General features: G+C 42.5%; 1 protein-coding gene and 1 long non-coding RNA gene across 2 annotated transcripts; both read left to right on the top strand.

Moving 5' to 3' along the window:
- Nucleotides 1-17,891: 17,891 nt before the first annotated feature.
- Nucleotides 17,892-28,161, top strand: LOC143990304 (uncharacterized). Its single transcript, XR_013277265.1, has 6 exons — nucleotides 17,892-17,928; nucleotides 18,689-18,721; nucleotides 22,753-22,788; nucleotides 24,583-24,615; nucleotides 24,955-24,990; nucleotides 28,128-28,161. It is a non-coding gene; the product is annotated as an uncharacterized LOC143990304 (long non-coding RNA).
- Nucleotides 28,162-38,482: 10,321 nt separating this feature from the next.
- Nucleotides 38,483-57,131, top strand: LOC143989121 (adhesion G-protein coupled receptor F3-like). Its single transcript, XM_077489146.1, has 5 exons — nucleotides 38,483-39,836; nucleotides 42,902-42,943; nucleotides 47,324-47,377; nucleotides 53,999-54,037; nucleotides 55,362-57,131. The coding sequence occupies exons 1-4, from the start codon at nucleotides 38,595-38,597 to the stop codon at nucleotides 54,020-54,022; spliced, it is 1,362 nt and encodes a 453-aa protein (XP_077345272.1). The 5' UTR covers nucleotides 38,483-38,594; the 3' UTR covers nucleotides 54,023-54,037; nucleotides 55,362-57,131.
- Nucleotides 57,132-72,089: the final 14,958 nt, after the last annotated feature.

The following is a 72,089-nucleotide window of genomic DNA, read 5'->3' as shown; positions in this document are numbered from 1 at the left end:
GCTGGGCCAGGAAAACTGAAAATTGTTATTAAATACTTATGCCGCGTACACACGATCGAATTGTCCGGCGGACTTAGTCCGCCGGACAATTCAATCGTGTGTGGGCTCCAGTGGACTTTTTCATCGTAAAGTCCGGCGGACTGAGAAAGTAGTTTTGACTCAAAATTTGTCCGCTGGACTTGGCTTTCAGCGGACAATCCGTTTGTCAGTGTGCTAGTCCGGAGGACTAAGAAGTATGAGAAGGAAGCTATTGGCTACTGGCTATTGAACATCCTTTTTCAAGTCCCGTCTTACGTGCTGTACGTCATCGCGTTAGAAATTGCTGGACTTTCGGAGTGTCCGTGTGTGGCCAAGTCTGTTCGTTAGAAAGTCTGGCGGATTGTTTGCCGGATTGTTTGCCGGACTAAGTCTGCCGGACAATTTGATCGTGTGTACGCAGCATTACTGTAATTTTCCTTTCCTGGCCCATCTTCACCTCAGCACAGGACTCCCTCCCTATTGGCCTGTCGCAGGCTAAGTTATCGAACATATTAGTTGGGGGAGGAGCTATCGTTTATTCAGTTAGGTATAGGTCGTCATGTGGGGTTCTAGAGGAGGGGTTAACCAGTTCTGTGCTTACGTGAGGATGGGCCAGGAAAGGAAAATTACAGTAAGTGTTTGATAACAATTTTCCATTTTCTAGCATTCTCTTGTACAGACTCTGCTCTTTGTTTCTGCATCCCTAATACAATTTAGTGTGTTTGATGCTAGTCTGTCTAGTTAACATATGGTGGCAACTGTGCTTTCACCCTTGTTGGTCCTCCGGTCGCCAAGATGGTGGGGGTCACACTTCTGCTCTTTGCGAGGGGCTTCAGTCATATAGGAGAGACAGCATTTTCCTTTGAGAGACAGGGGTGAACCTTGAGAGGTGGGCAACAAGCATAACAAGGTGTGAGGGCATGTGGAATGGTGTTGCCAGGTGCTGTTTTCCACTTCACAGGTAAGGGGAGGAGCCTTCGCGCTCACTAGTGGGCCATTGCTACAGAAGTGATGGCACACGCGGGGGATATGTAAGGAATATATTGGTACCCCCATGGGGTTCCCATAGAAAGCCTGCTTTGCTGACTTTATGTATCTTGGGCCCAAGAAGGTGCTAGTTTGCCATATTACATAAGGTTGGTTCCTTACATGTATTGTATTTGTTTTATAAAGTAATAATTAAAACATAGAACTTATAATTAAAATTGAGCAGAATCAAGTTCAGCCTATTGGTTTTACCCTCCACAACAGTCCCAGTTTCTCTTGTGTCCCCTTGGGAAAATGAATTGCCCACCCTTGGCATAGAGTTATCTTTCTACTTGGACATGACCTCAGCCCGGGTCATGTAATGGAGGATCAAGATGTTATCTGCCCTGCTGGAATGTACATCCAGAAGGAGCTGAACTGAAGCATGGTTGCCTGGATAGAGTATCTGTTCAGCATCTTGCTACAGAGTGTTGCACAGAAGCTGGGTATAAGCCCTGGCTGAACACTGTAAGAATGACTAATTGCCCAACAATCAAGGTATCTTTGACTGCTATCAGAGGGTCAAGAGCTATATTATTAGAAAGAGCTCCATTGCAATTTAAACATAACACTGTGACAGCTCTAACAGGGTCCTAGATCTGCCTGGTTTGTCTCACAGGGCCAGAAGCTACCCAGAGACCGTTCATAAAAAGGGCCTACTACTACTTCAAAATACCGGCCCTAATATTATGCAGGTTGTGAGTATTCTGCACACCTAAACCCTATCTCCTTGAATTGTGTTCAGCAATGAAAGGTGAAAAGACTAAAGTGACTGGTGCTCAACTTATCCCCCCCTTCCCACACCAAAAAACAGACTCAGAGATGAAAATGGTATCCTGACACATTTAAAATAGCCATTCTTAATCAAGGTTTTTGTGGAACCCCCAGGTTCCTTAAGACGTTGTTCCTTGAGTTGTGGCTGATTGACCTCCCATCCAGGACCAACACCACTTGGCAAAACCAATAGCATGAGACCAATGATTTTATCACTGTTATGCCGCATACACACAGTCGGATTTTCCCACAACAAATGTTCAGAGATTTTTGTCGGAAATTCCGACCATGTGTAGACTCTATCTTACATTTTCCGTCTGAATTTCCGACAAACAAAATTTGAGATCTGGATCTCAAATTTTCCGACAACAAAATCCGTTCTCGTAAATTCCGATCGTGTGTACACAATTCCGACGCACAAAGTTCCACACATGCTCGGAATCAAGCAGAAGAGCCGCACTGACTATTGAACTTAATTTTTCTTGGCTCGTGGTACGTGTTGTATGTCACCACATTCTTGGCGATCGGAATTTCCGACAAGATTTGTGTGACCGTGTGTATGCAAGACAAGTTTGAGCCAACATCCGTCGGGAAAAAAAAAAAGGATTTTGTTGTCGGAATGTCTGATCGTGTGTACGCGTTGCATTCTTTTATTGCCCACCAACATAAGATGCGTTTTTTGCCGTTGACTCCAATTGAATCAGTTTTAGTAAGGGTTCCCTGAGATCTGATTATTTTAGGGGTTCCTTTGGGTAAAACGGTTGAGAAAGAGCTAGTTCACCTTTAAAAAAAAAATGTTTATGCAGGTAAGAGTGTGTCTGTAGATAAAAGCAAACTGTGCAACTTTGACTAAGAAGTTGGATAAAGCCAATGCTAAAGGTGTAGGCCACTTACATAATCCTTAATCACTTGCTATCCTTTCATGATAAAGGGTCACACTTCAGGCTCCCCTATTTCAAGATGTATGGACACCGCTGTATAATAATAATATAATAATCCATTACTGTAAAAATTGCGTGAGTGACTTTGGATGCAGTGAATACTCAGGAAAAGTATTTTTCAGGCATAAGGACAAGCATCAATTTAATAATGACTGTAGCTTTTGTTGTCTTCACCATTTTAATATTGGCAGTGATGCAAGATTACATTTGGTAGGTTGCCTGGACTTCTACTCTGAAGAAATAGTAATAGAAGTTTTGTGTGTATTTGTAGATTTGAAAGCCAATACCATCAGTAGTAGCATTTTACAGTCTGAAGCTACTGGAGGAGGTCAACTGGACACAACAACCCTCACTACTGACACAGCCACAATGGCTGCATCACCTTCTGCTGAGTCCTCATTGCCTGTTGTCACTACAGCCAAGGATCTTCCCCAAAATGCTTCAGTAAACACAGGAATATTGGGTAGCACCATTGCTCTGACCTCCGTTCCTAATACTAATGTGCCAATAGCATCATCTGTCCTTCAGAACACGAGCACCACAGTTCCTGTGGGTGGAGTGACCACATCCATCCCAAGTAAGTGACGCATAGAATCAATGATCATGTAATCTCCATAGGCTAATTTGAAGTGTATCTAAACACCAAATTGTAATACGTTACCAGTCTTTAAAGACAAATACTGTAATTACTGACTTTTGAAAATCAGGTACTTACCAGTGTCTGGGCTCCAGTGCTGTCTTCTCGCAGGTGGTTCTTTTTACAGCTGAGCGTCCCCATATTGGCTTCCTGAGGAAACACATCCGCCAACTCACTGCGCATGCAAGCTCTGGTACTGCAGGAGGGGAGGGGTTGGGGCAAGGGACACCATCCTTGCCTAAGCAAGTGTTGAGGAAGTGGGAGTGGATACTGATAAGAATCGATACTCGCTTTCCCATTTCCCCCCACCCATAAAAATCTGTTATGCCTTGTACATACGGTCGGACATTCCGACAACAAAATCCATCAGATTTTTTATATATATATATATATATGTATGTATATAATATCTCTCTCTCTCTCTCTCTCTCTCTCTATATATATATATATATATATATATATATATATATATATATATATATATATACTGTATCTTTCGTGTCATTCCCAACTCCAATATGTACCAGTGATACAGCTGCTTCTAAAAATGTCAACTTCCTTTGAGTGTGTTGTATGCCCACTGGGCACAAAGTCTCCCTTTGTGCCCAGTGGTTTGACCTGCCAGTCTCTACATCAATACTCGTCCTCTGAAGAAGGGGCAGGAAGTCAGAACTACAGAGTGAAGAATTGTGCCAGATGCTGAAGATTCTGCAGACAGGGGCATCTCTGCCATACAGCAAAGGTGGTCAGTGCAGGCAGTGGGAAAGTATGGTCTCTGTACTTCACTGTGGGTAATTTATTTTTCATTTATATCCTAGCAATTGAGTCACTTTATACCACACACTGTTTGTCAAACACAAGGTCCATGGGCCGAATTCAACCCTCCAGTCTTTGTCATGTGGCCCTCGCACCCAGTTTTGCAACCAAAACATGGTGTAACTCTATTCCGCCACCTTCTGCTCCCACTCCAGCAGTGTTTACAAGTGACAGCTTTGCTCCCAGCGGCTCTGAGACCTAACAGAATAGACTCTTGCACACACTCGCGACAGGGCACAGTGGGGACAGATCTCCAGAGCCAGGCCAGGTATCAAATAGAGATGCAAGGAAGCTTGGGGAAGGGGGGTTAGGGTTGCACACTGTGCCTAGTGCACCCCTAAACCCTGCACTCTGTATACAGCACACCCCTGAACTTTGTACTCTGTGCGTAACGCAGCCCTAAACCCTTCACTCTATACATAGTATACTCCTGAACTCTGCACTCTGTGCGTAACACACCCCTAAACCCTGCACTCTATACGTAACACACTTTTGAACCCTTCACTCTTTATGTAGTACACTTCTAAACCCTGCACTCTGTACAAAGTGCACCCCTGAACCCTGCACATAACACTCCTGAACACTGCACTCTGTACGTAGCGTAATCTTGAACTTTGCTCTTTGCATGTTACATAGTTACATAGTTATTCAGGTTGAAAAAAGACACAAGTCCATCTAGTTCAACCATAAAAATAAATAAAAAATAATATCATACAATCCCATACACCCAATCCTATACCCACAGTTGACCCAGAGTAAGGCGAAAAACCCCAGCAAAGCATAGCATACTCCTGAACTCTGCACTCTGTGCGTAACACACCCCTAAACCCTTCACTCTTTATGTAGTACACTCCTAAACCCTGAACTCTGTACAAAGTGCACCCCTGAACCCTGCACATAACACTCCTGAATGCTGCACTTTGTACATAGTGTAATCTTGAACTTTGCATGTTACATAGTTAATCAGGTTAAAAAAAGACACAAGTCCATCTAGTTCAACCATAAAAATAAATAAATAAATAAAAAATAATATCATAGAATCCTATACCCAATCCTATACCCACAGTTGATCCAGAGTAAGGCAAAAAACCCCAGCAAAGCATGATCCAATTTCCTATAGCAGGGGAAAAAATCCTTCCTGAGGCAATCAGATTTTCCCTGGATAAGCTTTACCTATAAATCTTAGTACCCAGTTATATTATGTACATAGGGATGAGCCGAACACCCCCCGGTTCGGTTCGCACCAGAACTTTCGAACGGACCCCAAATTCGAACGAACTTTAGAACCCCATTGAAGTCTATGGGACTCGAACGTTCGAAATTAAAAGTGCTAATTTTAACGGCTAATATGCAAGATACTGTCCTAAAAAGGGTTTGGGGACCTGGCTCCTGCCCCAGGGGACATGGGTCAATGCCTAAAATGTTTTTAAAAATGGCCGTTTTGGCGGAAGCACTGATTTTAATGACGATTAAAGTGAAAAAAAAAAGTGAAATATTCCTTTAAATATGGTGCCTGGGGGGTGTCTGTAGTATGCCTGTGAAGTACCACGTGTTTCCCGTGTTTAGAACAGTCCCTGCACAAAATGACATTAAACGGAAATAACATAATTTAAAACTGCTTGCGGTTTTAATGTTATATCTGGTTCCTGCAATATGGTTGAAAATCATTGAGAAAAATGGCATGGGTAGCTCTCCCTGCCCATTACCAGCCTATTTGGGTCTTGTACGCATATTAAGGGGAACCCTGTACCCATATTAAAAAAAGGAAATGCGTGTGGCCCCCAGGCTCTATATACTCAGAACAACAGTATACAGGCGGTGCAAACAAGACAGGGACTGTGTAGGTTTGTTGTGTTAAGTTGAATCTGTTTGTAATTTTCAACTGGTACATTTTTAAAGTGTAGCTCCAGTCAAAAAAACTATTTTTAAGCTTTTTGGAAAACATAGGGAAGGGTTATCACCCCTGTATAATTTGTTTTGTCGTCCATCTTTTTTCATCTCACTTGCTGTTGTCTCCTTCCATTTGCAAGTAGGAGATGTTTGTAAATTGGATGTTTGAAAGTAGGGGCCTGCCCTATATGCTCTGCAGAAATGGTGGAACAAGGTGTTGGTTTTGCCACAACATTGTAAGCCCTCAAAGTGGCTCTTGGTGGGCGCTGGAGCGCCCTGCTGTGAACGATTACATCAAGAATTGTAATTACATGCCATTGTTGAACAGTGGTAGAAAAATTGACCTTTGGTGGTTGTGGTGCTGGTGCCACAACACTATAAGTCCTCACCGTTACTCTGGGTGGGCACAGGAAGGGGCCCTCCTGTGAAATATTATATTAAGAATTGTAATTACATGTCCCTGTTAAACAGGGGCAGAAAAATTTGGCCTTAGGCACTGCTGCTGGTGCCACCACACTGCAACCTCTCCCATATACTCTAGTTTTATTGCAGGAATTAGCCCTGCTGCAAAGCATTGCATCAAAAATTGTACTTAAACGCCCCTGTTAAACAGGGGCAGAAAAATTGGGCCTTAGGCACTGGTGCTGGTGCCACCACACTGCAACCTCTGCCATATACTCTAGTTTTATTGCAGGAATTAGCCCTGCTGCAAAGCATTGCATCAAAAATTGTAATTAAACGCCCCTGTTAAACAGGGGCAGAAAAATTGGGCCTTAGGCACTGGTGCTGGTGCCACCACACTGCAACCTCTCCCATATACTCTAGTTTTATTGCAGGAATTAGCCCTGCTGCAAAGCATTGCATCAAAAATTGTTCTTAAACGCCCCTGTTGAACAGGGGCAGAAAAAGTGGGCCTTAGGCACTGGTGCTGGTGCCACCACACTGCAACCTCTTCCATATACTCTAGTTTTATTGCAGGAATTAGCCCTGCTGCAAAGCATTGCATCAAGTTTGTAATTTAACGCCCCTGTTAAACAGGGGCAGAAAAATTGGGCTGATGGCATCACCCAGAACCAGAAATGTTCTTCCAACATATCAGCGGAGGAGGAAGAGGATAGACAATCAACATAACAAGACAGTCACTCAGCATCAGCATAGGCAGTCTTGAAGGGATGTGATATTTCAAAAAAAATTATTCTGTTACATCAGCTTCAGGTGCTTGGTAGCTGTAGGTGATCCAAGACTGATTCATCTTGATGAAGGTCAGTCGATCAACTGATTCGGTGGACAGGTGCACCCTGTGATCGGTAACAAAGCCACCAGCCGCACTGAAGGTGCGTTCCGAAAGAACGCTGGATGCAGGACAGGCCAGTAGCTCAATTGCATACTGTGCAAGCTCTGGCCAGTGATCCATCCTCAAGACCCAGTAAGCCAGAGGATTTTCGGTGGGAAAGGTGTACAAGTCTGACCTTGCCCCTAGGTATTCCTGCACCATGTAAATCAGACGCTGGCGATGGGTGCTGGAACCGATCATACCTTGGGGCTGCGGACTAAAAAATTGTCTGAAAGCATCAGTCAGATGGCCACCTTCTCCACCGCTCCTTCTGACCGATGCCTCAGCAACACGTTGTCCAGGACCAGGAGTTTGTAACCTCCCAGTGTCTGGGAACGCGTTGCACAGACCTTTCTGCAAGGCCTCCCGGAGATGTCTCATCCTCTGCTCCCTCTGCGATGGCAAGATAAGGTCGGCAACCTTACCCTTGTACCGTGGATCAAGGAGAGTGGCCAGCCAGTAATGGTCCCTCTCCTTGATCCGAAGAATACGAGGATCCTTCCGCAGGCTTTGCAGGATCAGGGAGGTCATGCAGCGTAGGTTAGCTGAGGCATTCGGTCCGGAGTCCTCTGGGTCACTAAGGGCAACATGATCCGCAGATACCTCCTCCCAGCCACGTACAAGTCCACGTGTTTCTTGGGACTGTAAATCATCCCTACAAGACTGCTGCTGCTGCTGATGCTGAGTGCCAGCCTCCACCTCCATGCTGACACAATCATCCTCCTCCTCTTCCTCCTTCTCATCCTCTTCCTGTGTGATGGGTGGCACAGCAGGAACACAGTCTGGATAAAGGGGGCCTTGAGAGGCAAGGAAGTCCTCCTCTTCCTGCCTCTGTTCTGCCTCAAGTGCCCTGTCCATTATTCCATGCAGCGTATGCTCCAAGAGGTGGACAAGAGGTACAGTGTTACTGATGCATGCACTGTCACTGCTCACCATCCTTGTGGCCTCCTCAAACGGTGACAGGACAGTGCATGCATCCCTGATCATGCCCCACTGGCGTGCTGAGAAAAAACCGAGCTCCCCTGACCCTGTCCTGGTGCCGTAGTCGCACAGGTACTCATTGATGGCCCTCTGCTGCGTGTGCAGCCGCTGCAGCATGGCCAACATTGAGTTCCATCTGGTGGGTATGTCACATATAAGGCGGTTCTTGGGCAGGTTCAACTCCTTTTGGAGCTCAGCCAGCCGAGCACAGGCATTAAATGATCGGCGGAAATGCACACAGACTTTCCTGGCCTGCTTCAGGACATCCTGTAAGCCGGGGTACCTGCCCAAGAACCGCTGCACCACCAGGTTAAGGACGTGAGCTACACAGGGCACATGGGTCAGTTGTCCCTGTCGGAGGGCGGAGAGGAGGTTGGTGCCATTGTCACAAACCACCATTCCTGGCTTAAGCTGGCGTGGCGTCAACCACCTCTCGGCCTGCCCCTGCAGAGCTGACAAAACATCCGCCCCAGTGTGGCTCCTGTCCCCCAAACAAACCAGCGCAAGCATGGCATGGCATTGTTTTGCCTGCGTACTTGCGTAGCCCCTGGAACGCCTACGAAGCACCGCTGGTTCTGAGGACAGAGCACTGGAAGAGGCCATGGAGGAAGAAGAAGAGGAGGGGGTGGAGGAGAGAGGTGTGTCACAACCAATAGTAGCATTTTGGAGGCGTGGTGGCGGAACAACCTCAAACACTACTGCACCTTGTCCTGCATCCTTCCCAGCTGCCAGAAGAGTGACCCAATGGGCCGTGAAAGACAGGTAACGTCCCTGTCCATGCCTGCTGGACCATGAGTCAGCGGTAATATGCACCTTAGCGCTGACCGCCCTGTCCAGCGAGGCAAGGACATTGCCTTCCACATGCCGGTAGAGAGCCGGAATCGCCTTCCATGAGAAAAAGTGGCGTTTGGGGACCTGCCACTGAGGAACCGCACATTGTACAAACTCACGGAAGGGGGCCGAGTCTACCAACTGAAAAGGCAGCAGTTGAAGTGCTAGCAATTTAGCCAAGCTAGCATTCAACCGCTGGGCATGTGGATGGCTGGGAGTGAACTTCTTTCGCCGGTCCAGCAGCTGGGGCAGGGACATTTACCTGCTATAATCGGACGTGGGTGTACCGCTAGCAGAGTTCCCGGAAGCACTTGGCTGTGACACACCTAATTCTACACCTTCATTCCTCTCAGAGCAGGTTTCAGAGAGGACTGAAGGTCTAGTGGGGTTGGAGATGCCAGCTGATGAGGAGCAAGGAGAGGTCCGCTTTGTTCTTTGGTGTGGGTCTTTGAGGTACGCTTGCCAACGAGCTGCATGGCAGGTCAACATATGTCTGGTCAAGCATGTGGTGCCCAAGCGGCTGATGTTTTGGCCACGTGAGATACGCTTGAGACATATGTTGCAAATAGCAGCGGTGCGATCTGATGCACTCGTCTCAAAAAAGGCCCACACCAAAGAACTTTTAGAATAACGCGCAGAGGCAGCGCCCTGCACAGGCGGAGCTCTGCGGTGTGATTCAGTCGGTGTGCTGCCCCTAAGAGGGCATCCTGCCTCGTTGGACATGTGCCTCCTCCTCCTCCTCCTCCTCCTCTCTCCTTCCAGGCACCCACGTGGAATCAGTGCCCTCATAATCCCCTCCCTCTTCATCGCTGTAGCAAACCTGGCAGTATGCTGCAGCTTGTGGAACATGACTGCCAGATTGCTGTCCTTCTTGAGCATCCCCTCTCTCTGCGCTCACGCTACTGCCTTCCTCTAGCTGAGTGTCATCATCAGAGCCCACAAAACACTGGGCATCCTCCTGGAGCATGTACCCAACACTGTGCTCAAAGAGTTCAGGAGACTCCTCAGGAGGACGTGGTGGGTCTAGGGAAGGAGTCACTGATGATGACATTGAGAGGAGGGAAGACGATGCGTTGGCAGCTGCTTCGCTAGTACCCTGAGACTGGGTGAGAGAGGATGAGGAGGATGAAGAGGGCTTGGTCATCCACTCTACCAAGTCGTTGGCATGTTGCAGCTCAACATGTCCAGCTGCCGAAAAGAAGGACAAGCGTGTCCCATGGCCACGTGCTGATGACAATGCACCGCGTCCACGACCAGCACTGTTGTCTCTAGACACAGAGCCTGCTTGCCCTCTTTTATCGGCTCGCGCTTGTCTGCCTCTCCTTGCTGGCCTTCCAGACATGGTAATGGCCTGAAGGGAGTTGGGTAAAAAAGCAGTTGGGTAGTGTATATTGTGCTAGAGGCACACAACACCCACTAACTCCTGCAGATGCCTTTATTATAGAACACCAGAGATAAAGGGGTATATACAGATGTGTACTGTGCTGTGCTGGAGGCACACACAACTTCCAATAACTCCTGCAGATGGCAAGTGGTCTCAAATAGAGAAGAGCTATGTAGGTGGATATAGCGGTATGTACTGGGTACAGAGCACGCAGACAGCACGCACAAGCTCCTAACACTACTGACTGCAAGCTCTATTATAAAAGATAGATCACTAGCTATATAGGTGAGGTGAATATAGCGGTGTATACTGCGGTCAGGGCACGCAGACAACAACCACTACACAACAGCAAGATCGAAAATCGTCTGAAAATGATCGGTGTGTACTGTGTTGAAGGTACACAGAACACCCACTAACTCCTGCAGATGCCTTTATTATAGAACACCAGAGATAAAGGGGTATATACAGATGTATACTGTGCTGTGCTGGAGGCACACACAACTTCCAATAACTCCTGCAGATGGCAAGTGGGCTCAAATAGAGAACAGCTATGTAGGTGGATATAGCGGTATGTACTGGGTACAGAGCACGCAGACAGCACGCACAAGCTCCTAACACTACTGACTGCAAGCTCTATTATAAAAGATAGATCACTAGCTATATAGGTGAGGTGAATATAGCGGTGTATACTGCGGTCAGGGCACGCAGACAACAACCACTACACAACAGAAAGATCGAAAATCGTCCGAAAACGATCGGTGTGTACTGTGTTGAAGGTACACAGAACACCCACTGCTTCAGACGCCAACACACTACACAAGGCCGCCGCGCTGGCGGCCTTATATAGTGTGGGGCGTGCACTACACAGCCTGAGCTATGATTGGCCACAGGCATCCTGCCTGTGGCCAATCATGGCTCTCCTCGCTGCTGGCGCTGCGATTGGCCAAGCATGCGGAGTCACAGTGCATGCTTGGCCAATCATGAGCCAGCAATGCACTGCGCCATCGCAGTGCATTGTGGGCCGTGAGCGCCACACGAATTTGGCACGAACGGACCAAAATGTTCGGACTTCGCCGAACGGACGAACAACCGATGTTCGAGTCGAACGTATGTTCGACTCAAACACGAAGCTCATCCCTATATGTACATTTAGGAAAGAATCCAGACCTTTCTTAAAGCAATCTACTGAGCTGGCCAGAACTACCTCTGGAGGGAGTCTATTCCACATTTTCACAACTGTTACTGTGAAGAAACCTTTCCATATTTCGAGATGAAATCTATTTTCCTTTAGGCGTAAAGAGTGCCCTCTTGTCCTCTGTGTTGACCGTAAAGTGAATAACCCAACACCAAGTTCACTGTATGGACCCCTTATATATTTGTACATGTTGATCATATCCCCTCTTAATCCCCTATTCTCAAGAGAGAATAAATTCAGTTCCTTTAATCTTTCCTCATAGCTGAGCTCCTCCATGCCTCTTATCAGTTTGGTTTCCCTTCTCTGCACTTTCTCCAGTTCCCCGATATCCTTTTTGAGAACTGGTGCCTAAAACTGAACTGCATATTCCAGGTGAGGTCTTGCTAATGATTTGTACAGGGGCAAAACTATATCTCTCTCTGGAGTCCATACCTCTCTTAATACAAGAAAGGACTTTGCTTTGGAAACTGCTAACACGTTCCTGAGCTTTGTACGTAGCATAATCCTGAACTCTGCAGTCTGTATGTAGCGTACTCCTGAACTCTGCAGTCTGTATGTAGCGTACTCCTGAACTCTGCAGTCTGTATGTAGCATACTCCTGAACTCTGCAATCTGTATGTAGCGTACTCCTGAATGCTGCAGTCTGTATGTAGCGTACTCCTGAACTCTGCAGTCTGTCTGTAGCGTACTCCTGAACTCTGCAGTCTGTATGTAGCGTACTCCTGAACTCTGCAGTTTGTATGTAGCGTACTCCTGAACTCTGCAGTCTGTATGTAGCATAATCCTGAACTCTGCAGTATTTATGTAGCGTACTCCTGAACTCTGCAGTCTGTATGTAGCGTACTCCTGAACTCTGCAGTCTGTATGTAGCGTACTCCTGATCTCTGCAGTCTGTACGTAGCGTAATCCTGGACTCTGCACTGTTGGTTGTAGGTTTGAAGCACTCAATTTCCTAAAATTAGTATGCTTCACTAAAAATGCCTGAATTACATAATTTGGAGGGTGTGCCTAAATAACTTTGGTAATACAGTGATAGGTGACATGGTCACCTATTGGATAAAAGTTTGAGTGATGTTTCATAGATAACACCATAGAAATAGTATTTGTCATTTTATTGTGCAGGTACAGCACCAGTCATGAATATGTCACAATCACCAAGTAAGTTATACAACTTCTGTTGATGGATCTCTGGTGTCACTAAAGATTGTACTTAGCTAGGAGCATTGGGGTGCATAACCTTTTGGAGTGTTAGCAGCATCAGCACCAGCGTTATCTGGAACCAAGCAAGAAGACAGAAGAAAACATTTTTTTTCTCTTTAAATTATGCTACAATAGATCATAAATAAGGGCTGTTAGAATAACCAAATATGAAAATAAAGATTCTTTTTAGATTTAAAATGACAGTTTATGATTATTTGTTTTTCGATATTTCAGTTAATAGCCTATCAATGATTTTTAGCCATATAAAAAAAACTTTTAGGAAAAGAATACCACCCCCAAAACAAATATTTACCTTTTTTGCCCTATCTTGGGCCTATGCTATGTATCAGGTTGAGCAACCTCTACACTCACAAATACCTCACTGTAACACAAAAAGACTAAGGCCTCATTCCTGTGGCCAATTAGCATATAAGCACTTAGTTTAATCATTCTTAAAATGATGCTGATAATTAATTTTCTTTAGCAGAGTGAAGGCGATATGTGTATATTTCAACTTAAGCTATTGAGCTCTATAAACATCAGGATTTTGTGTTTTTTTTATAGCAAACAGTTAAGACCTGGTAAACATTTGAAAACGTGGCTAATTGAAAGATATGTTGAATGTTTATTTTTAGTCCCCAACATAATAAGTAACAAAAATTAAGTAATATTTTATTTATAAAACAGACTTGAATTATTTTTATTTTTTTCCATTGAGCAGATACACCAATGACAAAGACTTCACAGACTCTGGGTAAGTAATATTTTACTATAGAGAACTGTAGAGGCTATTCCTATCTGATAAATAGACACTCATAAGACATTTAATGGAGAGTGCATTTAATAAACTGTGCCATCAATTTTAGGCTAGAGGTATCCATGTGAAAAAAGAACATTGCTTCTCCCTATATGCTAAGCTAAATGGGCATACACTTTGCTAAGTGAATATCTGTACTTGTTAAAAAAATGAGTGTTGGTCAGACTCCTAACAAACACCCATCCACATTTAGCACCACATCCCAATATATAGCAGTGCGATGTATAGAAAGAAAGAATAGGAATTTTTACGGTGCTTGGAATACGGTTACAGAAGAAAAAATATAACAGCTTAAAAATATATTATTTATTGAAGTCAAGATTAAAATCGATTCAAAAATAAAAAATGCAGATGTTTTACAAGAAAAGTGGCATTGGAAAAATATTAATATTCTAAAAAAATGCATCACCCTCTTTCCTGCTAGTTTTATTTCTAGCATAATCTGATTTTATAGCGTACTCTATAGAATATTAATATTTTTATAGAATATATTTATACTACCCTTTATTTCCCCTCTGTTCTAGCTTGGCTTTTTCTGCCCTCTATGACTGTTTGGGCGCACGAGTTCCGAGGTTTTGTTTGGCAGGTGTATTCCATCAGGCAGAGGTTCTTATTAGTTGGTATTTGTTCGGGGGTAAGCATCGCCGTTGTTGATGCTGGTTATTTGATGTGCTCTCATATTTATTAATAATTTATTAATTCATTTTGTACTTTATATATTTGTTTGTTTATTTCTTTATAGTGTCTCTCATGATAGCTTGCACATCCCCTGAGGAAGCGCATCAGCGAAACATGTCGGGATAATGTGCAATGAATTTTCCTGTTATATCCATTTCTGACCTCCAATGCCACTTTTCTTATAAAACCTTTGCATTTTTTATGTTTGAATCGATTTTAATCTTGACTTCAATAAATAATATATTTTTAAGCTGTTATATTTTTTCTTCTGTAACCGTATTCCAAGCACTGTGAAAATCCCTATTCTTTCTTTCTATACATCCCATCTGTACTTGTTAGTAAATCATCCTCCAAAAAAAATAAAGGGGTTCTTAATGATACACGTGACAAATTCTTACAGGTTTGGCAACCCTGGCCTCACATCTTTCCTCCATCTCAAATGACCTCCCTCTACCTAGAACTATAGTTATTCTTTAATGGGCAGATAGGAGTCCCTGGGGTATTCTATCCCCTCTACCCAACCCTTTTTTTCCCTCTCCCCCCTTTTTTAATTTTTTTTCTCCTTTCTTCTCTTTTTAGCCCTTGTACACACGGTCGGACATTCCGACAACAAAATCCGTCGGATTTTGTTCGACGGATTTTGTCCGAAACTGGTGTTGCATACACAAGGTCGGACAAAGTTGTCGGAAAATCCGATCGTTCAGAACGTTATGACGTTATTTTGTTAGGACGGGACTACGTTCAGGCTAGTAGCCAATAGCTTTGGTCTAGGAATTTGATCTGAGCATGCGTGGCACTTTGTCCGATCGGTATTCTCTACAAATGATCGGACAAAGTCCGATCGGATCATGTTGTCGGAAAAGTTTATAGCCCAGCTCTATAGCCCACACACGGTTGGATTATGCGACAACACGGTCTGATCGGACATTTTCCGTCGGAATGTCCGACCATGTGTACAAGGGCTTAGACTTTCTCCTCTTATTTTCTCTTGCTTCCACTTTGATTCTGGGTTCTTGAAGCTCTAGATGAGCCCTCCTCCCTAACTCAGACCATGGCCACTCACTGCCCTCACTCCCACCCCCCTCACTCCTTTTTTTTATTTTTATCTTTCGCTAGCCCCCCTTTGAATGGGCTTTCTTAAGCTTCATTGCTGTTAGTATGGATGTGGAATATACTGTTTGTCAAACACAAGGTCCATGGGCCGAATTCAGCCCTCCAGTCTTTGTCATGTGGCCCTCGTACCCAGTTTTGCAACCAAAACATGGTTTAACTCCATTCTGCCACCTTCTGCTCCCACTCCAGCTGTGTTTACAAGTGACAGCTTTGCTCCCAGCGGCTCTGAGACCTAACAGAACAGACCCTTGAACATACTCGCGACAGGGCACAGTGGGGACAGATCTCCAGAGCCAGGCCAGGTATCAAAAGGAGATGCAAGGAAGCTTGGGGAGGGGGGGTTAGGGTTGCACACTGTGCATACTGCACCCCTAAACCCTGCACTCTGTATACAACACACCCCTGAACTTTGCACCCTGTGCGTAACACAGCCCTAAACCCTTCACTCTATACATAGCATACTCCTGAACTCTGCTCTCTGTTCGTAACACACCCCTAAACCCTACACTTTTGAACCCTTCACTCTTTATGTAGTTATACTCCTAAACCCTGCACTCTGTACAAAGTGCCCCCCTAACCCTGTACATAACACTCCTGAACGCTGCACTCTGTCCGTAGCGTAATCTTGAACTTTGCTCTTTGCATGTTACATAGTTAATCAGGTTGAAAAAAGACACAAGTCCATCTAGTTCAACCATAAAAATAAATAAATAAAAAATAATATCATACAATCCCATATACCCAATCCTATACCCACAGTTGACCCAGAGTAAGGCAAAAAACCCCAGCAAAGCATGATCCAATTTCTTACAGCAGGGGAAAAAATCCTTCCTGAGGCAATCAGATTTTCTCTGGATCAGCTTTACCTATAAATGTTAGTACCCAGTTATATTATGTACATTTAGGAAGAATCCAGGCCTTTCTTAAAGCAATCTACTGAGCTGGCCAGAACTGCCTTTGGCGGGAGTCTATTCTAAATTTTCACAGCTGTTACTGCGAAGAAACCTTTCTGTATTTGGAGATGAAATCTCTTCTCCTTTAGGCGTAAAGCATGCCCCCTTGTCCTCTGTGTTGACCGTAAAGTGAATAACTCAACACCAAGTTCACTATATGGACCCCTTATATATTTGTACATGTTGATAATATCCCCCCTTAATCCCCTATTCTCAAGAGAGAATAAATTCAGTTCCTCTAAACTCTCCTCATAGCTGAGCTCCTCCATGCCTCTTATCAGTTTGGTTTCCCTTCTCTGCACTTTCTCCAGTTCCCCAATATCCTTTTTGAGAACTGGTGCCCAAAACTGAACTGCATATTCCAGGTAAGGTCTTACTAATGATTTGTACAGGGGCAAAATTATATCTCTCTCTGGAGTCCATACCTCTCTTAATACAAGAAAGGACTTTGCTCGCTTTGGAAACTGCCAACGCGTTCCTGAGCTTTGTACGTAGCATAATCCTGAACTCTGCTGTCTGTATGTAGCATACTCCTGAACTCTGCAGTCTGTATGTAGCGTAATCCTGAACTCTGCAGTCTGTACGTAGCCTAATACTGAACTCTGCACTCTGTATGTAGCGTAATCCTGAACTCTGCACTCTGTATGTAGCGTAATCCTGAACTCTGCACTCTGTATGTAGCGTAATCCTGAAATCTGCAGTCTGTATGTAGCGTAATCCTGAAGTCTGCAGTCTGTATGTAGCGTACTCCTGAACTCTGCAGTCTGTATGTAGCGTAATCCTGAAGTCTGCAGTCTGTATGTAGCGTACTCCTGAACTCTGCAGTCTGTATGTAGCGTAATCCTGAACTCTGCAGTCTGTATGTAGCGTACTCCTGAACTCTGCAGTCTGTATGTAGCGTAATCCTGAACTCTGCACTCTGTATGTAGCGTAATCCTGAAATCTGCAGTCTGTATGTAGCGTAATCCTGAACTCAGCAGTCTGTATGTAGCGTAATCCTGAACTCTGCACTCTGTATGTAGCGTACTCCTGAACTCTGCAGTCTGTATGTAGCGTACTCCTGAACTTTGCAGTCTGTACGTAGCATAATCCTGAACACTGCACTGTTGGTTGTAGGTTTGAAGCACTCAATTGCCTAAAAACAGTATCCTTCACTAAAAACACCAGAATTACATAATTTGGAGGGTGTGCCTAAATAACTTTGGTAATACAGTGATAGGCGACATGGTCACCTATTGGATAAAAGTTTGAGTGATGTTTCATAGATAACACCATAGAAATAATATTTGTCATTTTATTATGCAGGTACAGCACCAGTCATGAATATGTCACAATCACCAAGTAAGTTATACAACTTCTGTTGCTGGATCTCTGGTGTCACTAAAGATTGTACTTAGCTAGGAGCATTGCGTGCATAACTTTTTGGAGTGTTAGAAGCATCAGTACCAGCATTATCTGGAACCAAGCAAGAAGACAGAAGAAAACATTTTTTTCTTTTAAATTATGCTACAATGGATCATAAATAAGGGCTGTTAGAATAACCAGATATGAAAATAAAGACTCTTTTTAGATTTAAAATGAAAGTTTATGATTATTTGTTTCTTGATATTTCAGTTAATAGCCTATCAATGATTTTTAGCCATATAAAAAAAACTTTTATGAAAAGGATACCACCCCCAAAACAAATATTTACCTTTTTTGCCCTATCTTGGGCCTATGCTATGTATCACGTTGAGCAACCTCTACACTCACAAATACCTCACTGTAACACAAAAAGACTAAGGCCTCATTCCTGTGGCCAATTAGCATATAAGCACTTAGTTTAATCATTCTTAAAATGATGTTGATAATTAATTTTCTTTAGCAGAGTGAAGGCGATATGTGTATATTTCAACTTAAGCTATTGAGCTCTATAAACATCAGGATTTTGTGTTTTTTTTATAGAAAACAGTTAAGACCTGGTAAACATTTGAAAACATGGCTAATTGAAAAATATGTTAAATGTTTATTTTTAGTCCCCAACATAATAAGTAACAAAAATTAAGTAATATTTTATTTATAAAACAGACTTGAATTATTTTAATTTTTTTCCATTGAGCAGATACACCAATGACAAAGACTTCACAGACTCTGGGTAAGTAATATTTTACTATAGAGAACTGTAGAGGCTATTCCTATCTGATAAATAGACACTCATAAGACATTTAATGGAGAGTGCATTTAATAAATTGTGCCATCAATTTTAGGCTAGAGGTATCCATGTGAAAAAAGAACATTGCTTCTCCCTATATGCTAAGCTAAATGGGCATACACTTTGCTAAGTGAATATCTGTACTTGTTAAAAAAATGAGCGTTGGTCAGACTCCTAACAAACACCCATCCACATTTAGCACCACATCCCAATATATAGCAGTGCGATGTATAGAAAGAAAGAATAGGAATTTTCACGGTGCTTGGAATATGGTTACAGAAGAAAAAATATAACAGCTTAAAAATATATTATTTATTGAAGTCAAGATTAAAATCGATTCAAACATAAAAAATGCAGATACAAAAGTAATTGCAAGAACAATTTACAAATACAGCAATTTTTCAAACACTACAGAGAAAACCCCTGCTACCCGATGCATTTCGACCTTCAGGGTCTTCTTCAGGGGGAGCCAAAGAGGGGTGATTTAATTATGTATTCTGCAAAAAATTAAAGGAAAAAAAAGGGAATTTCAAAAACATTTTTTTATATCAAAAAATGAATTGGTTATCATAACTTGTCTTAGTATTCGCAGTAATATTTACCCATTCCACTGAATTATTACTGTTCAACCAGAGACTTTCATTAAGATCTGTAAAAAAGTTTGTGTCTTCTCTCAAAGGATCATCCTGGGTCTGCTGCCCTGCTGTTTTAACCCACTCCACCCACCCACCAGAATTGGGGGGGGGGGGAAGAAGTGGAAGGCCTCACGGGGGCACCAGTCACTGACTTACATATTTATATACGGGTGTGTATGTGCTGGTATGTTGTGTGCAAGAAAAAAAATAAAAAATAAAAACTCCAATAAATGATGCCGAAATAACAAAGGAAAATAAATGCTGAATGATGCTGATGGCAAATGTTACACTAAGTGTACTCGTTGAATGTGATGGTGTTATAATGTGAAATGCAGTGAAAACCTAAACCAGGAAGATTTAGTGACATTAAGTAATTAATATTGTATTACCTGTGTACTCTATCTGCTGAACTTGCTACATAGCTTGCAAGTCTGTACATTAGCCCCTTACAGCGGGTAAAATCAAAGCCCGCGGTAACAAAAAAGTCCTGCAAATAGAATGTGAAATAATATAGTTACAAAGCTCACTTGTATCAACAGAGAAGGAAAAGGGAAATGTCTATTTTCAAAATCCTTCATACCTGTTTCAATAGTCTGTGTTGTATGGTGCTCCAGGAGTCAACTAAAGGAGTCCTGACAAATGCACCCTATTTGTATCACTTACTTGATTAATTGATTGGGTATAGGTGTGGTTTTCCTCCTCGCTATGGATGTACCTGTTCTCCGCCCCCATGTTGTTCCCCTCAGATCGCAGAGCCATTATAATGGCTCCTGTCAGTTCCTCGGCCTTCCGGAAGGCACTCAATCCCCCTGACCCGCCGTCATCTCCAACGCAAATAGCGCGGCGTCGCGATGACGCGCACGTGCAATGCAGTCCTTCCCGTTGAAACACGGGGACTGCTCGCGAACGCGCACCGCGCCACCCCCGACGCCTGGCAGGTGATCACGGAATGCCGCCGGCACGGGAATAACCTCCCCCAGCCAAAGCAACATGGGCGAGGGATTTAGGGGACGGGAAGCAACAAATGAAGTGCTCCCTCCTCGTGCCGGGAAGTCAGCGATACCCCCAATGGAGCCTGACCCTAGTAATTTCAGCGGACCCATAATACCTAGGAGGAATCACATAAAGTGGCAATGCACTATTTAATTAAATTGTTACATGTATTGATGGTAATACATAATATTGTCATAGTAATTAATACCGCTACTGTTGTTACACTGCTTCTTCCATGGTATTTTCATAATAACAATTCACATATGGTCCCGGGGAAAGAAAGCAGAGAGGAAAAGGAAAACAGGGAAGGGAAAAAGGGGAAACAGAAGGAAGAGAGGAAGATGAAAACTGAGCCCACGCAGTGGCTCCATGCTGTAATTCAACCAAAAAATATGTTTTTTAAATTCACTAATATTATTTTATTTCTCTTTATGCTAACATTTAGTAGACTTTACCATAAATATTGAATGTATTGAAATCAACTCTAAATGAAATTAACCCTCGAGTACACCTCAAATCCGAAAAAATATAGTGGTACTTTGAGCAACCGTAGGGGCCCATCACCCTCCTCTCTATTCCCTCATCTTATTACCTTAGCTGGTTTTACCTAAGGTATATCCTTTTAGGAAAGGTGCAAAAGATTGCTTCATTTAGGCCAGGATATTGTGTGGCCTGAAGTGAATATATCCACTTTTGTTCGGTTTGTAACAATGTCTTGTTCCAATCACCGCCTCGTTTGGGAATATGTACCCTATCGAGGGGGGTGAAAAGAATTTTTGGCATAATGTAATCATGGTTTGTGACCATATGTCTACCAAGAGGGAGGTAGATATTTCCAATTTGCATACTATATGCGTGTTTGGAAATTCTGCTCCAAAATTTTTGTTTGGTCTTACCTACGTAGTAGGCCCCACATTCACAAGTCATTAAGTATATGACCCCACAGGTCTGACAATTTACAAAATGTTTAGGTCGGTGAACCTGACCATTGGGTAACGTAAATATCATTTCGTATTAGTGGACAATGTGCACAGCTGCCACATGGGAACGTGCCCAAAATTGTACAGTGTTTTTTATTTGGTTCCATAAACTCACTCCTTATTAACCTGTCCCTTAAGGATGTGGCTCGCTTATATGTAATTGAGGGAAGTGGAGACATGAAGTGCCTCACTATCTCGTCATCTCTTAGAATTGGCCAATGTCTTTTAATAATTGTATTAATCTCTTTATGCTGTACGGAAAAGCGCATTGTAATGCGAGTTTTCCCATCTTTTTGATTTTTGCCACTGTTGGTCTTCGATAGTAAGGAATCTCTGGTTTGCCTGATAGTTAAGTTTTACGCCCGACGTAAGCAGCTACAGCTGTTGCCGCGATCAAGTAAACGACTTTGAAGATTGCCTGCTTCAACTTTGAACGATATCTCACTGGAACAATTTCTCCTCAAGCGGAGGTATTGTCCATAAGGTATAGAGTTTTTTAAGGGAAGCGGATGGAAACTATCTGCATGCAGTACCGTATTGCCAGCAGAGCTTTTTTCTATATAAGGTAGTTGAAAGATTACCTGATGAGTCCAATTCTACTTTGACATCCAAGAATGTCACCAATTTGACATCATAGTTTAAAGTGAATTTTAAATTAAACTTGTTAATGTTGAGTAGATCAAAAAACTCAATAAGAGTCTCTTTCAATCCTCCCCAGACGATGAAGACGTCATCGATGTACCTGAGCCAGATAATCACCTGGCCCAGGTACCCAACGAGGTCTCCATCGTCAGGGAGAGATCTTTCCTACTCCCCCAGGTACAGATTGGCGTAGGATGGGGCACAACAAGGTCACCAAGACCCTTGTGGACCTTTGGAATACTGTAAAAGGTTGGCATTTTTGGATGTCGTGTTCTAATGTATTCATACAATTGTTTATCAATAGTTGCCTCTTTATAGGCTGTATCTATTAAATCATAGTGCATTCCATCAGGCAGAGGTTCTTATTAGTTGGCATTTGTTCGGGGGTAAGCATCGCTGTTGTTGATGCTGGTTATTTGATGTGCTCTCATATTTATTAATAATTTATTAATTCATTTTGTACTTATATATTTGTTTTATTTCTTTATAGTGTCTGTATGTAGCGTAATCCTGAACTCTGCACTGTTGGTTGTAGGTTTGAGGCACTCAATTGCCTAAAAACAGTATCCTTAACTAAAAACACCTGAATTCCATAATTTGGAGGGTGTGCCTAAATAACTTTGGTAATACAGTGATAGGTGACATGGTCACCTATTGGATACAAGTTTGTGTGATGTTTCATAGATAACACCATAGAAATAGTATTTGTCATTTTATTGTGCAGGTACAGCACCAGTCATGAATACGTCACAATCACCAAGTAAGTTATACAACTTCTGTTGATGGATCTCTGGTGTCACTAAAGATTGTACTTAGCTAGGAGCATTGGGGTGCATAACTTTTGGGAGTGTTAACAGCATCAGCACCAGCATTATCTGGAACCAAGCAAGAAGATAGAAGAAAACATTTTTTTTTCTTGAAATTATGCTACAATGGATCATAAATAAGGGCTGTTAGAATAACCAAATATGAAAATAAAGACTCTTTTTAGATTTAAAATGAAAGTTTATGATTGTTTGTTTTTCAATATTTCCGTTAATAGCCTATCAATGATTTTTAGCCATATAAAAAAACTTGAACTATGAAAAGAATACCACCCCCAAAACAAATATTTACCTTTTTGCCCTATCTTGGTCCTATGCTATGTATCAGGTTGAGCAACCTCTACACTCACAAATACCTCACTGTAACACAAAAAGACTAAGGCCTCATTCCTGTGGCCGATTAGCATATAAGCACTTAGTTTAACCACTTGCTTACTGGGCACTTAAACCCCCCTCCTGCCCAGACCAATTTTCAGCTTTCAGCGCTGATGCACTTTGAATGACGCGGTCATACAACACTGTACCCAAATGAAATTTTTATAATTTTTTTCCCACAAATAGAGCTTTCTTTTGGTGGTATTTAATTACAGCTGGGAGTTTTATTTTTTGCTAAACAAACAAAAAAAGATGCAAAAAATAAATAAAAATCATGTTTAATAGTTTGTTATAAAATTTTGCAAACAGGTCATTTTTCTCCTTCATTGAAGTGCGCTGATGAAGCGCACTGATAGGCTGCACTGGTGGGCACTGATAGGCTGCACTGGTGGGCACTGATAGGCTGCACTGGTGGGCACTGATAGGCATAGTTAAGGCGGCACTAATAGGCACAGATAAGGTGGTACAGATAGGCACAGATAAGGCGGCACTGATGGGCAAAGATGGGCACAGATAAAATGGCACGGATGGATGGCACTGATGGGCGGCACTGATGGGCGGCACTGATGGGCACTGATGGGCACTGGTAGATGACACTGATGGGCACGGATATGTGGCACAGGGGTGCAGCACCGTTGTTGAGGCAGATTGTGGGTGGCACTGTGGGCACTGATGGGTGACACTGTGGGCACTGATGGGTGGCACTGTGGGCACTGTTGGGTGGCACTGTGGGCACTGCTGGGTGGCACTATGGGCACTGCTGGGTGGCACTTACGGGGGCACTTATTTATTCCTGAGGGGGGCAGGTGGGCACTGGTAAGCTGGCCGTGATCGGGACTGATGTCCCGATCACGGCCGCCGGTGATCGGCGCGAGGAGGAATAATAGCCGATTACCGGCTCCGTTGTATCACATGATCAGCTGTCATTGGCTGACAGCTGATCACGTGGTAAGGGGTCGGGACCGACCCCTTGCTCGGATCCGTGATCAGGCGAGTCTCACAGACTCTCACGCCGGTCCCAGCAAAGGAGGTCCGCGCTGTAGCCGTCATTTGGCTATAGCGCGGATCTCTAGTGGTTAATCATTCTTAAAATGATGCTGATAATTAATTTTCTTTAGCAGAGTGAAGGCGATATGTGTATATTTCAACTTAAGCTATTGAGCTCTATAAACATCAGGATTTTGTGTTTTTTTTATAGAAAACAGTTAAGACCTGGTAAACATTTGAAAACATGGCTAATTGAAAAATATGTTAAATGTTTATTTTTAGTCCCCAACATAATAAGTAACAAAAATTAAGTAATATTTTATTTATAAAACAGACTTGAATTATTTTTATTTTTTTCCATTGAGCAGATACACCAATGACAAACACTTCACAGACTCTGGGTAAGTAATATTTTACTATAGAGAACTGTAGAGGCTATTCCTATCTGATAAATAGACACTCATAAGACATTTAATGGAGAGTGCATTTAATAAACTGTGCCATCAATTTTAGGTTAGAGGTATTCGTGTGAAAATAGAACATTGCTTCTCCCTATATGCTAAGCTAAATGGACATACACTTTGCTAAGTGAATATCTGTACGTGTTAGTAAATTGAGTGTTGGTCAGACTCCTAATAAACACCCATCCACATTTAGCACCACATCTCAATATATAAAAAGTTTGAGTGATGTTTCATAGATAACACCATAGAAATAGTATTTGTCATTTTATTGTGCAGGTACAGCACCAGTCATGAATATGTCACAATCACCAAGTAAGTTACCGTATACAACTTCTGTTGATGGATCTCTGGTGTCACAATTTTTTTTTCCATAGAGCAGATACACCAATGATAAACACTTTACAGACTCTGGGTAAGTAATATTTTACTATAGAGAACTGTAGAGGCTATTCCTATTTGATGAATAGACACTTATAAGACATTTAATGGAGAGTGCATTTAATAAACTGTGCCATAAATTTTTGGTTAGAGGTATCCATGTGAAAATAGAACATTTGAACATACAATGGGCATACACTTTGCTAAGTGAATATCTGTACTTGTTAGTAAATCCTACTCCAGAAAGGGGTTCTAAATGATACACGTGACAAATTCTTACAGGTTTGGCAACCCTGGCCTCACATCTTTCCTCCATCTCAAATGACCTCCCTCTTCCTAGAACTATAGTTATTCTTTAATGGGCAGATAGGAGTCCCTAGGGTATGCTATCCCCTCTACCCAACCCTTTTCTCCCCTCTCCCCCCTTTTTTAAAAATTTTTCTCCTTTCTTCTCTTCTTAGCCCTTGTACACATGGTCGGACATTCCGACGGAAAATGTCCGATCGGACTATGTTGTCGGATAATCCGACTGTGTGTGGACTCCATCTGACTGTTTCCGTCGGAATATCCGACCGACAAAGTTTTAGAGCTGGGCTATAAAACTTTCCGACAACATGATCCGATCGGACTTTGTCCGATTGTGTGTAGAGAATTCCGATCGGATAAAGTGCCACGCATGCTCAGATCAAATTCCTAGACCAAAGCTATTGACTACTAGCCTGATCGTAGTCCCATCGTAATGAAATAACGTCATCACGTTACGTACAATCGAGGATTTTCCGACAACTTTGTCCGACCGTGTGTATGCAACACAAGTTTCGGACAAAATCCGACGGATTTTGTTGTCGGAATGTCCAACCGTGTGTACAAAGGCTTAGACTTTCTCCTCTTTCTTTCTCTTGCTTCCACTTTGATTCTGGGTTCTTGAAGCTCTAGATGAGCCCTCCTCCCTAACTCAGACCATGGCCACTCACTGCCCTCACTCCCACCCCCCTCACTCCTTTTTTATATTTTTATTTTTGGCCAACCCCCCTTTGAATGGACTTTCTTAAGCTTCATTGCTGTTAGTATGGCTGTGGAATAAGGGATATTACGTTGTTCCAATTGCTTCGTTGATGACTTTCTCATTGTGTATTTAACTGTTTAAGACGTCTTTACATAACAGTAATATACTTTACTCTTTATGCAAGGGTCTTCAGCTAATATTCCACATCTAAGTCATACCTTATTGTTTTGTTGCTGTCTCTATTGCCTTTTATCAATGGTGGAAAATGTGTACAATTGTTTACCAGAAAGCTTTCTATAATTGCACTGTACTGTATTATTATTGTTTCATCTGTTAAATTACATGTGTTACATTAAACTCTAGTAAAAGAAAAAAAGGAGGAAGATAATCTTGTTTTGGCCAATAAGTGGTATACTCAACTTTTTGGAAGAGCCATGAGACATCACATGAGGTTGTCTTGGCACCGTTTTTATGGTCCAATAGTCAACCAACAAGGCACAACAGTCAAATACAATCTTGGCTATACAAAAGCTTTGAGATGCACTTGGTTGCAGAATATTGGTAAAGATATAGCCTTTACTCCACAGTGATACAAGGTCCACTTATAATTCTATGGTGCCAGAGAAGGGGTGGTGGTAATGTGGTAACCTTAAGTGATGCTGGGCTGGTGCAAAGTGAACACCCTGAAAAATAAGCCTACACGTTCCTACTTGTCCAGAACCTCTCCCTAATTCTACACCTGCACTTTCCCTAACCAGTGGAGCTCCTGCCTTTCCTATTGCCTCACTGCAGGTTCCCGGAATGATCCTTATATTTATAGGTCCTCCATCAAGATGAGCACCCATATTTTACGGAACTTCATCCAAGAGGATCACCTTCTCCTCTGATAGGAGACATTCTCTCCCCATTGGGCTCCTACCAAGCTGAAGAGATGGCGTAATGCTACCTTCATGTTGGAAGAGATACCACAGCCTACACCTGCCTACACACTATATATAATATATCCCCAGCTTTTGATTTGGTTACTCCCTAAGTAGACATCCCTGGGCTCTGCTTCTTTAAAGTGGTTTTAAACTCTCCCCCACAACTTTGTCCCATGTAAATCAGCATAAAAAACCCTAATGAACACTGCTTGTAGATATCTCCTTACTTGCATAGTATTGTTGTAATCCTTTTTGTTCTTTAGAATGACTTCACTGAGCATGCCCATATCTACCATGATTTACGGCACACTCTATGTGCTTGTCTATTATCAGGACTTCCTACGGCACAACACTGAAATCCCACGAGACTGCATAATCACTCAGAGCTTCCCATGTGACATCACATGAAGTGGAAAAAAGGCATCGGACAGAATTACTGCAGTCTTATCGGCTGAAGCTGATAAGACTGACATAGGCAAACAGTAGATAATCAGTACAAGTAAATACTATGAAATAAAACAAGTCAGCTATGAGCAGGGAAGCAGGGTTGCCATAGAAACGTTAGATTGAAAAGGAGGCTTGGTTGACAGTACAGGAAGTGCTCAATGTAAGGGCGGAAATACACTCCACTGTGGACTCAGAAAACAATACTTAAGATGGCGCTGCCTTACCCATGGAAACAAGTTTTTTAATGTTTCTTTCAACTGTAAGTAATTTGCAATTTGGGCTGGATTACAGTGGCTATAGTTTGATAATTACTTATTATAATGGACTAAATGAAGAGAAGCATGAGTTTACTTTTTCTTTAAAGGTCACAATATACAGTATTGCTGTATGGTGGATTATTAGGGGTTCCAAATGATCATCCTACTAATTCATGTCTCAAAGGCAATGTTTGAGACGCTTAAAAAACATAATTTCATAAAAATGCAACCTTGTTCTAATAATTATTCAGGCTGTATGAAAGCTTGGATTTTTTTTTCTTTTAAAGTGAGTTCGTGAAAATAATATCCAGGTGTGGAAATTATTTTATGAAAACAAAGCTACTGCAATAAAAAAAAAACTTTTGTAATATGTATATACAAATAAATATTACAAAAGTAAAAGTGTAAAAATAATTTTTTTCTTTTTCCATTGTACAGGCACACAATCAACCATGAACAATTTACAGACACCAAGTAAGTAACACGTCTTACATAGAGGGTATTCTCCCACGATATGGAAAATACTTAGAAATTATTCTTTAAAATATATTGGAGAGTGCATTTTTAAACTATTATTTATTTTAGATTTTACTTCATCTAACATCACTAATTCCACTGACTGGGAGCAGCTGGCCCAATGGCTAGACCTGATAAGCCAAGTAAGTATTAATAATGGTAATATATGCCAGGGCAAAAACAAAAAAAATACAGTACATCCAAAAAATACATTCACATTTTCCCATGGTCTATCTTTTAAATGGTTTGTTACCCCAACATTTTATATTCCTGATATGTGCCTGTTGTACCATGTACTTGTAGGAGAAAGTATCCTGTTCTCTTTGTATTGCTTCCTTTGTGGAATATCGCTGGTGTTCCTGCCAGTCCCTCTGCTTTCCTATTAAAAACTGACCACACTAAGCAGGAGAGTACACCATGGTCAGTTCTCTAGCTGTGCTGGGAATTCAGCCTGCTATCCTCCAAAGATCAGACCTGATTTTCACCTGCTGCACAGCGTTTCACTGGGAAGCTCAGTGTGTTGCTGCTTCTCCTCCACCAACTCTTATGCAGCTGAGAACAGAGGAAATGTGATCATTTTTGAAAAAATAAAAATATTTTGTCTTTTATTTCTATTTTAAACTAATTTACTTTTTTACAAAGTGATCATTTACAATCAATTTAGGTTTATAAAAATACCTGCTGATCTGCCAGAAATGCAGTAACACAAGTCCTGTTGTGGGGCCCATTTTATGTACTTTGGAGAAGTGTCAGTATAAAACGGTGGCTCTGTCAATAAATTTCATGATTTGGCAGTAAAAAAAAAAAATGGTGTTGTTTGTAAATTTTGGGTTTTCTGTCAGTAAATTTCACTTCGGGGGGTTGGCAACACTGCTGTGTGATGCAAAGACACAGGGTTTTCGTAGACAAAGTGATGTCAACCCAATTTCTTTTTGCTAAACTATTCAAACACTCCAGCTATCCTATTCTCCACAGGTTCTGCAATTAAGGACAATAACTGGGAGTGCTCATTAGGCTCCTTGTGATAACGCAGGAAGTGTGCACAGGTCGCAGGACAGCTCTGATTTTTTGACAGGTCTTTTTTACTTTGCACTTATCGAACAGATATAACAAAAAACCTTCACCGTTATATTTAGCAGAGCAAAAGAGTGCAAAAAAGAGGTTTGTTCTTTAATAGTGTGGGTAGTAGTAGTATCAGTAACAACACAGTAATAGCTGTAGAAAAAGCAGCCATTGTAGAGTTCGTAATCTCACTAGCAGTGGTAGCAATGGTAGAAGTAGTGATAAGAATATCAGTAATTAATAAGCATTAGTAAACCTAAAATAGACTAAGACGCACTATCAACAGGTGGAATATTTATAAAGGTAATGAAAAGTGGTTTAATAGACCCCCAACATATCCATAAAGTGTACCTATCAGCCGTCCAAGCTACCACATAGGGAGCTTCTTAGCCATCCATGCTACCACATAGGGAGCTTCCTAGCCCCATTGTCAGGGCTGCTGATAATGCAGTACAACCGATCCTGTTGTATCAGGCCCGGGCCCCATTATCTCAACAGAGTGGCCCATGCAGCTTTATAGTTAATGTCTGCCAAATAAAGAAATACTTATTAAAATATAAAAGAAAATGACTAATGCGCAAACCTAGGCTAGCTCTAATTGACTAAATGATAAGCTGCCAACATAGAAAAGTGTTTACGCACAAAGTATCAAATAATAAAAATAAATATGTGGCGCTGACTCAAGAATGTGTATACACTAAGATATATAAAAAAACGTGCTAAAGCTATAAAGTGACTCCTCAAGTGTAAACAATTTTCAGCATAATATGCAATAATGATTATACATTTAAACATCTAATAAAGTGCAAGCATATAAATAAAGTGCAAACAGATCCCCCAGAAGTGCAATAAAAGTCCAAAAAAGCAAGTAAAAACTCCAAAGTGGCAGTTCATATAGGAGAAAAAAGTGCATGTGCAAAACAACCAAACAAAATCCACTTCATTCAATTGTTATCACCATCTGAGGTGCACCACTCATTTGCCCCAGCCTCTCACCTCATACAAAGACCCCTACAGGTCAAATCAAGCCTTGGTATGGGTAAACAATGGATCCACAGCAATCGATCGACTCCCACAGATATCCTCAGAACTATCGGTACCAGGGTATATTCCAGTCCCATCAGATGTAATAAGTCATGCAACAAAGAGTAGGGGCTCCATAGTTCAATTCCATTTATTTAAAAATCATATGAACAGCTTCTGTAGGGTACTTCCGGTCTCGGCCACGACCGGAAGTGGCTCCTCACTGACGCATTGCGTCACTGACCATGTGACGTAATCAAAGGGTGATTACCTACTAAAATACATCCCTGCTCCTACACTCTTTTGGGGGGGTGTATAAATACCACCTCCTGGGCCCCATCAGGTCAACAAAGGGGCCCAGGAGGTGGGAGCATTGCAGGGACTCTTTAATCATTTTAGTGGCGTAGGTACATACCCTGCTCTGCTTAATTATAGTTCCGGCCGGCTGCCTTCCCTGGCAGAGTGATCTTATATACAAGCTCCACTCATTTGGGACAGATGCCGAGACAGGTGTGAGGCTGCTGACGCTGACAGGGGGCAGCAGCACTAATCCTGGTGTCGGCAGCTGGTGGCAGGGCAGCAATGCACCACACAGTGACCCTAGCATCTAGATAAAGTCCCCAGAATCCTCCCTGTGGCTTATGATCATCAGCATAGGAGAATCACAAAGCACAGCAGGCGATCTATATCTCTGTCACAGCGTGTGACACATGGCTGTTAGGGTGCTAATGCAATAAATATGAAGGGCGCCAACCCAAGAATCAATTTAGCACTTATTAATCAAGGCTGCTACCTCTTTAAGTGCAAAGAAAACACTATCCAAATAAAACAGGTTTAAATGGTAGGTGCTACCCTATACACCAAAAACACTGCAAACAATCCACAATTTAATTAAACCAAACAATTGTTAAATATCTCACGTATGTGGATATGAAAAAAATCCATGTATGTGATAATGTATTGGCAATCTGATAGAAAAAAGTCTAAAATGTGCCCAAATCTTCAATAAAAAGTGCTCCACCACATGCTTATAAAATTTGCGCTCACCAAAACCATAAGGCCAGCAAGGTGACCATCAAGCGGGTTGACACGGAATCCAACTCTTCCCTTATATTAGGTGGTTGAACATGTCTATGAAGTGGAGCACTGTAAAACAAGAAGAGCATGCATCACTAATGCACATGTGATGATAGAAAGAAGTTGATTAGAAGATTTTTTGCTTGTTTAGATATTCATCATTTTAGGACTTTCATTTTATAAATATTTTTATTTTCACTTTATGTGCAGAGACTATGGTTATTGGAATATGCACATTTTAATTTTAAGCTAGCGCCCCAACACATGGATTATGCAGTATTTTTGGAACACACCAAAAAACTGATGGCAGCAGTTTATTGATTAACACTAACAGTAATTGAACACAAGGGGCACCATTTTGTTTGTTAAAACCATAAGGCCAGCAAGATGACCATCAAGCGGGCTGAGGCTAAATCCAACTCTTGGGGGGCTTAGGCCAAATTTTCCCCTAATACTCCTGTGACAGACCTAGCCGGGACACAGGCTTTTTGAGAGGACTGAATGCGAGCCTCTTGCCGATCGATTATGGGCCCTGGATTTTAAGGGGCACAGGGTGAATGAGAGCTCCACTATAATCTGTGCTAGTCAGTTTCAATGCTGTATATATGTATATATGATGTGTGTTGTCCCATGCTGTTGGGACACACACATTTTTAGATGCTAATGTCATTAACTCCAGACACCTGTCTGTTGTGTAAATGAGTCTAGTCTGGCTTGTAAGGACATTCCAAACGTTGTTGTTTGTGCTAATTAACCCTTTGTTTATGTTTATAGTAATGTTTATTGAATTATTAGTGAGCTAGGAGCCGAAAAGTCTTATCCCTTCAGTCAAACTAGTCTGAGTGTTGATTAGATAATTAGCTCATGCTAATTAGGTTAGGTTTTAGTCACCCCGCTGTATATATATTTTGTATGAGATCTCAAATAAAGGTCATTCCTGATGTCCTCCAAGACTGGTGTCTAGTGCTTGGGGGGTTCCTATAGCCAGATCCATTGTACTTGTGTTCCAGGACTTAGGAAGCGGTATATAGATGGAAGCACTCAATCGGAGTGTGGGATCGGTTCCGTCACAACGCCCTTAGACCCCTTTCACACTGGGGCGCTTTGCAGACACTACAGCGATAAAAATAGCGCCTGCAAAGTGCCCTGAAAGAGCCACTGCTGTCTCTCCAATGTGAAATCCCTGAGGGTTTTCACACTGGAGCGGTGCACTGGCAGGACGCTAAAAAAAGTCCTGCTAGCAGCATCTTGGGAGCGGTGAAGGGGCGGTGTATACACTGCTCCTAAACCGTTCCTGCCCACTGAAATCAATGGGGCAACGCGGCTATACCCCCAGCATAGCGCTGCTGTAGTGGTTTTAACACGTTCTTCGGCTGCTAGCAGGGGGTTAAAAGCGCCCTGCTAATGGTCGAATAGCGCCGCAAAATTGACGGTAAAGTGCCACTAAAAATAGTGGCGCTTTACCACCGATGTACCCACCGCCCCAGTGTGAAAGGTGCCTTATTCTCTCTGTGTCACTAAAATAAATTGCCTCAAACAAGTCCGCAAGAAGGGGGTATATAATGTAGTATTGTTTATTCAAGCATGTAAAGATAAGATAAAAATATGCACTCACATATTGTGGCGCACGGCGGATGGTGATAACAAATGGATCCCAACATATGCAGCTTATCAGCTGTAGGATAAAGGAAGCTCACATCGCTGCTCACTCTCCCAGAGCTGGTGTGCGTTCCACAGACCCACAAGTGACGTGGGGGGTAGGTCTGGAAATGGCTAAAAAAACTGGCGCATTGCTTCTGTCTGTAGAGAGCCCTGTGTTGTATATCTTTTTAAAATGAGAAATAATTATCACTTTTATATATTTTTTTCAATTAAAACAATCATGACTACAATCCCATTTCTGACAGTAGCTTAAACAAAAGTATTTTTATTGGAACCCATGAAAACAGTGTATTGTTAGGTTTCCTTTAGCCCTTTGTAGTTTTATTAAATACGGCGGATTGTAGCTATTTACTGATCTTTCTTCCATTAACAGAATGGGTCTACGGACATAGGAATGGACATTATTCCAGAATTACAGAAATACACTTCTTCAGCTAGCCCCTCTGGACTCCATAAAGATGAAGTGGTCCTCATTGTCTATATTCTTGGGAATGTTACAGAAACAGCTGTCCAAGCAAACAAGACTTTTCCTGTTAGCGTGGTCCTGGTGAGTCCTGCATGTCAGTCTCTGAATTCTACTGCTGGCCAACACAAGGGGGAGGACTGGATATATTTGGCTTGGGGATAATCACAACCAACTAGTCCTTTCTTGACAGGGACATAGTCCTGCATAAATAGCATGCTCCATGCAATGTGTCAAGTGTGTCATGGTGCAGTAGTAATTGGTGAAAGTTGAGTGTTTCTAGAGCTCATGGTTGCCTTTCATTGTGAACCTTCTCACATCTTCCAGCATCAACTATATTCCCAGCTCTCGGCATTCGGTCACATGAAATCTTAAAACCACAAGGAAAGTTGATGCTGGAAGACATGTCTTTTGTCAGACACCGTGATTGCAATTCTGAATAAAATAGCTATGTGTCATCGACTGTGGGTCCAGCTCTGATCAATGTCTGAATAGTGAAGGTATCTTCAGTTAGGGCCACCAACCCAATATATCTTGTTAGTTATGCCCCCCCTTTCCCCAAGCCCAGTCCACCCCTGCTACACACGCTGTCATTTTAAGGCAATCTTGTCCATTCTCAATTGCACAAACTAGTGAACTGCTCAGTTCAACCCACCACAAACACTTTTGATCATCTCACTGTGCCAATAATAACTATTGTTGATAGCTTGCATTTATTCAACTAAAGCTGGTTGAAAGTCACTGAGATTAGATATGCGTGTGTTGGCAGGTGCAGTCTACTTTCTCCATTGTAGGTGCTGGTTATCCACAGCGCTAGTACAGTTAGATAGGGAATCAAGGGGAACATCAGTTTGGTTGCCCTTCTCTGCACTTTCTCCAGTTCCCCAATATCCTTTTTGAGAACTGGTGCCCAAAACTGAACTGCATATTCCAGATGAGGTCTTACTAATGATTTGAACAGGGGCAAAATGGTATCTCTCTCTCTCTGGAGTCCATACCTCTCTTAATACAAGAAAGGACTTTATAGAGAAAAAGGAAAAGGTCCGGTGTCCCCAGTGACACACTTCCATCCGTGTAACATATAAAAACAAAGGATTCGCCCTGGGACTTTAAATGAAGGGGGTACTGTTTCTGCCAGTAAACGTAACAGTAGTAAATATAGTAAATGGTTTATTCAAATACAATTGTTTACATGCATAAATAACACCAGCAGTTGCCAATTAAAAAAAGATACATAACAAGGAATATTGGTACATAAATGTAGTAGTAGTCATAGCACATGGGCATCATACTACCCGACTAGTTTCGCGAGATCCAGCTCACTCTTCAGGGGTGGATGTGTGTAACAATGTACCTAGGATGAAAAAAATATATATATTTTTGGCAATATAGCACAGTATTAGTTATAAAGGCACAGGGTAGGAGGGGTTGTGGGTCCCCATACTCACCACTGAGCTTGACCATGGCTCCAGGTGTGCGGCCTCAAGGTGGCGGCAGCAGATGCCTCCCCAGGGAGCGAAACTAGTTGGGTAGTATGATGCCAGTGTACTATGACTACTACTACATTTATGTACCAATATTCCTTGTTATGTATCTTTTTTAATTGGCAACTGTTGGTGTTATTTATGCATGTAAATAATTGTATTTGAATAAACCATTTACTATATTTACTACTGTTATGTTTACTGGCGGAAACAATACCCACTTCTTTTAAAGTCCCAGGGCGAATCCTTTGTTTTTACAAGAAAGGACTATACTCGCTTTGGAAATCACAGCTTGGCATTGCATGCTATCATTGAGCTTATGATCTACCAAAACCCCCAGATCCTACTCCACTATGGATTCCCCCAGTTGTACTCCCCCTAGCATGTATGATGCAGGCATATTTTTAGCCCCCAAGTGCATAACTTTACATTTCTCAACATTAAACCTCATCTGCCACTTAGTCACCCAATTAGACAGAGCATTGAGGTCGGCTTGTAAATTGGAGACATCCTGTAAGGACGATATTCCACTGCATATCTTGGTGTCATCTGCAAAGACAGAAATTTTACTTTTGATCCCAGACCCAATATCATTTATAAAGTTATTAAAAAGTAAGGGGCCCAGCACTGAACCTTGGGGTACACCACTGATAACCTTAGACCATTCAGAGTAAGAATCATTAATAACTACTCTCTGAATTCTTTCTTTTAGCCAATTCTCTATCCATTTACAAACTGATATTTCCAAACCTGTAGACTTTACCTTACACATGAGCCGTGTGTGCGGAACTGTATTGAACGCTTTTGCAAAATCCAAGTATACCACGTCCACCGCCACCCCTCTGTCCAAGGTTTTAGTTACCACCTCATAAAAAGAAATCAGGTTTGTCTGACAACTCCTGTCTTTCATGAATCCATGTTGTCTGTTGCTTAAAATATTTTTTTCCTGCAAGAACTCGTCTATGTGGTCTTTTATTAATCCCTCCAGTATCTTCCCAACTATAGAAGTTAAACTAACAGGTCTATAGTTACTTGGTAAAGACTTTGTTCTCTTTTTAAATATAGGCACCACATTGGCCCTGCGCCAATCCAGTGGTACTATTCCTGTCATTAATGAGTCCCTAAAAATTAGATACAATGGCTTTGAAATTACAGAGCTCAATTCTTTTAGGATCCGTGGGTGGATGCCATCAGGTCCAGGTGCTTTATCCACCTTTATTTTGTCCTAATATTTCTGGTCCATATCACTTTTGAGCCATTGTGAATTTGGGGCTGTGTCACTACCACCCTCATTATGGACAGGAGCTCCCCCATGCTCCTTTGTATACACAGAGCTGAAGAAAGTATTTAATAAATTAGCCTTCTCTTTGTCCACAGTCACCCACTCCAGATTATTTTGTAAAGGGCCTACATGCTCAGACTTTACCTTTTTACTATTACTATATTTGAAGAATTTTTTGGGGTTTGGCCTACTATCTTTTGCAATCTGTCTTTCGTTTTGAATTTTTTCATCCTTGACTTCCTTTTTACATACTCTGTTATATTCTTTGTAACGTTTAAATTACACTAGTGTTCCTTCATCTTTATATTTTTTAAAAGCTCTTTTCTTATAGTTTGCAGCTTTTTTAACTTTGGCCGTGAGCCACATAGGTTTTATTTTTAGCCTTTTAAACATATTGCCCATGGGAATATACTTTGCAGTGAGATCACATACAGTCTTTTTCGAACAATTCCCATTTCTGTTTTGTGCCCATTGATGCCGATATTCACTTCTAGTCTAAGTCCTGGAGAGCAGCCCTCATCCTTGGAAAATTTGCTCTCTTGAAATTAAGTCTTTTAATCTTTCCCATATGTGATTTTTGTATACAGCTAACATCAAATGAAATCATTTTATGGTCACTGCTACCCAAGTGTTCCTTTATCTGAAAATTAGAAATACGTTCTGCATGGTTTGAGATTACCAGGTCCAACAGAGCTTCATTCCTAGTTGGGACCTCAAACTGGACCATAAAATTGTCCTGTAATAGGTTTATACATTTTTGCCCTTTAACTGTCCCAGCAGTGCCATTACACCAGTCAATTTCTGGGTACATAAAATCCCCCATTATTATCACTGTCCCAGCCCTTGCAGCCCTTTCTATCTGTGCAAGGAGCTGAGTCTCCACCTCCTCATTAACATTGGGTGGTCTATAACAAACTCCAATGATTAACTTTGAACTACGCACATCTGTATGCAGTTCCACCTATAATGCTTCAGACTCATCACACTCTCCATCCACCAGGTCCTCTTTCACACTCGCTTTGAGATCACTTCTCACATACAGACAGACCCCACACGCTTGCTAGGCTATATTAAAGCACAATTTAACTTTGGTCTCTCTCTTTCTTTTTCCATTGCTGAGACATACTGTAGCTCTCCTTTAATCTGTGGAACAGAAGTGGGCACATGTCAGTCTCTTGTGGTGAGCACACATGTCCAGTGTAGCACCAATGCTAACATCCCCACATGCCACACTTTCTAAAGCTAGCCCTGGCCCCATGCAAGAGCCTACTGCCACCAATTTCTCTTTAACGATAGTCCTGCAAGTCATAGGCTGCCCAGACCAGACCCCGGCTGTCACATTCACATGCAAAGAGGGCCTGTCACCTTCATGCACAGTAACAGCTAAGGCTTTATTTAAAGTTTAAATTATATATAGAGGCAGATTTACCCTATTCAAAAAAGACAATGTAACAAAAAGCAAGAACAAAGAATATACAGGCTGGTAATGTTGTCTTGGTAGGTGCAAGTTTTCCCAGTGTTATTTAAAACATTTTGTGGAATAGAGCAATGGTCGCCAACCTTTCAGACCACAGGGACCACTAAACTCACAATTTTGAATCCACTAACATGAATTTTATGAGCCTTATACACACACACAGTACTCCCGCTTTCTGCCCCCCTCCCCCTTGATCACACTGCCGCGTTATACACACAATGCTCTGCCTCTCTGCCCCCCCCCCCCGATTCCCCCCTCCTACACTCTGCATCACGCTGCTGCCTCACACAGACTCATCATTGGATCTCACCTCCTTATCCAGCCATGTGCTACAACTTCATACTCCCTCCACAGTCTGTGATCAGCGCTGCCATTGGAAGTCCCTTCCTTCTTTACCTCCCACTCTCTGCACTACTCCCGGCAGCTCCCTCTGAGTTCACAGGAGCCTGGAACTTCAGAGGAGGCATTGGGTACCACAATATTGACTGTCAGCGCGTATTGAGAACAACACTGGAAACAACATTGGGCGGTATACATCTGCCACAATGTTGATTTGCAGCAGAACCCCTGGGGACCACTAAAAGTTTCTTGTGGACCATCAGTTGTCTAAGGACCACTGGAATAGAGTTCCCCAGAGAGTTAATGAATTATGACATTTGAAAGCAAGAAAGAATTAGGCAGTAGAGGGTGTTATATTATGAATAAAGTAACTAATTCAGTCATTTTGTTTTCTTCCTCTTAGGATATTCTCAATATCACTAACCATATTCTGAATGAGTCTTCTTGGAGTCCAGTCTCCAGCTCCCACAATGCCGTTGGTCCCCAACTTTTGGAATGTTTGGAGAGAATTTTATCAAGGATGGTAATGTCTAATTCATCTTTCAATGTGTCCAAAGAAAATATTGACTTCACCTGTTTAGTTGCTCCCTGCAGTAACTTGACCAATCAGACAGCCTTGAAACTTCCATGTGGTAGTCTTGCATTATCTGCAGAAGACAGCAATCAAGACTTTGATCCTTCTTGTCTAGTCAACATTTTTTTACTGTCCTACAGGCAACTGAGCCTGGGATTTCCAGATAACTATGACAAAGACCTGGGTCCACTTAGAGTGGACAGCAACATCCTAACTAATGTCATGTTGCTTGGAAATGAAAGCTACAACAACCCTAATGTCAACTTGAGATTCCAATGTAACAGCAGAGACTGTGACCAGACAGCCACATGTGCATTTTGGAATTTTTCCACGGACAGTTGGTCTTCTGATGGGTGCACCACTGAAGTCGTGGATGGTGTGACCAGCTGTGTTTGCCAGCATCTTACATCATTTTCTGTGTTGATGGCAAAATTCATACCAGAAAGCCTACTAAACTCCCCCATACTTGACTACATCACAATCACAGGTCTTGCCATTTCTATAGCATCTCTTCTTCTTTGTATTGCATTCCAGGTTTATGTAATGAGGGTTCCAATGAACCTTGTAGCTTACTACCGACACACGGCCATCCTCAATGTCTCCATATTCCTGCTACTAAGTAATTTATCATTTATAGCCACAAGTTATGTCAGACCACAAGAGCACATAAGGCTTTGTGCTGGGTTAACTTTCTGTACTCATTTTTCTCTGATGGCATTTTTTTGTTGGACCTTGGTCCAAAGTATCTTCTTATTCTGCCGTTTGGTGTTTGTATTCCACCACATAACCAAGAAGGAATTTATGAGCCTTTCCATTGGTCTAGGGTATATATGTCCAAGTGTGATAGCTGTATGGACCTTCCTTTACTACACACCTACCAATGATTACAATAAGGACAATGTTTGTTGGCTCAGCAGTGGCTCTGGGGCATCAATGGCTTTCACTATACCCACCATTGTTACCATTTCTGGAAATTTCTTAGTGCTTCTTGTGGTGATCCGTAAGCTACTCAGACCATCCATTTCTGAAGGCAACAGTGAGGATGAGGAAGTTATTAAGAAGCTTTTGAAGGCCATTTTATTCTGCACCCCACAGTTTGGATTGACCTGGGCTGTTGGCATCCCTTTACTGTCTGATGGGAGTGTAATAGCTTTACATTATCTCTTCGTCTTGCTCAACCCACTCCAAGTAAGTGATGAATAGATAGGCAAGTTAGTGAATTTTTGCAGCTGACCAATTAGTGAATTACCCAATACATCCTATTTACTAACAGTTGCAGCAAATGCTTCCACATTCTATAATGATGTTATAGGCAATTAGAGTTCTGAACTGCATTATGAATTTTTCAAAACTCCAAATTCTAACTCAGACTAAAATATTCTATGGAGTCGCTGTTGGGCCTAGTTTTTTTTCAGATACATTTTTCAAGGATGAAATAATGAATTATTCTTAAAACTTTGCAGGATATTGACATATTGCAGAAAGATCTTGACTGAATGGCAAAATCGGCAGTTAAAGGGTACAATTATTGTTATAGTAAGGTTATGCACATAAGCCAGGAGTATAGCTTTTCCCCCAAACCATTACATGGAAAAAAGGCAAAAAAGGGCTGGGGAAGGAGATGGGAACACTAGTTAATAACAGGCATCACAGCAACATTTAATGCCAATCAGCACCTGCAAAAGCAAATAAAATTTGGTATATACCGGTATAAAGGAAATAAAAACACCTATTATTAGGACAACATTGCCTTTATAGAAATCACTTGTAAGCACACATCTGATATAACAGTCCAGATTTAAGCTCAACATTGTAAAATGAACATAGAAATTTTGAAGATAAATTATAAAATAATTTCCAAAAGTTTTTTTTAGAGGCTTTAGATTCTAAAATCTGGATTCTAAACCACTGTTAGTATAAGGTTAAGGGCTTGATCATTAAATAATATAGATGTCATTTAATGACTATTAAAAAATGTGTAAACTCTCATTCAGGGGGATTTTCCTTCACTTCCTGTGCCAGGGAAACAATAGGAAGTAGGATTCTCTCCAAAATGGGGGCACCCTTTCACTAAAATTCCCATTACTTTCTTTACTGGAAACAATGGTCACCAGGACAAAAGAGAGGCTGAATCTCCCCAATGGGGTCACAGACAGCAACAGAAGCCTGAAAGAGGTTTTAGCATTTCCTAATTTAATCCAGAACTAAAAATAAATTGTCTTTCATACACTTTAGCTCTGATTGTGAAGAGGAAACAAGGCCTATTTAATGATATTCATGATGGTGGAGTTTGTGAGGGCCTTTCCTGTTCTGCAAAGATCTGTGCTAAAAGGTTGTATCGGAGAAGACTTGGACCATGTTGGCAATGTAGAGGGATGTATTTTGTGTGAGAACACACATAAGGGTCAACAAGAAGAGTGGGACAAGAGCAGGAGATGTCATTTGCAATGTGTTGGGATGATGGAGAGGAAAGAAACTGGTCATGGAAGTGAAAATATGTCTGTCAGTCAAAGAAGGGTAGTTACTGGTCTGCAAGTTTTGGAGGAGAATTTAGGGGAGCAATATGATGACAGAGAGGGACAATTATCGATATGATAACATGGAGGGACAATGGCCCATATGATGACAGAGAAAGACCATGACCCATACGATGACAGGGATGGAGTTATACTATATCCTGCTACCTTGTGCCACCCAACCCCCACCACCCCACAACCAACACTCCCTCTTTGTGAATTGCAAATGTACTGAGCATCATGGTCTACTGTACATAGCAGACAAAACTGTCTACAATGTATAGCGGTCAGCAGAGAATGCTATATAGTGCATGTTGAATTTGATATGGGGGCCTTAAGTGTGGCCCCTGACATCATCAAAGGGCCACACATAAAATTCAGTGAATGTTTTTTTTATCAGAGACAGTGGATATACAACGGGATATAGTCATAGACTATGTCAAAAGTAAAAGAGATGGTCAAAGACTTTAGACATGATACAAGAGATGTTCAGAGCCTGTGGACATGCTGCAGGAGACTGTCAGAGACTGTGAACATGATATAGGACAGGGGTCTCCAAACTTTCTAAATAAAGGACCAGTTTACTGTCCTTCAGACTTAAAGGGGGCTGGACTGTGGCCATTGGGAGTAGAAAAGGTCCCAACATCAGTAAGAAGAAACAATACCCCATGGTGTTAGTGGGAGAAATAGTGCCCCATTGTTTGTGTCAATGGAAGGAATTGTGCCTCATCGTTGATGTCATTGAGAGGAAGTGTGCCCTATTATTGGTGTCATTGGGATTAATTGTGGCCCATCCTTGGTGTCAATGGGGGGAATTATGTCCCATTGTTGGTATCAGTGGATGAGAATCTGGCCCTCCAGGCCGCAGTTTGGAGACCACTGATATAGGAGTTGATGGAAACTTGGGACATGCTTCACAAGACAGTCATAGACTGAGAAATATTACATGAGTCTGCTAGAAATGACTACTATAATAGGACAAAAGGGAAAACACAGATTAGTATCTGCAGGGGCCCACAAAGCTGCACAAAAAAGTGATAAAGGTTGGGCACCAAGGGTGCACAGGGTGTGGCAGCCAGAGTATGTCTGATGCAGCTGTGTAGAGTATGTGTAGAGTATGTAACATACAGCATACAATGCAAAGTGGTTTAGAGTATGTAATAAACAGCATGACATATAGAGTAGTTGTCCCTAATGAAAGCCCCCTTACGTTGGTCAACATTACATCAAAAGTCAACGTTAATACCATGTCACATTGGTGGTTAGTGATGAAGTGCCTCCTTACATTTTGGCCTGTGGAAGGCACACTTTTGGTCGCAGGGAGTAGTGAGCAACAAGAGGACCGAGCTCTGTGGGTATGACAAACGTTTACCGTGGCTGGTCACAGGGTAGAGTAAGCATCGAGTGGAATAAATTGAATGATGGATTTTTACACTTGTTGGTAACAGAGGAGAAAGCAGAACAAGAGCTAAAATAGTTACATCAACTGGTCATAAAGTGATTGGCAACTGGGGGGCCAAACGGGGTGAGAAAAATGAATAGTGAGACCGAGAGTGGGGTGAGAAAAATGAATAGTGTCAAACAGGGGCAAGAAGTAAATGCTCACCTTGAATGGACAAACCTTTGATACCCTTCTGGAGATAAAGTAAGATGAGGCCACTTTCATTCAGAATAAAGAGTCATGGGGTTGAAGTGTGACTGCATTATTTTTTAACAACCTTTCCTCTAATTTTACAGGGGTTTTTCATTTTTATCTTTGGCTGCCTGCTCGATAAAAAGGTATGTGACCTCACATTTAATGATTATCATATATGCTTGGAGTCGTAAAATCTGAATCTGTGGCCACTTAAGAGTAGCTTATCCCTCTCGGATCACCGACATTAAGTGAATACTTTACCTCTTAAATATACTAGACCTATTCCTCTATAGTGTGTATTAGCATCAATCCAAAGCACCTTGTTGTGTGGTTACTCTTTGATCTCTCTTCCCTTTTCTATTTGCATGAGTCACTTCTCGACATGAAGCCATCCTGGCAATCCAGCACCTAGCATGAGTTTGACATACTCAGCTGTGCATATTTCCCTATAATTCTGTGTAGAAGGGGATGAGTCTGAGATTACACTCAGCTATTCTCTCGTCTAGTGCAGGAATTTCAGATCGTGTGCACACAAGTCTGACGCACAAAAGTTCACGCATGCTCAGAATCAAGCAGAAGGAGCCGCACAGGCTATTGAACTTCCATTTTCTTGGAAGTCGTACGTCTTGTACGTCATCACGTTCCCACGTTTGTAATTGTTGGCCAAAATTTGTGTGAACGTGTGTATGCAAGACAAGTTGGAGCCACAACCTTTGATCAAAATTCCACCGCTTTGTTGTCGGAAAGTCCGATCGTGTGTACGGGGCATAAGAATTGTAAGAGTTTACAGCCACTTTAATACTTTCATACTGTATCCCCCAAGTCCAGACTTGTGTGGGTGCTTCAGCCCTCCTTGGTGACTGGAGGCAAAGCCCACTTAAAAGAGAAGTATGGGATTTGGCTTTTTATCAAGAATCATACTTACCTAGGTGGATGCAGCATTGGTCCGATGTTACATCTGTCCCCCGTCACCTCTATGACTGAGAACCCAGCAATCAAACACCGCTGATCGCTTGGTTCTCAGAGCCCCCCAAGCTTTCTCCTCTGCTCCCCCCCCCCTTTAATGGTATGTACTCCAGAATTATGTGGCACATGTGTAAGGCCTTGTGTCAAGTCATCAGTACAAAACCTAGTTACCCATAGTGACTAAAGCCCTTACAAATCACAGGTCTGTAAGAATGTTGGGAGACTTACAGCTTGCAGTGAAACAAGAAAATAAACTATGAAGGGGTCCTTTGATGAAAAAAAAGAAAATAGTCCTGATAGGAGATAATCAGCACTTTTTTGGCATGCATCCAATTGCAATGAACTAGCTAATTTCACATTGGACATACCCATTCTCTTAATACTGTCCGTGATTCCACACGAATTGTAATGCCCCATACACACGGTTGAAAATTCCGACTGAAAAGTCCGATCGGATTATGTTGTCGGAAAATCCGATCATGTGTGGGCTCTTTCGGACTTTTTCTGTCAGAATTTCCGACGGAAAAAGCTTGAGAGCTGGATCTAAAATTTTCCCACAACAAAATCCGATCTAACTTTTTCCGATCGTGTGTAGTGAATTCCGACACACACGCATGCTCAGAAAAAATTTGGAGACGAAAGCTATTGGCTACTGGCCTCTACGTAGTCCCATCGTATGATTTGTACGTCACCTCGTTCTGAATGATTGGATTTTCTGAAAACTTTATGCGACCGTGTGTATGCAAGACAAATTTCGGCCAAAATCCGTCTGAAAAAATCCAACGGATTTTGTGGTCGGAATGTCTGACCGTGTGTATGGGACATTAGTCAAACTATTTTCTCTTCGTTTTGGTTAATCTTTGGAAGAATTATAACCCCTGTCAGGTTTTTACTGCTATCAAGGGCTCCCTCTACTTCTACACTTTAACATCTATTATGATGATGTAATAATACAATCATGATTCAGAACTAGATGAATGAGGTTAGCTATGGATAACTCCATTATTTTATTTAATATTGGTATTTAGGGATGAGCCGAACACCCCCCTGTTCGGTTCGCACCAGAACCTGCGAACAGACCTAAACTTTGTGTGAACTTTAGAACCCTATTAAAGTCTATGGGACTCGAACGTTCACAATCTAAAGTGCTAATTTTAAAGGCTAATATGCAAGTTACTGTCCTAAAAAATGTTTGGGGACCTGGGTCCTGCCCCAGGGGACATGGATCAATGCAAAAAAAAGTTTTAAAAACGGCAGTTTTTTCAGGAGCAGTGATTTTAATAATGATTAAAGTGAAACAATAAAAGTGTAATATTCCTTTAAATGTGGTACCTGGGGGGTGTCTATAGTATGCCTGTGAAGGGACGCATGTTTCTGGTGCTTAGAACTGTCCCTGCACAAAGTGTCATTTGTGCAGGAAAAAAAGTCTTTTAAAATCACTTGCGGCTAAATTGTCGGCTCCCCGTAATACAGAGAACACTCAATGAGTGTTCTCTGTATTAGCCGACAATTCATTCATTCATTCATTGATAAAAAAATTTTTAAAATAGCGTGGGGGTTCCCCTAAATTCAACTACCAGGCCCTTCAGGTCTGCTATGGATATTAAGGGGAACCCCGCATCAAATTAAAAAAAAAATTGACGTGGGGGTCCCCCTAAAAATTCATACCAGACCCTTTATCCGAGCACGCAACCTGGCCGGCCGCAGGAAAAGAGGGGGGGTGAGAGAGCAGCCCCCCTCCTTCCTGAACCATACCAGGCCACATGCCCTCAACATTGGGAGGATGCTTTGGGGATCTGTGACCCCTCAAAGCACCTTGTCCCCATGTTGATGAGGACAAGGGCCTCATCCCCACAACCCTGAGCGGTGGTTGTGGGGGTCTGCGGGCGGGGGGCTTATCAGAATCTGGATGCCCCCTTTAACAAGGGAACCCCCAGATTCCGCCCCCCTCCCTGTTTGAAATGGTAAGGGGGTACAAAAATACCCCTACCATTTCACAAAGAAAGTGTAAAAATTGTTAAATAAGACAAACACACTTTTGAAAAATTCCTTTATAAAAAAATAAAAATAAAATAAAAAAAAGATTCCAGCGGTGGTAATCCACTCTTGCTATCCAGCGATGGATGATCATATCCAGCGACGGGGGATCTCTCAGTCCAGAGCTGTCCATACATCCGTCTTCTGTCTCCACTCCGGAGACACCGTATGGGTGACACCGCCCTCTCTGATGTAACGCAGGTACATCATTCTGATAAGATTCAGGGTCCAGATTCTGATAAGCCCCCCACTCGCAGACCCCCACAACCGGTGGTTGTGGGGATGAGGCCCTTGTCCCCATCAACATGGGGACATGGTGCTTTGAGGGGTCACAGACCCCCAAAGCATCCTCCCAATGTTGAGGGCATGTGGCCTGGTACGGTTCAGGAGGGAGGGGGGGCCGCTCTCTTGTCCCCCCTCTTTTCCTGAGGCCGGCCAGGTCTGGCATGGATTTTTAGGGGGACCCCCACGTAATTTTTTTTTTTAATTTGATGAGGGGTTCCCCTTAATATCCATACCAGACTTGAAGGGTCTGGTATTGATATTTAGGGGGACCCCCCACGTAATTTTTTTTTTTTTTGACACGGGGTTCCCCTTAATATCCATATCAGACCTGAAGGGCCTGGTAATTGAATTTAGGGGAACCCCCACGCTTTTTTTTTTTTTTTTTATCAATGAATGAATGAATTGTCGGCTAATACAGAGAACACTCATTGAGTGTTCTCTGTATTACGGGAGCCGACAATATAGCCGCAAGTGATTTTAAAAGACTTTTTCTCCTGCACAAATGACACTTTGTGCAGGGGCAGTTCTAAGCACCAGAAACATGCGCCCCTTCACAGGCATACTACAGACACCCCCCAGGTACCACATTTAAAGGAATATTACACTTTAATTAACGGCCGTTTTTAAAACTTTTTTTTGCATTGATGCATGTCCCCTGGGGCAGGACCCAGGTCCCAAAACACTTTTTAGGACAGTAACCTGCATATTACCCTTTAAAATTAGCACGTTAGATTTCTCCCATAGACTTGTATAGGGTGTTCCCGGCTTTTCGAATTTGCCGTGAACAGCCCAAATTGTTCACTGTTCGTTGAACAGGCGAACAGGCAATGTTCGAGTCGAACATGAGTTCGACTCGAACTCGAAGCTCATCCCTATTGGTATTCATATAGCACTGACATTCACATCAGCCCCTACCCCAAGGAACTTACGATCGAAGGTCTCTAACTCACATTCATACATACACATACTATGGACAATTTAGACAGGAGCCAATTAACTGACCAGCTAGTCTTTGGAGTGTGGGAGGCAACTGGAATTCCCGGAGGAAACCCAAGCAGACATAGGGAGAACATGCAAACCCCATGCAGGTAGTGCCAAGGTTGGGATTTGCACCAATGACCCTAGTGCTGCTAGATGGAAATGCTAACCATTTAGCCACTATGCTGCCCATATACCTACATGATAAAAGCAAGCATATTTAAGGTATTAATAGAAAACCTATTTTATTGTTGCAGGTGATGGATATGGTGAAGAAACGGATATATAAGACCTCGATCTTCAGCAGCACTGTAAGTCATTTTTAATATCGTCAACTGATATGGACAGTTTAAATCAAATATAAAGCTGGCCTAACACAGGTAGGTTTTTATTTGAGTTTAATCTGTTTTTTTTTTTTTGATCAATACGTTTTTATTGAGTTTCAAGCAAATACAAAAGACTGACTTAGTTAAAATTTTCAAAACCTAAGTAAAGAGATACGTTCTCCAAAATACATTAACCATATTCATGAATAGAATACATTCAGAATAGTAATTAATCACACATCTCTTACTAACGCAGGTATAGGAGATCAGTCCATACAACTATCAAAGGTAAATTAGGGTATATAAACCTAGGGGAAATAAAACAAAGTATTGTTCAATCTAAGTTTATTGAAGTTTTACATCAATACAAGAGAAACTAAATGTTCCCTAAAAAAATGTGAAAAGGACAAAGGGAATACATCCACAATGTACAATAAAAAAAAACTGAAAAAAGTATAAATAATATGCAAAGAAAATAAATAAATGTAGGTACACATCTTTGGGCCGGATGGGGTGGTATATAATCCTAAATATCCAGACATTGAGGGCAATAAGCTTAAGGCATAATGGAACAAACATAAGTGCAGATCACAGATGATAAACCAGTGCAAAGGTGGTGCCCCATCACACAAATGATACACTGCCTAGAACAGGGATATGCAATTAGCGGACCTCCAGCTGTTACAAAACTACAAGTCCCATCATGCCTCTCCCTCTGGGTTTCATGCTTGTGGCTGTCAGAGTCTTGCTATGCCTCATGGGACTTGTAGTTCTGCAACAGCTAGAGGTCCGCTAATTGCATATACCTGGCCTAAAAGATCAACACATTATTGCAGCTTCTATATCTAAAAGAAAGGATGAGAATATCATGCATTAACTGGCCACCCTGATCCATAGTACAAAACTAAACAAAAAAGAGGGGGGGGGGGGGGTAGTGAAAAAGATGGAAGATGGGAAAGGGGGAGAAGGAAGGGGAAGGCAACACTGGCCAAAGGAAGGAACCCAATAAAGATCCACCAAGAAGGGTAGACAAAATAGACATTACCCGAAAAGAAGGTCTTGTAGGATTCTCTATACACATTCCACATTCTAAACATGTTGCCAAGTCTGGTGGCAATGTTCGCGCGTACACAATTTTTGTGCCAGAAGTGACTCCATGCGTTCAATGGGATCCATCTCCTCTACTCACTCTGAGAGAGTCAGGACACGTGTCGGTCACCAATGGCGGGGAATAACCAACTGAATGGCAGTCAAGTAGTGTCATAGGATACCACAGTTGAACGAACCAGGTAGAACGGAGAGCAGAACCACTTTAGGCATGTTAACGACAGCCCTATCCATGACAGTAGTGTAGATGCGTAAAACAATATCCCAGAAAGCTTGAATGGGCGGACATTCCCACCCAATGTGTAGTAAGAAACTAGTACCCATATGTCAGTGCCAACAGCGGTCAAAGACCATTGGATAAATCCTATGAAGCAAAGTAGGGTACCAGTACCACCTAGTGAGCGGTTTAAAGTTGGTCGCTTGTGGGGATAAGCGACGTGAAAGATTTCTTACAGTCATTATCCAACAACTAAGTGCCAAGGTCTGTGGCCCATTTGGTTGTGTACTCCAGGAGTGCATGTTGAATCTTGGAGAAGAGGACCTTATAAACCACTGAAAGCGTATGCATGGGTGGAGAATCCTAAAGAAGTAGGGGATCAAACTAATCCGTATCTCTGGATAACTTTTTCTTATGAGGGAGAGAATGGAAGAAGGAATACATTTGTCTATATTCCATCTATTGGCTAAAGGATGCTCGACTCAACACGGGGGAAGGGCTGAAAAGGAGAAAGTTTACCTCTGTGGAGTATTTTTACCAATCTCCTGTGTGCTTGTTTATTCCATACAAGGAAGTGTTGTCTTGTCAAAGCCAGGGAAAACTGTCTTAAAACTGGCTTAAATCAATAATATATGATAAATATACAATATACAAATATAATATAATCATTTTAAAATCCAGATTATAACAGAAAAAAAGATCATCCATAATACAAAAGATAATATAATATTAAAAATATAATATAACACATACCATAACAAATAATCCATAATATAATGCAACAGAAAAAAAATATAATAGATACTATAATACTATAATTATGTTATATCTTTCCATGTGACAACACTGAAGAAATTACTCTTTGCTACAAAGTAGTGAGTGTACAGCTTGTATAACAGTGTAAATTTGCTGTCCCCTCAAAATAGCTCAACACACAGCCATTAATGTCTAAACCACTGGCAACAAAAGTGAGTACTAAGTAAAAATGTCCAAATTGGTCCCAAAGTGTCAATATTTTGTGTGGCCACCATTATTTTCCAGCACTGCCTTAATCCTCTTGGGCAGTGGCGGTGCATCCATTAGGGTGCACGGGTGCCACCCCCTCTCTTCTGCCACCCCCTCTAGCACCATTGCATGAATCTATCTATGGCTGCCGCTGCCACCCCCTATTCAGGTGCCTGGCCCCTTTTCGGGCGCAGGGCACCTGAATTATAGCGGTGAGGGGTTGTTTTGAATCACCTGATTAGAGCCATAGGCTCTAATAGGCATCAAAAATGGTGACCTGGCTGTGTATTAGAAAGTAAATGAATATTCACTTTCCTAAAACTAAGCCGCCTCTCCGCCAATCAGGTGTTCGGATCTGTTACCCGTCACCTAATTGGCTAAAACTACAGGCGCTGTGATTGGTCGCCAGGCGTCCAATCATAGCAGAGGACGGGAAGAGAAGAGGGGAGAAGACATCAAGGAGCTGTCCCACCGAGACTGGTAAGTGCAGACGGCGGGCCGGCGGGGGGCACACTGGCAGCATTTAATATGGTACAGTGGCTGGGTTTGATGGGGCACAGTGTGAGCAATTGGTGGGCACAGTGGCGGCAATTGATGGGCACATTGGCTGCATTTGATGGGCACAGTGGCTGCATTTGATGGGCACAGTGGCTGCATTTGATGCGCACAGTGGCGCAAATTGATAGGCACAGTGGCTGCATTTTATGGGGCACAGTGGCTGCGTTTGATGGCACATTGGCTCCGATTGATGGTACAGTGGCTGCGATTGATGGTGCAGTGAGGCTGCAATTGATCGGTTTTTTTTTTCTGAATTTTTCAGTTTGTTTGCACCCCCCAAAAATTTGGAGCACCAGCCGCCACTGCTCTTGGGCATGGAGTTCACCAGAGCTTCACAGGTTGCCGCTGGAGTTCTCTTCCATTCTTCCACTCCTCAATGATGACATCACGGAGCTGGGTAATGTTAGAGACCTACGCTCCTCCACCTTCCATTTGAGGATGCCCACTACCATGCTTGACTGTAGGCAAACACACTTTTCTTTGTACACCTCACCTGGTAGCCCCCACACATACTTGACACCATCTGAACCAAATATGTTTATCTTGGTCCCAGTAATCCATGTCCTTAGTCTGCTTCTCTTCAGCAAACTGTTTGCGGGCTTTCTTGAGCATCATCCTTCTGGTACGACAGCCATACAGACCAATTTGATGCAGTGGGCAGCGTATGGTCTGAGCACTGGCAGGCTGACCACCACCCCTTTAACCTCTGCAGCAATGCTGGCAGCACTCATGTGTCTATTTCTCAAAGACAACCTCTGGATATGATGCTGAGCATGTGCACTCAACTTCTTTGGTCGAGCATGGTGAGGCCTGTTCTGAGTGGAAACTGTCCTGTTAAATCTCTGTATGGTCTTGGCCACCGTGCTGCAGCTCAGTTAGTTTCAGGGTCTTGGCAATCTTCTTATAGCCTAGGCCATCTTTATGTAGAGCAAAAAAATTTTTTTTAAGATCCTCAGAGAGTTCTTTGCCATGAGGTGCCATGTTGAACTTCCAGTGACCAGCATGAGAAGAGAGCGAGAGCAATAACACCAAATTTGACACACCTGCTTCCCATTCACACCTGAGACCTTGTAACACTAACGAGTCACATGACACCGGGGAGGGAAAATGGCTAATTTGGACATTTTTACTTAGGAGTGTAAGCACTTTTGCTGCCAGTGGTTTACACATTAATGGCTGTGTGTTGAGTTAACTTGAGGGGACAGCAAATTTACACTGTTATACAAGCTGTACACTCAATACTTTACATTATAGCAAAGTGTCATTTCTTCAGTGTTGTCACATGAAAAGATATAATAAAATAGTTACAAAAATGTGAGGGATGCACTCACTTTTGTGAGATACTGTGTATATATGTGTATATATATATATATATATATATATATATGTATATATATATATATATATATATATATATATATATATATATATATATATATATATATGCTGTATACTGTATATACACAGCTCAAAAGCAATAAAGGAACACTTTTTAATCAGAGTATAGCAACTAAACTCCTGGGATATTGATCTGGTCAGTTAAGTAGCAGAGGGGGTTGTTAATTCGTTTCATCTGCTTTGGTGTTATTGAAATTAACTAATGGGTGCACTAGAGGGGCCACAATGAGACAACCTCCAAAACTAGTTTCGCATTTAGCTAGGGTCAGTGCCCTTACTGATAGCATGAGGCGATACCTGGACCCTATAGAGGTTGCACAGGCAGTCCAACGCCTGCAGGATGGCACACAGGGGCGGACTGACCATTCAGCCACTCGGGCACTGCCCGAGGGCCCAAGGCCACTAGGGGGCCCCATCAGGGTTGCCAGCCTCAGTAAAACCAGGGACAGTATGTAAAAATCTGTGTTTTTTTTACATCTGTCTCTGAAATGCCCCTTACTGACATCTTTTTGGTCTAAAAATCCAGAGATTATAGCTACCCCACCTCTCCAGTACCTTCTCAGCCAATATAAACATGTCTGTGTATAATGTGTGTACATGTATTGTATACTGTATGTGTGTGTTTTTGTATACTGTGTGGCCCCATAATCTCTGACTGCCTGGGGGCCCCATAATCTCCTATTGCCCGGGGGACTCATGAGTTGTCAGTCCGCTCCTGATGGCACATCAATACGTGCCATTGCCAGAAGGTTTGCTGTGTCTCCCAGGACAGTCTCAAGAGCATGGAGGAGATTTCAAGAGACAGACAGTTACTATAGGAGAGCTAGACAGGGCCGTAGAAGGTCCTTAACCCATCAGCAGTGCCGGTATCTGCTCCTTTGCGCATGGAGGAACAGGATGAGCACTGGCAGAGCTCTACAAAATGACCTCCAGCAGGCCACTGGTGTGAATGTCTCTGATCAAACATCTGGTCAGAAAAAGACTTCATGAGAGCTGCCTGAGGGCCCGACGTCCTCTAGTAGGCCCTGTGCTCACTACCCGACACTGTGGAGCTCAATTGGCATTTGCCATTGAAGCTGTGGAGAAAGTTATGCTGCCTGCGACATCATTCAGCATCACTGGTTTGGTGGTGGGTCAGTGATGTCTGGGGAGGCACATCCATGGAGGGATGCACAGACCTCTACAGGCTAGACAATGGCACCCTGACTCCCATTAAGTATCGGGATGAAATCCTTGGGTCATTTTTCAGACCCTACGCTGGTCCAGCTGGTCCTGGGTTCCTCCTGGCACACAACAATGCCCGGCCTCATGTAGCGAGAGTAGGCAGCCAGTTCCTGGAGGATGAAGGAATTGATACCATTGAATGGCCCCCACACTCGCTTGACCTAAATCCAATGGAACACCTCTGGGACATTATGTTTTAGTTCATCCGACGCTGCCAGGTTGCACCTCAGTCTGTTCAGGAGTTCAGTGATGCCCTGGTCCAGATCTGGGAGGAAATATCCCAGGACACCATCCATTGTCTCATTAGAAGCAAGCCCCGGCATTGCCAGGCATGCATACAAACACGTGGGGGCCATACAAATGAAATTTCAGCAAAATAGACTAGCTTGCTGCAACATTGTTTAACTTTGATTTTCAGGGTGTCTCTGAATTAAGCCCTCTGTAGGTTGATCATTTTTATTTCCATCAAACGATGTGGCATCCTTTTGTTCCTAACACATTACCCAGTCCATATCAGTATAGATATCCAGCGTGATATTTTTCCCCTTTGAGATCTGATGTGTTATCAAAGTGCTCCTTTAATTTTTTTTAGAAGCTATATATGTGTATATATATATATATATATATATATATATATATATATATATATATATATATATATATATATATATATATAAACTATATATATAAAATATAAAAAAAATTGCAATAAATAAATAGAAAAAAGTATATAATATAATACATATAATGTAGTATAAAACTACATAAATATTATAATAATATAACTAATTATAATACAGAAATTGCCTTCATGCCAAAATGCTAAGAAGATCCAGGTGAAGTTATATGCAAATCTTGATGCTTCCTGAGTTTAGTTCTGAATTTCCGGTGTCACACTTGGGAAGGCAGACCAGCCAAAATGGTTGTTTTTAGTTGGCCGCTCTTGGTGTTTGGACCATTATTATACAGTGGTTCACTTTATTGTGGTTGTCTGAAACACAGAATGGAATGTAGACTTTTGAGTTTGAATTTCCCAAGATGCTTGTATATTTCCATGTAGAATTGCATAGTTTTAATTCTCTTTTTCTTATCTGTAGGCGACAACTGTCAGTTCCTACTGAAGACCACGCCTGATGGTAAGAGGACAAAGGGTTACCCACCAATAAGTGGTATTTTGGTGGACTCTGAACTGGTCTCTGCTGGTTTCCTGTATATTATTGGATGTCCGGTGTAGAGCTTTCCCCAGCCTAGTTCCTGACTATGTCCCCGCTCATCTTGGAGTCTCACTTCTGCTGCCACAACAGACACATCTGGGTGTTGTGGCCGACCTCAATGCACTGTCTAATTGGGCAACTAAGTGGCAAATGAGGTTTAATGTTGATAAATGTAAAGTTATGCACTTGAGGGCCAAGAAAATGCTTGCATCATACATACTAGGGGGAGTACAACAGGGGGAATCCATAGTGGAGAAGGATCTGGGGGTTTTGGTATATCATAAGCTCAATCATAACATGCAATGCCAAGCTGCAGTTTCCAAAGCGAGCAAAGTCCTTTCTTGTATTAGGAGAGGTATGGACTCCAGAGAGAGAGATATAATTTTGCCCCTGTTCAAATCATTAGTAAGACCTCATCTGGAATATGCCGTTCAGTTTTGGGCACCAGTTCTCAAAAAGGATATCTGAGAACTGGAGAAAGTGTAGAGAAGGGCAACCAAACTGATAAGAGGCAAGGAGGAGGAGCTCAGCTATGAGTAAAGATTGGAGGAACTGAGTCTATTCCCTCTTGAGAAGAGGAGATTAAGATCAATATGTACAAATACATAAGTGGTCCTTATAGTGAACATATGGTTGAGTTATTCACTTTAAGGACATCACAGAGGACAAGGGGGCACTCTTTACATCTAAAGGAAAAAAAAGTTTAATCTTCAAATACGGAAAGGTTTCTTCACAGTAAGAGCTGTGAAAATGTGGAATACACTCCCTCAAGAGGTGGTTCTAGCAAGCTCAGTAGATTGCTTTAAAAAAGGCCTGGAATCTTTCCTAAATGTACATAAAATAACTGGGTACTAACATTTATAGGTAAAGTTGATTCAGGGAAATTCCAATTGCCTCTCGGGGGATCAAGAAGGAATTTTTTCCCCTGCTATAGCAAATTGGATCATGCTTTGCTGTTTTTTTTTTTTTACCTTCCTCTGGATCAACTGTGGGTATAGAATTGTGTATATGGGATTGTATTTTTATTTTATTTTTGGTTGAATTAGATGGACTTGTGTATTTTTTCATCCTATGTAACTATGTTGTCAGTCCTGCTGCATTTTTTTTGTAGATTATTACATGACAATGTCTTTGTATGTCACCATATTATAAACTATTGTCTAGTATAATTTTAATCCCAGCGAACAAGATAATTTCAGATTGATTTGTGATCTGTATAAGATTTTAATTTTCTCTTTTTTTACAGTGTTCAGAAATGTGGATATATGGAACATGGCTCCATCCTTAAAGAGGAGTTCCACCCCCCCAGCAAACATAATATAATATTAGGACACTTACCTGTCCTGGAATCCAGTGATCGCAGCACCCCAGCCGATGTTTCCATTGGCTGTCGGGTGCTGCCGCTGCCATTTGTAGTAAGCTAGGACAGGCACTCAAGTGCCAACTATACCTCCCTTTCTTCCCCCTCCTCTGTTCATAGAAGTCATACTATCACTTCTCACAATAAAAAAAACACTCTATGAATGGAGGAGGACCTTTCATTCATTCATTCATCCATCCTTCATTCATAGAGTGCCCTTTGTGGGAGCCGATAATACGACTTCTATGAATGAAGGAGAAAGACCTTTGATTCATCCAACCATCCTCCATTTATAGAGCAATTTGCAATATAGGAACCAATAGTATGACTTCTATGAATGAAGAAAGGGAAGAAAAGCTGGCAAAGTTGGTACTTGATGAGTGCTTGTCATAGGTGCAGCCACTGATATTAACTCCATCAGCACCAGAAGATCACCACCATGGGGGCATATGGGGGGGCAGAGAACTTTAGATTTTATTGGAAGGCAGCAGAAACCAGTAGACAAGATGCTGTATATTCATAGTAAGTAGAGATGAGCTTGGGCGTGTATGGACTAGGATCCCAACCCACATGTGTGAGCCTGCCAGGAAGCTGTCACCTCTGTGGGCAAATTGGGGGGATTTCCTTTCATTTCCTGTCCCAGAGACACAACAGGAAGTGGGAGGAAATCCTTCCAAGGTGAAGGAATATATGCATGTCCCCATTGGAAGGCTCCTACTCCTGTTCCGTTACTCAGTAATAATGGTAAACATGACAAATGGAAAGGGTGAATCATCCTGATGGAAGGCCTCTCAACCAAAAAAAAAAATTTTGCTTTTCATGAGAAAGATATGGTTATGACCATTCAGAGATTCCTCAATGATAGCGAATGGAAGGAACTAGGATAAGAATGGGAGAGAGGCACTGGGGGAGAGGGGGTCCATGACACTAAGGAAGATCTGTGCCAGAGGAGACTTCACAAGAACAAAGAAGGGACTTCACCTGGGGATGAAACTAAATCTACACTACGAGAGAACCTTGTTTTCTGTAATTGCTTGAAATAGTCCGGAGTCCTGTTTGTTACGGAAATCGTGAACTATAACCGAAGTTGAGTACGTTTATAGTGTATCTTTATCACATACAGACCATTGCCAATCGTCATTTCCTGGAAAGGTTACATAGCGTATGCATGTATGTATATTTTTAATACTCTATATGTCTTTTATTGTATTCCTACAATTGTAGGTAGTTTGTATTTACAGCATTCTTGTTTAGTAAAAGCACATTAATATACTAGAAGGGTTTCTGCTTCCTTGCTTTATCACAAAGTAACCTAATAAAGTCTGTTGGTTTATGGCTGGGGACCATAAAGTAGGTTTGAGCACAAGTAAAGGTAGTCTGGAACAGTCTACAGGTTCAGGGCTGGGGACCATAAAGTAGGTTTGAGCACAAGTAAAGGTAGTCTGGAACAGTCTACAGGTTCAGGGCTGGGGACCATGAAGTAGGTTTGAGCACAAGTAAAGGTAGTCTGGAACAGTCTACAGGTTCAAGACTGGGGACCATGAAGTAGGTTTGAGCACAAGTAAAGTAGTCTGGAACAGTCTACAGGTTTATGGCTGGAGACCATGAATTAGGTTTGAGCACAAGCAAAGGTAGTCAGGAACAGTCTACAGTTTACAGTTGGAGACCATGAAGTAGGTTGGAGCACAAATAAAGAGGTTCTAGCCACAATATCCTGGAACAAGACCAGTTCATAGCTGCAGCCTCTGGAACAGTAGTCAAACGTCCAGTCCAAATGTCTCCCAGAAAGCAAGCCCCCCCCCCCCCCCCCGCCACCCCACTCCTTTCAGCTCACAGATCCATTCCCTCATCAGGAAAAAGACAATCTCCTCAGAGCACCAGGCTATTTAACAGCATCCCAGTCACCTGCTGTGTAAACCTCCCCAGGGATTGGCTAGGCCCTGCTCAAAATTCAGGCTGGTTATTTGGTATTCTTCCTCCCTAAACTCCAGAAACGTCTTCTAGATGCAACGGTAAGTAATTAAACTCACAGCCTGTGAAGCCCTGAACAGACCAGACAAAACAATCATTGATCTCCTAGTAATAGAAGGAGCCAAAAACCAAATTGACCTAGACGTCTAACTGGGAGGGTACTACAATAGTAAACAAATGGATACAATGAAAGAATATCAGCAAACAAACTTTTAGGCTACATTCGCATGGATGTCTAAATTTCAAAGTTTAGCTGCATTTAGAACATTTTTCTAAAATGCAAAGTAATCATGTCATTCATACATAATGATTAGTGATGTTAAATTGCAGACAGTTTAGCTGCGTTGAGGAAAAGAGGGAAAAGTGCTGCATCCAGGGTCAACTATCTGCAGCTAAACCTGTGAACCGGCCCTTAATCTTCTCCTTTCAAGCAGACACGCAATGGTAGGCACCAGCTTTACTCTGCACTCCTTTTCAATTACACAGCTCTATCTCTTGTTCAGAAAACTACCAACACAGTGGAAGCAGAGGTGCCTGGGGTATAACATCCCCCCAAGAATGGGGCAATGAGAAAAAAATGCTGACGCACCTAAACTCAACAAACCACAACTATCTGCAGGAAATAGTTCAGTTTTTTTCAGTGCAGGTTACTGGCATTTAGATGCTGTCAGATACAAACATAGAGTACTCAAACCCCTTGTATACCACTTTGACAGCCCTCTTATCTATATGTTACATCCTGTGTGATTTGCAAAAAAACAGTACATCAGAACGACCACCAGAAGATTATGTGACCACTTGGGATCACCTGCCTAAAATGAATACACATAAGAATACGAATGTGGCCAAGCATTTTTTGGTCCATCATGGCCACGGAATCTTTGAGGGTCCAGGTCACTGAAATTTTAGATAAACCCTTGAGGAGGGAGATGTATATTGGATCTTAACACCCAAATCCCAAAGGCAATGAACCATAAACGGAAATTTAGAACAAATTTCCTTCCTTTCGTTCCATTTTTGATTTGATTTATTATTTCTTTCTCATGACACTTGATGTAGTCCACATGTGCAGGGGCTTTTGGTTATTTACATTTAAATTGAAGTTAAATGTTTTCTGTTTCTTTTAATTAAATTTTTCATTTTGATTTCTTGTTTTCATTTCATATTTGTTTTTATTATAATCAACAATAAAAATGTAGTTTTCCAGGAGGACGTTTAGTGGGGGCCTTGCATTGAGGAGTGAATTCGATTAACGTCCATGTATTGAGAAGTTGTATTTCACTTGTCTGATTCAACTGTGGTTTTGATAAAGTATGAAACCCGTGTGAATCGCGTCAGCCTTTCTTGCCCCCTGCCTATGTTTTGTTGTTTTTATCAAGTGTGAACAATAAAGCCAATTTTTGCATCGTGGGGGAGTGCAGCTATTCGTCTTTCTTGGTTCATTCTGATTCTACTGTACTTTATTATGTTATACGTAAGTATTTTTATATCATTTTTATAGGAAAATGTATTGAATTACAATATATTTATGTGATTGAGGAATGGTGGTTTCCTTGCGATCTATAATGCCGCGTACACACAATCGGAATTTTGGTCAGAAAAAGCTCTGATGGTTTTCCAGACAGAATTCCGACGGGATTTCGCTCAAGCATACACATGGTATGTATACACAGGGTCACACCAATTCCGACCGTCAAGAACGCAGTGATGTACAACATGTACGACAGGACTAGAAAAAGGAAGTTCAATAGCCAGTAGCCAATAGCTTCCATCTCGTAGTTGAATCTGAGCATGCGTGAGTTTTTTCGCGTCGGAATTGCATACACACGATCGTAAATTTGCGATAGAAACTTTTTCCGTCTGAAAAATTGAGAACCTGCTCTGAATCTTTTGCTGGCGGAAATTCAGCCAGCAAAATTCTGATGGAGCATACACACGGTCTCATTTTCCCGACGAAAAGCTCTCATCGGTCTTTTGCTGGCCAAAATTCCAACCGTGTGTACGCAGCATCAGAAAGTAAGATTTCACAGTGGTCTACAAAGGGTTCATTAAGACTTTTGAACTATGCGCTTACGAACGAGGGAGCTGTCAAAGGGGTATACAAGGCAGTGGCGGCTGGTGTTTTTTTTTTCTTTTGGGGGGGTTTCTAGCAAGTCGTCCCCCCCCGCACTTACCCCATCTAGGAAGATCTTAATGGACGGGCCACCCCTAATACAAGGGGTTCTCTGAGTTATTTAGTTAGTTACGGAATTCGTTTATTGTCGTTTCAGAATTTGTTTAGTTTTCCTTAAATTTAATTTAATTTCAGCTGTCAGTGGGGAAGCCCGCTGACAGCTGATGAGTCATCGATTGTTAAGGACACAGCAGCCGGCTATTTTTCACACAAGATTCAAATTGGTTGATCATTTTTCGACCAATATGAATGCCAATCGTTCTGAAAATGTGGCATTCGTTAGAAAATTAATAAGCTAAACTAATTTTAACAAATTTTCTTACTATTCATTGCTATTTTATTCAGTGATTCGGATACATCCGAATATCCGAATAACGAAAAATTTGTCTGAATTTGTATTTGGACCGAAACAAATTGCACATGTCTACTCCCCCTGCTCTCACCGATGACAGGAGCCGGTTCATTACAGTTGTAGGCTTCTACAATTGACTCTTTGGCAGCTCCAAAAGAAGAGAAAGAATGACTCACTGTAGAAAGTGCCTGATATCCATTTTTTCATAATTTTTTCAACTAAAAGATCAGTCCATCCAAGATGCACACACCTCAACGCGTTTCGCTCAGCAAGGAGCTTAATTGTAGGGTTACTCAGGCATAGGTTTTCAAGTGGTGCTTTATGTTTATAATTATTGAACTGTGCCAGCAAATCACAGTGGTCATGTGATCAGGAAGTCCATCCTGCCCCCCCCCCCCCTGACGTAAAGACCCAGTTAAAGGGGCATCGAGGCAAGGTGGGAAGTGGTTAAGGTGTATATCAAGAAAAAAAAATAGTTTTTTTTTGTTAGATTTGAATACAATAGGAAACAGTTACTGTATAACCGCTATTTCATTATCTACTGTGGAGGACTGGGGAAGGGAGAGGAGAGGAGAAAGGTGATTGGGAGAGAGAGAGGAGACAGAGGGGGGAGAGAGAGGAGAGGAGCAGGAGGAGTGGAGAGTGAAGGGAGAAAGAGAAGGTCAGAAGGAGAGTTGGGGGAGAAAGGGGAGAGGGCACAGGGAGGGAAGGGAAGAACAGAGGAAGAGGAGAGAGGGGAAGGGGAGAAGAGAGAGGGGCGGGAGGAGAGAGAGGGGGAGGGAGAGAAGGGAAAGAGGGAGAGGAGCGATAGAGAGGCAGAGGGGAGAGAAGCAGAAGGAGAGGAGAGAGAGGGGGAGGGAGGGAGGGAGGGAGAGAAGGTTGAGAGAGGGGGGGAGGAGCAGGGGGGAGGGAGAGAGGAGTGATAGAGAGGCAGAGGGGAGAGGAGAGAGGGGAGGGAGGGAGAGAATGGTGAGAGAGAGGCAGAGAGGAGCAGGGAGAGAGGAGCGATTGAGAGGCAGAGGGGAGAGGAGCAGTGGGGGAGGAGGAGGGAGAGAAGGGTGAAAGAGAAAGGCAGAGAGGAGCAGGGGGAGGTAGAGAGGGGTGATAGAGAGGCAGAGGGGAGAGGAGAGAGGGGAGGGAGGGAGAGAATGGTGAGAGAGAGGCAGAGAAGAGCAGGGAGAGAGGGGCGGTTGAGAGGCAGATGGGAGAGGAGCAGAAGGTGAGGTGAAAGAGGGAAGGGAGGGAGAGAATGGCGAGAGAGAGGCAGAAAGGAGCAGGGGGGAGGGGGAGGGAGAGAGGGGCAATAGAGAGGCAGAGTGGAGAGGAGCAGAAGGAGAAGGTGAGAGAGAGGCAGAGGGAGAAAGAAAGGGGAGAGGAGCAGAAGGAGAGGGGGAAGGGAGAGAGATGAAAGAGTGAGAGATTGATAGAGCAGGAGAGAGCAAGAGATAAAGAGAGGAGAGGAGGAGGACCGAAGGGGTAGGAGAGGAAAGAGAATGGGGGGGAGGAAGAAAGGGGGAAGAGAGAGAGGGAGGGGAAAGGGGAAGAGCTAGAAAGAAGGAGAATAAGGGAGAAGGGAAAGAGAGAGAGGAGGACAAGGGAGAGTGGGAGGAGGGAGGGGAGAGGGGGAAGGTAGAGGGGAAGTGAAGTTATGCCGCGTACACACGATCGGATTTTCCAACGGGAAATGTTTGATGGGAGCTGTTTGTCGGAAATTCCGACCGTGTGTAGGCTCCATTGGACATTTTCCATCAGAATTTCCGACAAACAAAATTTGAGATATGGATCTCAAATTTTCCTACAAAAAAATCCATTGTCAGAAATTACGATCGTGTGTACACAATTGCAACGCACAAATTTCTACGCATGCTCGGAATCAAGCAGAAGAGCCACACTGGCTATTGAACTTCAATTTTCTTGGCTCGTCGTACGTCACTGCGTTCTTGACTTTTGGAATTTCCAAAAACACTGTGTGACTGTGTGTATGCAAGATAATCTTGAGCCAAATCCGTCAGAAAAAATCCCATGGATTTTGTTGTCGGAATGTGCGATCGTGTGTACGCGGCAATAGAGAAAGGGGGGGGGAGGGAAAATTAGGAGAAGAGAGGAGGGCGGGGGGGAGACAGCTAATTTTTAAATAAAATGTATTCCTATGTAACTCCTTGGTTTAAAAAAAGGGTCATGCACTTTCTTTGTGTGATGGCATGCGTAAAACACAGGCGGCATTGTAAAGCAGCCCATACATCTCAATGTGGATGGGAGAATCTCTCCCTCTAATGCCGCGTACACACGAGCGGAATTTTGGTCGGAAAAAACTCGGTCGGTCGGAATGATTTTCCCGATGGAATTCCAACGGTATTTCGCTCAAGCTGTCTTGCATACACACGATTACACCAAATTCCGACCGTTAAGAACGCTGTGACGTACAACATGTACGACGGGACTAGAAAAAGGAAGTTCAATAGCCAGTAGCCAATAGCTTCCATCTCGTAGTTGAATCTGAGCATGCGTCAGTTTGTCGGAATTGAATACACGCGATCGGAATTTCCGATAGAATGTTTTTCCGTCGGGAAAATTGAGAACATGCTCTCAAATTTTTGCTGGTGGGAATTCGGCCAGCTAAATTCTGATGAAGCCTAAACATGGTCACATTTTCCGATGAAAAGCTCTCATCTGTCCTTTGCTGGCCGAAATTCCGAACGTGTGTACGTGGCATAAGCCTTTGTATATTGACAGTGGGGAGGCTTTCCTGCCACTAGAATACACTGATGAGCTTTGCCGGCTATAGTCAACAGCACTGATTGTGCGGATATTTTCTAACAGGCTGGTTGTACAGAAGTCGATTGGTAGATCAACTTGAACAACCAGCCTGCCCATAAATGAAATTCACTACAAAAATGCCAAACAAAAGAAAGTGCACCAGCCTAGTGCATATCCTACAGCCTTTATTTAAGTTTAGGTTTGGCTCTGATGAAGAAGAGTTACCGTCGATACCCGTTAGCCATTAAAGGGTGCCGGTGAGGTCCCCCCTGCCCTTTGGAGTGTGCCAAGTCTAGGACTACAGGGCTATAGATGAGTAGCTAGATTAGTGATTTTAATTCACGTTTATGAGTATTATTCTTGTTAATCTTAAATAAATGCTGTGCGATAATTAAACAATTGTAGTGGCTTCAGGACATCCCCAGCACTAGAAGGGAACAGCAAGGCTTGAAGCATTCCCCAGAGATGTGGTGCCATCTTTACACCTGTACCAGGCTATCACACTTATGCGCAGGAGACATTCTGTCATTAATGGATCGAAATTTGGCTGGTCGCTGGTGAACCAGACAAATTTTGATCCATGTATGGCCAGCATAAGACTAAAGTGAGAGAGGTCAGGATTATGAAACCTGATCTTCATCTAATCCTTGGATGGGTGCCCACTGCTTCCTATTCAAAGTGCTGCACAGGGCCGACCATTTCCTCCATCCCGTCCTGACACAGTGTGGATCACTGAGAGCTCACCATGGGGTTCCAGTCATCGCTGCTCCTCCTGACATTGCTCCATGTCTGGTCCTGCTCCTCCAGGAATACGGTAAGTCCTATATTGCAATTTGAAATGTCTTTGTCTGACTTTGGTAAAGTGAATTTTGATGGGTGACTGCTTCGTAATTAGTGCTTTGCTCCCTGTTCTTGGGATGGAATCTGCAAATGAGCAATCACACTTAATGAATAAATACACATTTTAAGTAATAACTTGCTCTTAATTAGTTGTTTTTTATTGAGCTTTATAAAAGATAGCATGAGGGGCCTAATTACAAAACAAGGGTGTCTATAGCACAACGTTGATGGACCCCAAAAATGACACAACCCATGTCATTGATCTTAACATAATTACACTGATGCCGCTTACACATGGTCGGAATTTCCGACAACCAATGTTCGATGGAAGCTTGTTGTCGGAAATTCCGACCATGTGTAGGCTCCATCGCACATTTTGCGTCGGAATTTCCAACAACAAATGTTCAATGGAAGTTTGTTGTCGGAAATTCCGACCATGTGTAGGCTCCATCGGACATTTTCCATCGGAATTTCCAACAACAAATGTTCGATGGAAGCTTGTTGTCGTAAATTCCGACTGTGTGTAGGCTCCATCGGACATTTTCCATCGGAATTTCACACAAACAAAATTTGAGATCTGAATCTCAAATTTTCAGACAACAAAATCCATTTTCGGAAATTCTGATCGTATGTATACAATTCTGACGCACATAATTCCACGCATGCTCGGAGTCAAGCAGAAGAGCCGCACTGTCCATTGAACTTTAATTTTCTCGGCTCGTCGTACGTCACCGTGTTCTTGATTTTTGGAATTTCCAACAAGATTTGCGTGACAGTGTATATGCAAGTCAAGCTTGAGCCAACATTCGTCGGAAAAAAAACATGGATTTTGTTGTCGGAATGTGCGATCGTGTGTACGCAGCATTAAAGTGACACTGAACAATATCCTTATTCTCTAAAAATATTCCATACACATTCACTGCATAATGACCCTGTAACATATTTTTTGTGAAATCATTTCCCACTGTATTTTTCTGCCTCCTTATAATGTCTCCTTCTTCCCCTCACTTCCCTTTTGTTTTAACCACTTGCCCTCTGGGACGATTTTACCCCCATTCATGACCAGGTAATTTTTTGCTATTTAGCATGGCAAATGCGCGGTCATACAACACTGCGCCCATACAAAATTGATATCATTTTTTCTTTTGGTGGTATTTGATCACCACTGGGTTTTTATTTTTTTATTATATAAGCGGAAAAATACCTAACAGATTGAAAAAAGAAATAAAAAAAACATATCCTTTAAAAAAAAAGTAAATGACATTTCTTCATGAATTTAGGCCAAAATGTATTCTGCTACATATTTTTGGTAAAAAAAAGCCCAATGCGTATATTAATTGGCTTGCACCAAAGTTATAACATCTACAAACTATGGGATTTTTATTTATGTATTTTCTTGAATTCATTTCTTGTTAATCTTAAATAAACGCTGTGCGATCATTGCACAATTGTAGCATTGTTTTATTCTAGTAATGGAGGCAATCAGCCATTTATAGCGGGGCTGCGAAAGTATGGCAGACAATCTGACACTAACTGACACTTTTGGCACTTTGTGAGAACCGGTGACACTAATGCTCCGTACACACGGTCGGACTTTCCGATGGAAAATGTGCGATCGGAGTGTTGTTGGAAATTCCGATCATGTGTGGGCTCCATCTGACTTTTTCCATCGGGATTTCCAACACACAAAGTTTGAGATCTCGATCTAAAATTTTCCGACAACAAAATCCGATCGTTTAACTTCCGATTGTGTGTAGACAATTCTGACGCACAAAGTGCCACGCATGCTTAGAATAAATTAAGAGACTAAAGCTATTGGCTACTGGCCTCTTTATAGTCCCATCGTACGTGTTGTATGTCACCTCTTTCTGAACGATCGGAGTTTCCGACAACTTTGTGCGACCGTGTGTATGCAAGACAAGTTTGGGCCAAAATCCGTCAAAAAAAAATCGGACAGATTTTGTCGTCGGAATGTCCGACCGTGTGTATGGGGCATAATACAGTGATCAGTTCTAATAATATACACTGTCACTGTACTAATTCCCACTGGCTGGGAAGGGGTTAAACATCTAGGGGCAATCAAAGGGTTAACTGTGTGCCTAGCAGTGCTTGGTGCAGTCACTGTGAGCTGCTTTTACTAAGGGAAGTGCTGGTTTTTATTCCCTGCTTTGTAGGGAAACAAAAACCGGCATATCTCCACTGTCAGAAAAGTGTGCTGTGTCCTTTACATTGTTTTAGCTCTGTCCTGTCATCCTCTTCACCGATCAGCGGGTCCTATCTGGCAATCATTGGCTGGGACCCGCTGATCAGCTTGTGCTGTGACTAATCACAGAACAGCTGGGGGCGGTGGGCACACGTGCACGCACGTCCTACCCGGGAACAGCTGGATCTCATACTAGGTGCGTGATTCAGTGCAGGAGAGCCGCTCTGCCGCCATACTCCTATGTGAGGCGGTCAGCCAGCGGTTAAACAAGCAGTGTATGTTAGTTGTGGTTATGTACACTGCTCTATGCACACTACAAATCCTATAGACCAATGGTCACCATCCTGTCCTCAGGGCTCACTAACAGGCCAGGTTTTATGTATTACCTTGGGGGAGATGCAGACTAGAATACTGCAATCACTCAGCAGACAATGAGATCACCTGGGATGTATTTCAGTTATCTTGCAAACCTGGCCTGTTAGTGGGTCCTGAGAGCAGGGTTGATGACCACTGCTGTAGACCATAGTCTATCCTGGGAGCAAGCAAGAGAGGGTGGCTACATCACTACATACAGTGAGACCATGGATAATGAACGTAGCCACCTTCTAACAGGAAGTCACATCACAGAAAAGACCATACACATAGCAGAATTTTGTTTGAAATGTTTAGGTCCTAAGAACATTCATTTGATTTTCTAATCATTGGTGGGGTCAAATCGATGTTTGTTTTCGACTAAAGTGACAAGAAAGTTCAAAGTATCAGCCTGGCAATTTTTTTTCTCAAGTGAACGAATTTCTAACACCAAATGTGGAAAGTCCATTCACTCCAAAATCGAATGTTAAAAGTAAAGTTTGGAGTACGTTCGAACGACATTAGTCAAGTCATCAAATGTACTGAGAATTTGAGCCAATGAGAAGGGGGCAAGGCCAAGCAATGGCTCTGTGTCTGAATGGACGCGCAGAGCAGCAGCTCAGGAGTGAGCCTGCTCGGTTGCCCCCACAGCAAGCCGATTGCTCTGGGGGCACTTGGCAGGAGGGAGGAGCCAAGGGACCTGAGAAGCAGAGGATCTGGGCTGCTCTGTGCCAAACCAATACAAAGAGCAGGTATGTATAACATGTTTGTTATTTTAAAAAAAACAACTTGTCTTTAACCACTTGCAGACCGGACCATTTTGCTGGTCAAAGACCAAATCACTTTTTGCGATTCGGCACTGCGTCGCTTTAACTGACAATTGCGCGGTCGTGCGACGTGGCTCCCAAACAAAATTGACGTCCTTTTTTTCCCACAAATAGAGCTTTCTTTTGGTGGTATTTGATCACCCCTGCGTTTTTTATTTTTTGCGCTATAAACAAAAATAGAGCGACAATTTTGAAAAAAACGCATTATTTTTTACTTTTTGTTATAATAAATATCCCCCAAAAATATATAAAAAAAAAAATTTTTCCCTCAGTTTAGGCCGATACGTATTCTTCTACATATTTTTGGTAAAAAAAAATCGCAATAAGCGATTATTGATTGGTTTGCGCAAAAGTTATAGCGTTTAAAAAATAGGGATAGTTTTATAGCATTTTTATTAATAATTTTTTATTATTTTTTTTTTACTAGTAATGGTGGCGATCAGCGATTTTTATTGTGACTGCGACATTGTGGGGGACCCATCGGACATTTTTGACACATTTTTGGGACCATTGTCATTTATACAGTAATCACTGCTATATAAATGCAGTGATTCCTGTGTAAATGGCACTGGCAGTGAAAGGGTTAACCAGTGGGTGGCAGTGTAGGGGTTAAGTGTTCCTAGGGGTGTGTTACTAACTGTGGGGGGGTTGGGCTTTCATTTAGTGAACGCTGATCTCTGCTCCAATCACATGGAGCAGAGATCAGCGTCACTAGTTGCTAGGCAGAATGGAGAAATGTTGTTTACACAGCATTTCCTCCATTCGGCCGCTCCGTGAGACGATCGCGGGGATGCCCGCGGCTATCGAGTCCGCGGGTCCCGCGACCGGACTCACGGGGGTCCCGACCAGCGCGGGAGCGCGCCGGCGGCGGCGCGCTCCCGATGGCAGGGCGGCATTGAATATTGGACGTACCTGTACGCCAATATGCCTGCCCGTGCCATTCTGTCGACGTACATCGTTGTGCGCTGGTTGGGAAGTGGTTAATATCACTTTAACCGCTTGCCGCCCGCGGCTGTCATATGACAGCCAGGTGGCGCGGCTCTCGTTCTGGGAGGGCGTCATATGACGGCCTCCCATTTAACCAGGGAATGTGCGTGATCGTGCGTGTGCATCCCTGCTCCTTTGGTGGCGGAGTGTCACGGAGACACTGCTCGCCACCGAGGGGGATGAAACGCCATTGGGCATGGTTGTTTACTAGGTGATTTGCCATGATGAAGTCACGGGCGATCACAGGTGGTACCGCCCCACTTTGCACGGCACATGCGCGCAATCGGGAGTGCGTTGTGCGTGCAGGTCGGTGGCGGTGTGTTCCCAGGAACACTGCTCGTCACCGACAGTGGTAAACAGCCACTGACTGGCGGCTGTTTACCGCGTGATCGGCTGTGATCCTTTCACAGCCGATCACTAAATGTAAACAAACCGCAGTAACGAGATGTTACCGGGTTCTCCTCCTCACACACCAATCGTGTGTGAGGAGGAGATTGTGGTAACATCTCGTTACCGCCTACAGTGTACACCAACACACACTGATTACCCCCCCCCCCCCCCCCCAATAAAGAGGACCTATCACCACCCATCAAAGTACCTGTCACCACACATCAAAGTATCTGTCATAGTTCATCTGAGTACCTGTCACAGTCCATATGAATACCAAAGTACCTGTCACAGTTCATCTGAGTACCGAGTACCTGAGTACCTGTCACCGCCCTTAATAGTACCCAAATACCAGTCACCAGCCCATCAGAGTACCCGATTACCTGCCCCCAAGCCATCAGAGTACCCGAGTACCTGTCACTAGGCCACCAGAGTACCCGAGTACCTGTCACTAGGCCACCAGAGTAACCGAGTACCTGTCACCAGGACATCAGAGTACCCAAGTACCTGTTACCAGCCCATCAAAGTAACCAAGTACCTGTCACCAGCCCATCAGAGTACCCAAGTACCTGTCTGCAGCTCATCAAGTTACCCGAGTACCTATCTGCAGCCCATGCCTCATAGAATATATGTTGGGGTGTTTGCTTTCCAAAATGGGGTCATTTTGTGGGTAATTCCACTGGGCTGGTACTCCAGGGCCTTCAAAAGTGTGATGGGTAGGAAAGAAATGAGATCTGTAATTTATGCTCCTAGAACGCCTGAACGTACTACATCAATGTTGGTGCTCTGTATGTGGCCAGGCTGCGTAAAAGTCTCACACATGTGGTATCGCCATACTCAGGAAGAGTAGCAGAATGTATTTTGGGGTGTCATTTTTGCTATATACATGCTATGTGTTGGAAAAATTTCTGAAAAAAAATGAACCATTCAAAAGACTCATTCTGCCTCGTAGATTATACGTTGGGATGTTTGCTTTCCAAAATGGGGTAATTTTGTGGGCAATTCCATTGTCCTGGTGCTCCAGGGCCTTCAAAAATGTAATAGGTGGTTGAGAAATGAGATGTGTCATTTATGCTAGAACGCTTGAAAGTGCCACTTCAATGTTGGTCCTTTGTTAATACCTTGGAATGTCTACTTTTTAAAAAGGGGTCATTTGGGGGGTATTTGTACTTTTCTGACTAGTTAGTGTCTCAAGAAATGAGATACACCTGATTTACTGAAGGCCTGATCAGATGTGATACATTTTCAGTGATTGGCACCATAGTTTGTAGACTCTATGACAGTGATGGCGAACCTTGGCACTCCAGATGTTTTGGAACTACATGGGAAATGTAGTTCCAAAACATCTGGGGTGCCAAGGTTCGCCATCACTGCTCTATGACATTCACAAAGACCAAATAACATACACTAATTTGGTTTACTTTTACCAAAGATATGTAGCAGTATAAATTTTAGCCAAAATTTATGAAGAAAAATGACTAATTAGCAAAATTTTATGACAGAAACAAAGAAAAAAGCATTTTTTTCACAAAATGTACGATCTTTTTTGATTTATAGCACAAAAAATAAAAAACCCACTAGTGATTAAATATCACCAAAAGAAAGCTCTATTTGTGTGAAAAAAAGGATGCAAGTTTCATATGGGTACAGTGTTGCATGACTGAGTAATTGTCATTCAAACTGTAAGAACGGCGAAAGCTGAAAATTGGTCTGGGCAGGAAGGGGGTTTAAGTGCCATGTATTGAGGTGCTTAAATATAGAATCATACGCTCATTATATTTCTTAACATATAAATAATAATATAATATAGATGTTACATATTGTATGCATACATACTGTACATGCACACATTTCACCATGAAGGACTGTTCCCTCTGTTCTCTTTCTATGAAAATGTTCACCCATAGGTCGACTTGTAACAAATGATTTCTGAAAGACGCAATTTGATCCTTATATTGTACAATTACATTGTTATTTCTATGGCCTGTGTGTTCTATTAATCGCATTCACACACCAGTCTAAATAAGATGGATCTAGGCTGGTTACAGTATTCACCTCCATGACCTCAACAAATGTCAGCTCAGTTTCTTCAGTGCTAATGTATTAGAATCCGGGCCGTTTTATTTGTTTCCTTATTCAAATACTGTCCAAGTTCTTGTTTGCTGTTTTGTCTATAGCAGGATATGAAGCTTAGTGTAAACAGGGAGTTAAATAAACTCCTCGGAAAAATAATAACTATATTCCCGGTGTTCAGGTTAGGCAGGGGTAAAGTGAAATTCAATTAAAAGCCCAAATATGGACACATTTTCTAATAGAACCCCAGAAGGGGTTCTGGTTGCAGTACTCACCTCTTTTCTTGGGCTCTCTGGCAGTAATTCCTTTTCACAACTAGATGTCCTCAGTCTTTTGGGTTGAATAACGCTGAGGACATGCTGTGAGTACAGGGCACTATAGATTTGCCACCTGATGGTGTATCCTCGCAGTGCCCTGTACTCACATACAATGATACAAAGAGCAGTGCCAACATCACCAGGTCAACACCACTGTTACATCATTGTCACCTAGGAGAAATGAAAGGAACCCTAGGACCCATAGGACTTATTGGACGGGGTATGTGAAATCTAGGTTTTCTGCTTTTTTACACCAAAGAATTTTTGCTCTTTCCTTGGTTTATACATCAAGTATAAAGTGCCACCCAGGAAGTGAATCGTTCAAATACACTATAAATGCATTCCAAAAAATAGATGAAATACGCTATTACAGAGCCATTGTATTTCACATGTCATAGAACATTCCCTTTATCATGACATATAGTGAGAACTATCACACGCTGACAGAATTTATATTTGTGTTTTGTATTTTAGTGTAACTAAAGGCAAACCTTTTTTTTAGTTTTGGATAGAGGGGTGATGGATTAGAACCCCTGTCAGGTTTTATTGCCATGTAATGTATGTCCATGTAATTACAATTTCTGATATAATATTTCACAGCAGGGCCCATTCCTGCGCCAAACAAGAGTAACTGTGAGGGGTTACAGTATTCTGGCACCACCAACATCTAACGTCCAATTTTTCTGCAGAGTATATAGGGCAGGCTGTATAGTATATATACTGCTGTTCCGAGTATATAGTGCATGGGGGCCTGGGAGACCCTCACGCCATTTAAAAAAAAAATTTGGTGTGGGGTTCCTCTTGATATCCATACCAGACCTGAAGGTTCTGGTATGGATTTTGGGGGGGGGCGTCCATGGCATTTTTTTCCCGTATTTTTGACACGGGGTTCCCCTTAATATTCATACCAGACCCAAAGGGCCTTTTTTTCAATGATTTTTATCTATATTGCCTGTATCCGATAATACATTACAGCCGCGAGCAGTTTTGAATGAAGTTTTTTCCTTTTGAAATGTTATTTTGCTGTGGTACTGTTAGCATGGGAAAGGTGCGCTACTATACAGGCAGACTAAAGCCCCGTACACACGAGCGGACTTTTCGACATCCAAACTCCGACGGACTGAGTCCGTCAGACTATCCGATCGTGTGTGGGCTGCAACGGACTTTTGATTCGCCAAAGTCTGACGGACTTTAGAAATGAAGCATGCTTCAAATTTTCCCGACGGAACTCCGCCGGACCCGGTCCCCGTCGAAAAATCCGCTCGTGTGTGTGCTACTCCGACGGACTAAAACCGACGCTAGGGCAGCTATTGGCTACTGTCTATGAACTTCCTACGTCGAATCCAGTCGTACGTCATCACGTTCGACTCCGTCGG

Source organism: Lithobates pipiens, unplaced genomic scaffold (genome assembly GCF_037356315.1).
Source record: "Lithobates pipiens isolate NorthernLeopardFrog02 unplaced genomic scaffold, aLitPip1_a1.2 Scaffold_18, whole genome shotgun sequence".
NCBI classification, from domain to species: domain Eukaryota; kingdom Metazoa; phylum Chordata; class Amphibia; order Anura; family Ranidae; genus Lithobates; species Lithobates pipiens.
Note: the sequence above shows the minus strand (reverse complement) of the source record. Positions and strands in the feature narration are given on the sequence as shown.

What these genes read in the sequence shown, in the direction of transcription:
- LOC143989121 (XM_077489146.1), top strand. Translation starts at nt 38,595, where the DNA reads ATGGTAATGTCTAATTCATCTTTCAATGTGTCCAAAGAAAATATTGAC. An exon ending in GCTGCCTGCTCGATAAAAAG is followed by an intron (nt 42,944 to 47,323) that starts GTATGTGACCTC and finishes TTATTGTTGCAG; the next exon opens with GTGATGGATATGGTGAAGAA. An exon ending in CCTCGATCTTCAGCAGCACT is followed by an intron (nt 47,378 to 53,998) that starts GTAAGTCATTTT and finishes TCTTATCTGTAG; the next exon opens with GCGACAACTGTCAGTTCCTA.